This window comes from Acomys russatus, chromosome 16 (genome assembly GCF_903995435.1).
Source record: "Acomys russatus chromosome 16, mAcoRus1.1, whole genome shotgun sequence".
Taxonomy (NCBI): domain Eukaryota; kingdom Metazoa; phylum Chordata; class Mammalia; order Rodentia; family Muridae; genus Acomys; species Acomys russatus.
The window spans coordinates 42,484,641-42,545,588 of record NC_067152.1 but is presented as its reverse complement, the minus strand read 5'-3'; the positions used below and the strand labels follow the sequence as shown (position 1 = coordinate 42,545,588).

The 60,948-nt window shown below is 50.1% G+C and overlaps 2 protein-coding genes across 2 annotated transcripts in view; both read left to right on the top strand.

Annotated features, from left to right (window-relative positions):
* Positions 1–6,712: 6,712 nt before the first annotated feature.
* Mxra7 (matrix remodeling associated 7) lies at positions 6,713–30,029 on the top strand. Its single transcript, XM_051159107.1, has 4 exons — positions 6,713–7,003; positions 18,289–18,352; positions 22,126–22,219; positions 29,807–30,029. Exons 1-4 carry the CDS (start codon positions 6,713–6,715, stop codon positions 29,919–29,921), a joined length of 564 nt encoding a protein of 187 aa, XP_051015064.1. The 3' UTR covers positions 29,922–30,029.
* A 27,741-nt stretch (positions 30,030–57,770) lies between these two features.
* The window catches only part of St6galnac1 (ST6 N-acetylgalactosaminide alpha-2,6-sialyltransferase 1), a 6,486-nt gene continuing 3,308 nt past the window's right edge, over positions 57,771–60,948 (top strand). The window contains exons 1-2 of the mRNA XM_051159292.1: positions 57,771–57,831; positions 60,896–60,948. The exon at positions 60,896–60,948 is cut by the window's right edge and continues 465 nt beyond it. Of these exons, the coding sequence (XP_051015249.1) occupies positions 57,771–57,831; positions 60,896–60,948 (114 nt within the window). The remainder of the gene's footprint in view (positions 57,832–60,895) is intronic.

Here is a 60,948-nt window from a genome sequence, read left to right as displayed (position 1 = left end):
TGAGGAGTGCCCACCCTCACCATGGCAACTTCATGACCAGTGTCCTCTGTACATCTCGTCAGTATGTATCAAGGCTGGAAACCCTGGCTGGAACTGGTGGTTTTCAGGGTCTGGGGGTTCTTCTGAATAGCTCTGGTGAGATTGGGGGTTGACCAGCAAGTTCTTCCCTTGCCTTCTAGACTCACCTGCTTGCCTTCATCTGTCCCTATATCCAAGGAACTTTAGTTGAATAGAGGGGAACTTAGTAAGGTTTTGTCCCAAGTCAGACTGGCTGTGACCTCTGTAGATGCACTGGACCTGTGGCAGTGCCTGCCAGAACACACCCGGAGCCATGGGTCACAAAGGAACGTCAGGTCTCTGGCAGGTGTTCAGTGTGTTCTTGGGGTGTGGCTTCCTCCAGGAGGCTAGCCTTGGTTTTCTCAGGTCAGGTATATACTGATTTGATCCAGCTATGTGGCTGGCTGGGTGGGAGACGTGCTGTCTTCTGCAGAGGTGGCCGCTGGCTCTGCTGAGTACTGTCCTGTGGAACAGCCTTGCTTCCTGGCCAGTGGCTTGAGGAAACCCTGAATTTATATCTGTAGTGATGTCCGGGTGGCGTTTTGTGTTTGAAAAGCACTCTTAGCATCTTCAGGAAGCCTACTGGAACGCCTCATTCAGCCTTTACAACTGTTCTTCTTCCGACCTGTTTAAAGCAAGAAATGACCAGATGTCTCTGCAGCAAAGAGCAGCTGTCTCCAAAACTAATAACCTGAAAGAGCCACCATGATAGAAGGAGAGAACCCAATTCCTTACACACACACACACACACACACACACACACACACACACACACACACACACACACACACTAGGGCTGGAGAGGTCGCTCAGCAGTTAAGAGCACTTGCTCTTGCAGAGGACCCAGGTTTGGCTCCCAGCACCCATATGGTGGCTCATATCCCTCGGTAATCCATTTCTAGGAGATCCAACACTCTTTTCTGACCTCTGCAAGCACCGAGTGTGCACATGGGACACATGTACACGTGCAGGTAGAACACCCACGCACATAAAATAAAAAGAAATCTCATCCCCTACCCCAAGACTGACCCTGGCTGTCCTAGAACTTGCTCTGTACACCAGGCTGGCCTCAAACTTGTGGAAAACTGCCTCCTTCTGCCTCTCTCCCAAGTGCTAGAATTAAAGGCCTGCACTACCACCACCACCCAGCAAAAATAAATCTTTTTTTTTTTTTTTTTTGAGACAGGGTTTCTCTGTGTAGCCTTGGCTGTCCTGGACTCGCTTTGTAGACCAGGCTGGCCTCGAACTCACAGCGATCCGCCTGCCTCTGCCTCCCGAGTGCTGGGATTAAAGGCGTGCGCCACTACGCCCGGCTAAAAATAAATCTTAAAAAAAAAAAAAAAAAGAGGGAGGCTGGAGAGATGGCTCAGAGGTTGGGAGCACTGTCTGCTCTTCCAGAGGTTCTGAGTTCAATTCCCAGCCACCACCACATGGTGGCTCACAACCGTCTATAATGTGATCGGATGCCCTCTTCTGGTGTGCAGGTGTACATAAATAAATAAATCTTAAAAAAAAAAAAAAAAAAAAAAAAGCTGGCATGGACATGCCCTTAATCCCAGCACTTGGGAGACAGAGCACTTGGGAGGCAGAGGCAGGTCAATTTCTGTGAGTTCAGGGCCAGCGTGGCCAACAGAATGAGTTCCTAATCTTTCGAAGAACATAGTAGGAGCTTGTCTGGAAAAAAATTAAAAAATAAAATGATAGCCAGGCAGTGGTAGAAGACGCCTTTAATCCCAGCACTTGGGAGGCAGAGGCAGGCTCTTGTGAGTTCGAGGCCAGCCTGGTCTACAGAGCGAGTTCCAGAACAGCCAAGGCTACACAGAGAAACCCTTGACTCAAAAAACAAAAAATAAAATAAAATCAATAAATAATAAATAATGTTTTAAAAATTAACAAAGCAAGAAACCAACTGAATAAGGTACAGTATGACCATAGTCCATCAGGCATTAGCAAGCTGGCGTGGGAGGACCTAGTCTGGACCATAGAGCAAGAGAGGTTTGGCAAGGGGGTCAGGAGTTCAGGCCCAGCCTGGCCTGACTGAAATCCTGTTTCATAACAAGTTAAAAACTGAAATAAGACCAGGCATGGTGGCACACTTTAATAACCAGCACTTGGGAGGCAGAGGCAGGTGGATCACTGTGAGTTCGAGGCCAGCCTGGTCTACAAAGTGAGTGCAGGACAGCCAGGGCTACACAGAAACCCTGTCTCCAAAAACTAAAAACAAACAAACAAAAACTGAAAGAAAATAAAACAAGCGACCAAAGAAGAGAGAGCTCTTTGCCGCAAGGGGGCGGGATGAGGCGTAATGCCGGTGGCCTGTGAGGTACAGAAATTTCAAATGGGAAAACAAGCTCTCTTCTCTCCCAGCTGCCAGAGGTGCCTCCCAGTCACTAGACACCAGGAGTGGTGCACATGGCCACCGTATGGATAAGTGTATGGTGTAGTCTGGCCACACCCCAACCTTGCCACTGTCTCTATGGGCACATCAGATAGATGTCACTGTGGAAGCAGAAATGTGGTAAGGTAGAGGGGCTGAGGAGGAGAGGAGTGGCCACGTGCTCAGGACAAGAAGATGGCGCCCCCTACCTGGTCCCTTTCTCTTAGTGTGAGCTAGAACAGTTGCAGTAGAGAATTCAGCACCACTGGACTGTTTGCTGAGCTACAGTTGGTCTCACCGAACCATAGATCAGGGTTTCGGGCAAAGGGGTTGATGAGAAAGCAGAATGGAAGGCCCCCAAGTCATTCATCCATAGTTCACCATCATCATCACACTGGTGCATCTCACACCGCCCCGATGTCTCTGCAGTCCTAGTCCTATGGGCCCAGGGTCACGTCCTGGCAGAGAAGGCCACTGAGCAGGAGCACCGCTCCTGTCTTGCTGTGACTGCAGATGTCCAGTTTCTAGTCATTCAAGCCTTGAGCAAACTTTGCAGGGCATGAGGGTACCTCAGGGGCAGGCCTGGGCCCTGCCTGTGTGGAGCCCAGTGGGCAGTGGCCACTGCTGTTCACAAGAAGCTGGCATGGTAGGAGGCTTGAACGAGTGCATTTCCAGTCAGAAGTCAAGTGCAGCTCTCACCAAATGTACCAGACCTGAAGACAGAACGTGAGCAGTAGTCCTGTGGTGTGTCTGTGCACGCGGCATCTGCAGAGTCACTAAAGCAGTTGCTTGAGCTTTAGACAAAAAGGGATGTAAAAGGGTGCTGTGCAGGAGCCGGGCGTGGTGGCGCACGCCTTTAATCCCAGCACTCGGGAGGCAGAGGCAGGTGGATCTCTGTGAGTTCGAGGCCAGCCTGGTCTACAAAGCAAGTCTGGGATGGCCAAGGCTACACAGAGAAACCCTGTCTCGAAAAACCAAAACAAAATGCTGTGCAGGAGGCAGGTGTGAGGCAGCCACAGGTCCCTTAGCTTGAGTGTGGCATTGCCACAGATGTTTGGGGCGTGTATGTATTCTGATGTGTTCGAGGTGGGGCCTGGCTCCTCCAAACACCCCCCACGCCCCTTGTCAGGACAGTACACTGATCTCAGTGTACACTGTCTCCATCTCAAAAATGCGGCCCCTCCTGGTGACTCTCAACTGTGTCTCATTGTGTAGTTCAAGAACTTGAACCACTTATCCCCTAGGAATCTCCCCAGGGAGAACCTGCCCAAGCCTGCTGTCTCCATGGTAACTGGATCCCTCAGAGGAACCAGGCTGCCCTGAGCACCATAGTCTCATGTTATCAGAATACCAAGCAATCTGGGGGGGGGGGCTCTGTGTCTGGCCACAAAATGCTTGTCGCTCTGGCCCTAGGGTTTTAACTCTTGTGTTTGTTTGTTTGTTTGTTATGATTTTTAATAAAGCACAAGTGGATTTGGGATTGTGGTCTCATCCTTTCTTATCCTAAGGTCAAGGTTATTAGGATGTGCTTTGTTTGCAGAAGAGACTTTTTGACTTATTTTGTTTTGTTTGAACAAGGTCTTTTTGTGTAGTCCTGGGATGTCATAAAAACTGCTATGTACACCAGGCTAACTTTGAACTCAGAGCTCTGCCTGCCTCTCTGCCTCCCAGGTGCTGGGATTAAAGGCATGCCCAGCTCCAGAACAGATCTCTTCAAAATATAATGTACGGCCAAACCCTGTTGACAGCCAGGACTACAGAGACCCTGCCTCAAAAGACTTTAAAATGCATTTTATACTTTTTTTTTTTTTGGACCCTCCTACCTCAGCCTCCCCGATGCTAGAATTATGCTGAGCTAAAAATACCCTAAAAATAAGTGGGACTGGTTAAGAGCACTCGCTGCTCTTGCTGAGGACTGGGGTTTGGTTCCTAATGCCCACAGGGTGGCTCACAGCTTGGACTTCAACTCCAGTTCTTATATTTATGGTTGTGAGCCTAGCCTTTAACGGCCGAGCCATCTCTCCAGCCCCCAACTCCCATTCTAGGGAATCCAGTGCCCTCTTCTGGCCTCCACAGGCACTAGGATTACATGTGGTGCACAGACATACATGAAAGCAAAACACTCAAAAGTAACCTAGGGCTGGGAGGGAGTCATAGCTCATATCTGCTGTCTCAGCCCTGGAAAGGAGCAATGCAAGTTCAAAGCCAGCCTGGGCTACTGAGTGAAACCTTGTTACTAAAACAGAACACAGGGATGTGGTGGAGAGGTGGTATATTGGCGTGTGTGTGTGTGTGTGTGTGTGTGTGTGTGTGTGTGTGTGTGTGCGCGTGTGTGTGTAGTGATCTTATTCTAAAATAAGGCTCATATAGCTGGGTGTGGTGTACACCTTTAATCCCAGCACTCAGGAGGCAGAGGCAGGTAGATCCCTGCGAGTTCGAGGCCAGCCTGGTCTACAATGCTCGTCCAGAACAGCCAAGGCTACACAGAGAGATCCTGTCTCAAAAAATAATTAATAAATAAATAAATAAATAAGGCTCATATATTTTGGCTGCACATCCTCTAGGGGTCAGAAGCCAGAAGCCTATAGACAGAGCCTTTGTGTATAGTTGAACTTTTTTTTCATCAACTACCCCTAAGAGGATACACATCCTTCTTAAAGTGCAGAGACTGTGGTTATAGGGTTGAGCGCCCCCTGTTGCTGTAGACCCTCCTGTCATGGCTGGAGCACACAGGCTGTTGTATAGGGCATAGTAAGTAGTAGAGCACTTCGCACTGTATGTGTAAGTATGTTTGCATGCTTAGGATTCCCTCCCCAGCGCCACGAAACAGCAACGAAAGAACTCTGGCCCAGCATCTAGCCAAAGTTTGCACCCCATTTGGTGAGACATACGGGTTGGCCTCCTGAGATTTCTGAACAGGTGTGGTTACAGGTATGTGCCACCATCCCAGGCTGGGAAGCCCAGCTCCTTTCTGTCGTTTCGCTTTGTTTTTTTGTTTTTTGGGTTTTTGGTTTTTGGTTTTTGGTTTTTCGAGACAGGGTTTCTCTGTGTAGCCTTGGCTGTCCTGGACTCGAATTGTAGACCAGGCTGGCCTCGAACTCACAGGGATCCACCTGCCTCTGCCTCCCAAGTGCTGGGATTAAAGGCGTGGGCCACCACCACCCAGCATCCTTTCTGGGTTTTGTTTTTGTTTGTTTGTTTTTTTATTTATTTTTTTGAGATGCTGTCGTGTAGCTCAGGCTGGAACCGGATTTATTGTGTAACCCAGGCTGGCTTTGAACTAGTTCTGCCTCCACCTTCTGAATGCTGTGGTTATAACAAGCCTCGTTGACTTTTTTATTTTTTTATTTTTGTCCTTTGTTTCTGACAAACTTTGTCTGCCCATACTTATTCAAAGTAAATAAAAGGTAAGAGGGGAGTGTTAGAGAAATACACAGTTGGTCGCAGTATGCTTTACACTTCAATCGACAGAGCCCTGGAAAAGATACGAAAAATGAACACACTCTTCTCACCTCGTTCCATCCTCTTGGCAAAAACTCATGAATGTTGCAGCTATGGGACATGGCTGCCAATAACCCACTCAAGGGAACATTTTCCTTGTCTCTTTCTGAGACCGTCACATATGCAGCTTTGACCGCCTGGGACTTGCTGTATAAACCAGGCTGTATTTGAACTCACAAAGACCTGTCTGCCTATGGAGTGCTGGGATCTGGGATCAAAGGTGAGACCACCATGTTCCACTTTAGTTTTCCTTAATTTTCTCTTGAGGGAATTAGTGTTCAATTTCCATGAACCCCTTTGAACTTGCCTCTCTCTACACGACCCTGTAGTGTCCAGGTCGACAACACTCCAGGATGAGCATTTTTGTATATGGTGTGTGTTGTTTTGAGACGGGATCTTCTATGGCTCAGAGCTCATTGCTACTGAGGACAACCTGGAACGCCTGATCCTCCTGCACCCATCCACCTTTCAAGTGCTGGATGACAGGTTTGCTCCACCATCTCTCTGCGCAGGGCTCTGAAGGCCAATCTGAAGACATTGAACAATGAGCCTTTCACCCTATCCAGCAAGCCAGGGCTGAGATGGTGCCCCGGAGCGTGAGCCAGCGAGGGGTGGGCTTTTCAGCTCCTCCCAAGGTCCCCACTCCAAGTCACCCCTCAGGGCGCCAGAGGGCGTGGTCTGCTCTGGGCTCCACCCCTGGGCGTGGTTTTGTGGCAGGGAGCTGTGGGCTCCCTCCGGATCCCGGCGGGCGGGCGGGCACTCGGCGGCCGCGGCGCGATGGAGGCGCCGGCCGAACTGCTGGCCGCGCTACCGGCGCTGGCCACGGCGCTGGCGCTGCTGCTCGCCTGGCTGCTGCTACGGCGTGGGCCAGCCCCGGCCCCGGCCCTGGTCCCCGCCCCGGCCCCGGAGAGCGCGGCCCCGGCCGAGGCCCCCGGGGCTCCCGCACCGCCTCAGCCTCCGGAGCCCTACGCCCCGGAGCCCTCACCCGCAGAGCCGCCGTGCCAGCCCGAGCGCTTGGCGGAGCCGGGGGAGCCCGAGGCGGAGGAGCCAGCGGCCGAGGGGAGGCAGGTACGCACCAAGGTCGCCGTAGGGTCCCCGGGAGGGCACTCACGATCTTGCTGGCGGGACCTCCCCAGGAAGGGCCGAGCCAGCGGCCGGCAGGAAAGGAGGGTTCCTGCAGCTGGGACGCTCCATCCTCCCCCGGAGTGCCTCTGAGCACTGTTCTGGAGCTGCTTTCCCTCCCATGGCCCTTGACACCCTGCTCTGCACCCTTCTCTTGCTCCGCTTTTGCCCACCCGTGTCCAAATCCACGGACACGTGCCCTACTTCAGGGTCTGAGTTGGAGTTAGCTTACTTTTGACAGCACAGTACTTTGGGGGTGGGGTGTAGGAGAAGAAAAGTTTCCTGTCTTTTGGGTCAACTTGAAATCCAGATTCCAGTCAATGTGGGCGTTGCGTGAGGGTGGGACGACGACGGGACAGAAAGGAAGGGCACTTACTAGGACCATGTTTTCAAACTGCTCATAGGTGTTGACACCTCAATCCCCACCCCTTGAGTTGCTGAGGAGTCCGGCTTGGATGAAACAAAAGGTGCAAGAAGTGGCCCTCTGGTATCACAGCTGATACCCGCAAACCACTTTCCCCACCTCCTGGGAGCGGGCCTTCAGGGTGCCCCTCCACGCACTCATTCTCTCTGATGCATCTCTGTAGATTGGATCCCAGCTTGGCACAGGCCACCGGCTCTGGTCTCTGGTCAGATTTTAACACTTTGTTCTTCTTCTTAGGGGTGCTTGGAGGACAGGATGGCCAGCACAGTGGAAGCTGTGGGCTTGCTGCTTTGTTGCAAGGGTCAGCTTTTCTCCCGGTGCCTTCCCTCTCCCTTGCTGGATACTATGGTTTACACTGGAGGGAAGCTCTTGGGACCGGAGAGGCGGCAGTGAGACTGGGTTAAAGCCTTTCTCTGTGCGGAGTCGGCCAGACCCCCTACTAGCAAGCTCTTTGCTTGACAAGTGGGTGACTAATTGTGTCATTAGAGAGGCTTCTAACTAGCCCTGAACAGGCCTGTGAGAAGTGTTGTGTTGAACCCAGGGAGAACGGGAGGGCTGGGGTGAGTGGACCGTGGGTTGGCCATTCCTCCTAGGCTTCCACCGGCTGTCCTCCATCAGCCCTGTTTCAGATTGTTTCTCTCTATTGCTCAGCCACAGATTCTAGACCAAAGTCCAAGATGTCTTTTAGCGGGGAGGGAGCACAGTCTCCTATCTTGATCCTTCGGAATAGGGCAATTTCTTAAGAAGGCTTTTCTTGGTACTCATCCTGAGATGGGCGCAGTGGTAGTATTGAAACAGGGGCCGGTATGTAGTTTACCCAGGTGGGCACTAAGGATTTTTTTCTGGTTCTGGTTGGCTGGCTGACTGATTACTGATTAGTTAGCTGATTTTGCCGTCCCCCTCCCCCCCTCTCCCGCAAGACAGGGATTCTCTGTGTAGCCTTGGCTGTCCTGGACTCACTCTGTAGACCAGGCTGGCCTTGAACTCACAGAGGTCTGCCTGCCTCTGCCTCCCCAAGTGCTAGGATTACAGGCGTGCGCCACCATCACCCTTGAGACAGATTCTTGACATGTAGCTCAGGCTGACCTGGAGCCCACTCTATAGTCAAGGCTGATCTCAAACTCACAATCCTCCCTCCTCTCCCCAAAGCCTATGATTTAAGCCAAGTGAGCCTGGAGACTTGAGCCTTTGTTCTAAGCACCGAGCGACAAGGGAGGATGGAGCTCTGTGAGTTCAAGTCCAGCCTAGTCTACATAACGAGACTCCCCCATCCCCAAAGAAAACAAAACAAAACAAAACAAAATCCTGGGACTACAGGATGCTTTGAAAGACGAGGTACAATGCAGGAGTTCAAGATGGCGCATCAGGCGCACCTCCTGTAAGCGTAAGCGTGTGTGTGGGGACTAACCAACTCCGGCTATTCCAGCCATAAATGTCAAGTGGGCAGAGTCTGCGGTGAGAGCCTGGGAGACAGGGCTATCTTTGTGTCCCAGTAGTCTGGGCTTAGAAATTGTCTTGAAATAGACTGAGGCGTTTTCCAAGTGTTTCCAGCGCTTTCTTCTGATGATCACACTGCCTGGGGGAAGAGGACTGAAGAATGCCCCTAGGGAAGAGAACCCTGATTGGTATGGAATGCTGCAGCCCTTGCCAGAGGAGCCTCCCTCACCAGAGGCGCCTCCTTCATGGTCCCTAAGGGAGAGGCAGCAGCCGGGGGACCACCCCACCTGCTGTTAGTATGGGAGTCACTGCTCCCCCCCCCCATCCCAGGCTTAACTCAATTCTCCCCCCACCCCAATACCACCCCCCCCACACACACACTTCATTTTCCATTAACTACTTCCTTCCTAATCCAGTCGGCTCCTCTCCCAGCAAGGCCTGGGCAGCCTGGGGCAGCTGCAGCCACTGACTCACAAAGCTGATTATTGAAAAGGCTCTGGAGGCCTGGGAGGTGGCCCTCAGCTGCTGCTGCAGATCACTGGGTGCCCTCAAGGCCCCCGGACCAGGTGGTAGGAAGAGGTAGTTAGAGACTGGGGCCCTGAGTAGAGACTCAAGGAAGGGGGGTGAGGTGAACCAACCTAAGGTCCCACAAGGCCAGCCTTTCCCCCCACTCCCCAGCAGTTTACAGCCGAGGCAGGGACTCCCAAAGTGCAGGATAATATTATTAGAATGTGTTTTCATCTCTCTCGTGGGATGACTTGGAGCCGGCAGTGCAGGAAGCATGGGGCGCAGACCTAGCTCCCACAGAGAACTGTGAGGTGACAGTGGCCAGACAAAAGGGGTTCTTCTTAAAGCCAGGGAGCAGAGCTTTCTTTTTTGTTTGTTTGTTTGTTTGTTTTTTAGACACGGTTTCTCCATGTAATCCTTGTCTGTCCTGGAACTCACTCTATAAACCAAATGGGTCTCATAGAGATCGGCCTGCCTCTGCCTCTGCCTTCTGAGGTCTAGGATTATAGGTGTGCGCCACCACAGCCTGGCCTTGAACTCTTGACTTCTATACCCACGTGTTGGGAGTACAGACATGCTCCAACCACATACACTATACCAAATAGTGTATTTTTTTTTTTAATTTTTGTATGTGTGTTCTTCCTGTGTGTACGTGTACCAAGAAGCCAGAAGGCAGCAGCTTCTGAGGGTTGTGAGCCATCATGTGGGTGCTGGGAACAGAACCAGGATTCTACAAAAGCAGCAAGTGCTCTTAACCACTGACCTAGAAATTATTTCCTTAAATTTAACTTTATGTATATGTGTGTATACCTGAATGCATGTCTGTGGGCCATGTGCACACAAGGGGCCTACGAGAAGTCAAAAGAGGGGTCAGGGGCCGGGCATGGTGGCGCACGCCTTTAATCCCAGCACTTGGGAGGCAGAGGCAGGTGGATCACTGTGAGTTCGAGGCCAGCCTGGTCTACAAAGTGAGTCTAGGACAGTCAAAACTATCACAGAGAAACCTTGTCTCGAAAAACCCAAAAAAAAAAAAAAAAAAAAAGAGTCAGATGCCCTGGAACTAGAGTTACAGAGGGTTCTGAGCTGCCACCTGTGTACTGAGAATTGAACTGGGGTGCTTTGGAAGTCAATGCTCTTAGCCTCTAAACCATCTCTGCAGCCCCCATCGAAATTACAGGCATGTGTCACCAGCCCCTCTTCTACCCACCCGCCCTTTGCTTGGCAGTGGTAACAAGACTGCAGAAGTGGGTCAGCAGCATGGCTCACCAGGTAAAGGTGTGTGCCACCAAGCCTGACAGCCTAGGGTCCACATGGTGGAAAGAGAGAACCAACTCCCACAAGTTATTCTCTGGCCTCTGCTTGTGTGGTGCAGTACCCACACATGCACACACACACACACACACACACACACACACACACACACACACACACACACACGCGCGCGCGCACACACCCATGCACACACACATGCACAAGCAATAATAATTAAAAACAACTTTTACATTTAAATTTTTTTTAAGTTTTTTTTTTTCAATTTATTTATTTTTATTTTATGTGCCTTGATGTGAGGGTGTCAGATCACCTGGAACTGGAGTTACAGACAGTTGTGAGCTGCCACGTGGGTGCTGGGAATTGAACCTGGGTCCTTTGGAAGAATAGACAGTGCTCTTAACCACTGAGCCATCTCTCCAGCCTTACATTTAAAATTTTTATTTTAAATTTATGTTTTTACCTGCATGTGTGTCTGTACACCATCTGTGTACCTAGTGCCCTCGGAGGCCAGAAGAGGCTGTTTGATCCCTGGAATGGAGTTAAGTATAGGTTTTGAGCCACCATGTAGGTGCTAAAAACTGAATCCTGGTCCTCGGTAAGAACAGCCGGTGTCTTTTCTCTGAGCCATTTCTCTAGCCTCTAAAGTTTTCTTATCTAAAAAAAAAAAAAAAAAAAAAGCAGAGACTGCAGAACACCAGACCATGGATAAGGAGGAATTCTTGGAACAGTTCTCCCCCACCCCCCGGGTAGATTCTTATTTTTTTGAAGACTCAGGGTCTGGAGAAAAATATCAAAATATGAAAGGATCTCTCCCTCCAGCAGTATGGGCCACTGGTCTTCAGCAAGCCTCACTCTGGGCTAAACCACCCACACCTCCCACTCTGAAAGATTCCAGAACTGGCCTGTCCTCTGACTGAGCCTTGAAGAGGTTTTAGAAGCTGCCCACATATAGTGTGTGTGTGTGTGTGTGTGTGTGTGTGTGTGTGTGTGTGTGTGTGTGTGTGTGTGTGCAAGTGCTCTGTGCTAGTGAGTGACAGCCCAACCTTCTGTTATATTCAGGTTCAGCCTGGCTTTCCTGCGTGAATGACTGCAGCCTCCAACCCTCTCAGGTGTGACTCCATCAAATCCTTTCTTCGTCGTCATCTTAAGTCTGTTTATTCTGATTTCAGCCCCACATTTGCCCCAGGTTTGGGTAGAATGCAGACTGCTGCCCACTGGGCTTTTTTTTTTTTCCCCCCTTCGAGACAGGGTTTATCTGTGTAGCTGTGGCTGTCCTGGACTCACTTTGTAGACCAGGCTGGCCTTAAACCCACAGCGATTCGCCTGCCTCTGCCACCCGAGTGCTGGGATTAAAGGCGTGTGCCACCACCATCAGGCCCCATTGGGCTTTTGTGTGCTTGTTTCATTCTGGTTTTATGAAAGCTCTTGGTGTCCTCTACACCCTCCCTTGGGAGCATTGTCTAAATCTGTTAATCCGGTGGAATTGAGCCTCTCATGCCTGTTCTCAAGTGAGTTTGCTCAAGGCTGGCAAATATGCCCACGAGAGGGCTGTGAGGTGAGGGCCTGGGATGGTGTTTTTGGACTGTATGTCTGCACAGGGTGAGGGTCAGGTGTGTGGGCATTAGCCAAAAGAACGATGATTCGGCCCATCTCTCCTTCTCTCTCTGCCTCTCACATACACAACCCTTTCTCCATCTCCATCCCTCCCCTTCCGCAATGCACACATGCATATAACCATGCTTTCCTGCTTGGGCTCCCCTTCCCCTCTCCCTGTTGGAAAGGTCTGTGTCTATAATATCAACTAAAGAGTTTAAGAACCTTTGCCACCACTGCTGTGTTCGAGGATCCTCCAGCCACCATGGTCCTGATGACAAGGAAGGATACCCTCTCCCATCTCCTGTGGGCACCCATTTTCCTCAGGTGTCTGTCATTGCCTTCCCTGCTCCCCATACTGTCCCTCTCCTCAGGGCTCCCTACTGAAGTCAAGGCCTGGCTTGTTCCCCTCTTTTCTCTGGCCTCAAGTCCTCTTGCCTGTCTCCCAGGGCCTACTCCCAAGGGAGCAGCTCCCCTTAGTCTTGCTGGCTGCTCTTCCATGCTGTGCTCTTGCAGGCTGCCTGATAACCTTTTCCCTGGCTCCTCCCACCCTAGGCGGCCCAGCTCCGCCACTTCCCAGCTTGCCTTTCATAACCCAGAAGCCCCATCCCACCTTTCTTGCTTGAGGCCTGCTGCAGCCTCCATCACAGTTCTCCCTGCCCCCACTGAGGTCACTGGTGTCTTCTGGGTACTCAGTCCTATGTCTAGACACTTGTGTGTTGACTGGTTGCCTGGTGCGCCCAGCCTCAGCATCTTTATACAAGCTGGGCTCACATCCTGTCTCCATGCCCTTGACCATGTTAGCAGATGTAAATCACCTCTCTCTCTCTCTCTCCCTCCCTCCCTCCCTCCCTCCCTCCCTCCCTCCCATGCATCATCCTATTTGGCTCCCCTCAGAGCACTTAACCAGCATGAAGTCATCTTTTATTTTTGAGCACATTGTCTGAGCAGAGGAATGTCTGCATACAGAATGAGAAAAGGCCTTTGCCAGGCATTCACCACCCTGTCCCCACTCCTATGGCAGGTCCAGTACCACAGGCATCCATGAAGCCTTTGTCAATAAAGAACATGCGAAACTCACACAAATCAAAACAAAAACTTGCTTCTAGTTCTTCTCCGAAGGCAGGTTCAGTCTCCTTGTCTCTAGCCTCAGTTTTTCTTTTTGGTTTTTCAAGACAGGGTTTCTCTGTGTAGCCTTGGCTGTCCTGGACTTGCTTTGTAGACCAGGCTGGCCTCGAACTTACAGCGATCCGCCTGCCTCTGCCTCCCAAGTGCTGGGATTAAAGGCGTGCGCCACCACACCCAGCAAAACTGGTACATGTTTCACACTGGGTTCTATACGTGTGATCTGTGGTTCTGGTGTCTCCTAAACTCCTCAGTGCTTTTCTCCCTCTTTGGCCTGAAAGGGAGCTCAGTGCACAAAGCCAAAGAGAGCTGCCACATACGGAAAGCCGTGGCCCTCTTTTTGTCTTGAAGATCCAAAGGGACCATCCTGAAGGGTCCAAAACAGCTCTGGGCTGTCAGACTCTGCAATCTGGGAGACCTCTGGCCAGACAGAGGGAATCAAGGGACCCATGAGAGAAAGACAAAGGACAGATAACAGGCTGTAAAGGCTGGTATGCCTAACTGTGCCACAGGCCTGTAATCCAAACACATGGGAGGTGGAGGCAGGAGGATTGGAAATTTAGTGTCGTTCTCAGCTACATAACAAGCAAGTTGAAGGCTAGCCTGGGCTACGTGAGACTCCATCTCAAAAACAATTTTTTTTCTTTTTATAGATGGCTCCTTGGTTAAGAGCACTGGCTGCTCTTCTAGAGGGCTCAAGTTCGATTCTCAGTACCCACAGGCAGCTCACAACTGTCTGTAACTCTAATTCCAGGGGATCCAATTTTTTTTTTTTCTGACTTCTATGGCACTGGGCATGCACACGGGACCAGACATGCACACAAGCAAGACATCCATGTACATAAAGCAAACAAAGAATAGAGACTGTGGTTCAAAGGATGGCCTAAAGTGTTCTCCAAGTAGGGAAAGTTGGAGAGAGTAGGCTCAGGGCCTCAGCAAGGCATGCATGGGCCGGCAAAAAATGGAGGGCAAGCTGACTCAGGAAACGAGGAGATTTTGCCTGAGCCTGTGATGGTCTGAGTGTCAGTCAGGCTGTCACTCAGAGGAGCTGTCACTCAGAGGTGGGCGGCTGAGATGGCCAGCTTGGGGCAGGACAGATGGGTTGGTTCTGAACAGATGTTTCTTGTCCCAAGAAGGACGCCTTCTCCTCAGTGGCAAGTGTAGACTTGGTGAGTGGGACCCAGGTGTCCTCCCAGAGGCTCTGTTTGGAGACGGGGAGGTGGCCAAACTGATATACTGGGACCTTCTGGGGAGAAGGGCTCCAGGTTTGAACTGGCTGGCACTAGCAAGCTCAGCTTTCCAACAGTCATGGTCAGCCCCTCCCCCAAGCAAAGATGAAAACTGAGCCTTCTGTTATGGGGAGAGACTTGGAGACAGCCCCCTCCATCCGCCACCAGACAGCCTGCCGTGATAGACCGGCCACTCAGGAGGCAGAGGCCAGTGGGTCCCTGAGCTAGACACCAGTCTGGTCTATAGAGCGAGTTCCAGGACATCCAGGGATACACAGAGAGACCCAGTCTCAGAAAACAAAAACAAAACAAAACAAAACAAAGAGTTGGGGCCATACTGAGTTCTGCCTGCCTGGTGGAGCTGCCTTAGGTAAAGCCAGTCCTGAGAAGCATCACATTTACTATAGGTCATCCCCTGGGCTTGCTTTGGTGGCAGCAGATGGATCTAACACACACACACACACACACACACACACACACACACACACATACTTTGCTTGCTCTATTCATCCAGAGGCCTGCCTGACCCTTCCTCTGCAGTGTTGTCTGTCTGGGTCCTTGGGGATGCTAGTTGGTGACTTTCTCTCTCTTATTACCTCTGGAAGAAGCTGAACTGGAAAATTACCTCAGAACACAGGGAGTTAAAACAGTGTCCATTCAGGAGCTGAGACTCAGTGGGGGTAATTAGCTGTTGCTTTGTTTTGTTTAGAAAGCAAGAAGATCGATTTAGCACACTGCAGAGGGCAGCAGGCAGGGCAGCAACAGAAGAGCTGCCTGTGAGGTGATTGCCTGCTGAGGGACCAGCCAGGATGACATCAGCCTGTGTTTAGTTTTCACCAGGTTGGTTTACTGTGGCCCGCCCAGAAGCCTGATGTATGGGCTTGCCAGGGCCGCTGCAGTAAAATGCTATGGGACGGGGGGCCTAAACAACAGCAATTTATTTTCTTATAGCTCTGAGGTCAAAAGTCCAAAGCCAGGGTGTCGCCATTTCTCCTGGAGCATCTTTCCTTGGCGTGCATGCGATCCTTTGTGTGTGCTGCCATCTCGCTGCGTGTTTCTGGGTTTTCTCTGATAGGGATAGCGGGCCTTGGATTAAAACCCATTCTAGGGACTGGGGAGATGGCTCAGTGGGTAAAAGCCCTTGCTACACATGTGTGAGGACCTGAGTTTGAATCCCCAGAACACATGTTAAAAAACAACGTGTGTGCATACACCTCAACCCCAGAACTGAGGGGGTCAGAGACAGGAGGATCACTGGGGTGTAATGGCCGCCAGCCTAGATCCCGGTTCAGAGACAGAAACTATCTGAAGGGAACAAGGCAGAGAGTGAGTGAGCACAACACCTGACAAGTGCACAGACACACGCATATTTGCATAAACACACACGTGTGCGCACACACACGTGCGCGCATGTGCCCCTCTCCTGAAGGCTTTATTTTATTTATTTATTATTTATTTATTTATTTATTTATTTATTTATTTATTTATTTTGGTTTTTCGAGACAGAGTTTCTCTGTGTAGTCTTGGCTGTCTTGGACTCGCTTTGTAGACCAGGCTGGCCTTGAGCTCACAGCGATCCGCCGGCCTCTGCCTCCTGAGTGCTGGGATTAAAGGCGTGTGCCACCACGCCAGGCTTCATTTTATTTTATTTTTAAGAGAGAGGCCTGCCATGTAGCTCTGGCTCACCTGGAACTCGCTTATGTAGATCAGGCTGGCTAAGAACTCACAGAGCTCCTCAGGCTTCTGCCTTTCCAGTGCTGGCATTGAAGGCCCTGCCAGCCATGCCTTCCTCTTTTGAAACAGGGTCTCTCACTGAATCCAGAGTTCACGAGTTGCCTAGGCTGACTAGTTGGTAAACTCGGAGGCTCTGCCTCTGCCCCTTCCCCCTTCCTCTTCTGCTGCCCCACCACCCCCACCATCCCAGCCCGAGTTACTGACATGCACAAGCATGCTCTTCTTTTTTTGTGGCTGCTGGGGACCCAAACATGGTTCCTCAGGCTGTGTACTTTGCCCATCTCCCCAACTCCTTTGTAATTTCTCCTGACCCTCTTTTACAGCCGACGTGTACAGATACCTCTGCATTCCCTCTGTGGTATACATGCATGCATTCCCTCTGTGGTATACACGCATGGTGATTTTGGGGCTGGTTGAATTTAGCTAAGATGTACTTAACTCTCCACCAGTTTCCTGTGCTATTGTATAAAGGTCCCAGATAGATAGATGTTTCCAGGTCTAGACAACAGATCCTTCTGAGAGCATCCCCTGCATTAGCAGGGGACCTGCTCACCTCCCTTAGCCACAAAGATACTTTGCTGTGCAAAACTGGGCTGGTATCTGGTCCCCCAGGACACAGCCTTGCCAGTGCTCGGAAGTGTGGCTTCTACATAGCTGCTAAGTAGTGGGTGCTGGCCTCATGCCCTGTGGAGCTCAAGGCCCCAGAATTTGCCACTTGCGACCCACTACCATGTGGCTTGTGAAGGCTTTATTTGTAGGCTCAGCTTGCTGTTCTGTTGTGGAGCCTCCTCCTGCAGAGGCTGGCTGCTTCTTGAGGTATTTGGGGCTCCCCCAGACCTGCATCAGCATTTGTCTCCAATGCAAGCACCCCACTTCTACCCACACCCTCCTCCCCCTCAGACCTGAGGTTTCCACACTGGCCTCCTAAGCTTCCAAGCCAGTTCCTTGGACCTCTCAGCCCCTGCCCACACCCTCCAGTCCCACATAGCTAGCCAGTCACATGTCTCTCTCATCCTCAAACATTCCTGAAGTTGAAGTCACTCCTTCCTTCCACCAAGGCCATCCCAGGACGGGACGGGATGCCTCTCCCCAGCCATCTGTTTATTGAATCCATGTGTGGGAGAGACAAGGGTAAAGGGATGGAGTTCCAATTTTGGGTAACTGGTCACTGAGCTGACTGGAGACAGAAAATGAAGAAGGGAGGAAGGCTGCTCTCTTGGAATAGCTGGCCTGTTAAATTGGCCTTGGCCCTGCGTAGTGCAGCCTGCTTTCTTAGTGCCTGGCTTTACTTACTAAGGTGAGGGCAGGAGTTCCACCACTTATCTTATTGTACCCAGGGCCTGGAGAGATGGCTTAGTGGTTAAGAGCACTTGCTGCTCTTCCAGAGGACCCGAGTTCAGTTCCCAGTACCCACATGGTGGCTTCCAACTGTCTCTAACTCCAGTTCCAGGGGATCTGACACCCTCACACAGACATATATGCAGGCAAAACACCAATGCACATTAAATAAAAGTTAAAAAAATCATTAAAAAAAAAAAAGGTACCCAAATTGGGCATGGTGGCAGACAGATCACTGTGAGTTCGAGGCCAGCCTGGTCTACAAAGTGAGTCCAGGACAGCCAAGGCTACACAGAAAAACCCTGTCTCTAAAAACCAAACCAAACAAACAAACCACCACCAACTACAACAACAACAAAACAGTACCCAAATTCCTGGACAGGCACTACCTGGGAATGGCCAAACTTGAGGACTTGTGGTACCCAGAGTTCTCCATCACCTTCTCTTCCTCACCACTGAGTTTATCTTGACATCAGGTTCCTCCATGGCTGCTGGGCATGCTCCCACTGGACCTCAGAGATATTTCAGGTAGCTAAGCAGCACTGACCCCTGACCCTGCCATTGTCTTGCAGGATGAAGAGCAAGACTCTGACAGTGAGACGGGGCCGCCCACTGAAGAGCCTGAGGAAGAGGATGGTGAGTGGCACCCACTCCCCTGGGCCACTCTGGGGGCAATGGGATCTGAGAACTGGGGGACCAGGTGGGTGAGAGGGGCAATGGGCTGCTTACTCTCACCTGCCTGCATACCTCTGCTGCAGTTCTGGTCACTGCTTTTCTGTCTGCAAAAATAAGTATCTTTGAGCCGGGCATGGTGGCGCATGCCTTTAATCCCAGCACTTGGGAGGCAGAGGCAGGCGGATTGCTGTGAGTTCGAGGCCAGCCTGGTCTACAAAGTGAGTCTAGGACAGCCAAGGCTACACAGAGAGACCTTGTCTCAAAAAACAACAAACAAACAAACAAACAAAGTATCTTTGGGTGTAGGTGGATCCCCTTAGAGGTAAAAGCTCCTGGGCTTTCCTGGCTGCTGGGCCTCTTCTCCCCTCTCCCAACCATGCCTGTCTTTCTGTTGGCTCTCTCGGGCACATTTTGTTGGGAGGCCTCCCAGGAGAGGGGGCTGCCTCTCCTGAGCCCTGGGTGGCTTGGTTGGGAGAGAGGGAGCCACAGGAACACATGAAACCGACAGGCCCCAATGTGTCCAAGACAGACAGACAGACAGACAGATAGATAGAGAGACTGACTGGCTGGCTGATCTGTCACATTTTATCCCCTTCAAAAAGAAACTGGAAGAAGAAAAGAAAAAACAATAAAATGTTAATATTTGTTGGATCAGTAGTACAGCGAGTGCACAGAGATTGTTTTTTTTCTTTTTTAAAGCAAGACCAACTGTAGCTTTATGGGAAGCTAGGAGTTCAGGAAGGCAGAAACTGAGGCTCCTGTGGGTGTCATCGGCGGTGATGGGGCCTCTAGAGTGTGAGCTTAGCTCTGGGTTCCTATTGCTGTGGAAACTGTCCAGGCACAGGCAGTGGTGGGTGGGGCTGTCAACCCCTGCCCAGCCAGGTCCATGCTCTCACTCCTAGGTCATCTAGTAAGGAGTTAACTGCAACTGCGGCCCAAGGGTCAGGCTATCTATCCCTGTTGGCATGGATACCAAGGTCCTATGGGAGGTTGAAACTGAGTGCAAACAGTGAGGGCACCTATAGACCACCATTCCTAACTCCGCTGACAATCTCACGTATGCCAAGCCCTGTGCCCAGCCACATGACTGCTCCTGAGCTGTCCCTTTTCTTTTGAGCCGCCATCCCCAGACAGCCCCCAACACTCATGCCATTTATAACCAGGCAAAGGGAGAAAAGCCAGTGGTCTCAGCTGTTGGAAGGAAGCAAGACTGCCCCCCCCCCCCCGCCTCCCCGTTCCCTCCACCCCCTGCAACCCCACCCCCACCCCACCAGCCCCTCTGCAACAAGCAGCTCAGCCTCCCAGGCTAATGGATTAGTGTCGCTAAAATGACTTCCCAGATTCATGATGCCTGGAAGAGGAAGCCCCCCAGCCCGTACGAATTCCCTGGGGGATCTTGCAGCCAGCCCTCCTGCTCTAACAAAATTGGATTGGGCCCACCGCCTGTGATTAGGTGAAAGCCTTCATCAGTCAGCTGTCCTGGCAGGCTGGAAACGCATCAGACGTGTCCCATAAACCAGAACCCAGAAGTGCACCAGGTTGGCAGCGCTTTTTACGTTTGTTTTTCTAAACAGCCGCACAGCGACCTAGATGTTGAGGTTCATTGATTTTGTCAGTTCTTCTGAGTCCGTCCTGAGGGCTGCTTGTGAGCAAGCGAGCGAAGGAGCTCAAGCTACAGCTGCCATCCCTGGCATGCAGGATATTGAGGGATTTGGGATAAACAAAGGCCTTCTCAGTATGCATGCTGCAGCAGACTGAAGTGCTCAGGGAGGCTCCCTGATCTCCTGCCTCATCTGTCCACACTCTGGGACTTGGAAAGCTCTTGCTTGATTCCTAGGACCTAAACCAGACAGAGTGGAGTTTCCTGTGCTCTGCTTATGAGCCTAGCTGGGCAGAGCTTAGCCTGTGGCGGGGCTGCAGAGGAGAGAGGAGGGTTTCTGAGAAAGCTCTTCTTCAGACCCCCAGAGCTGGCCCTCATCCCAGCAAGAGCCCTGGCAGCCAAGCAAACCCCCATTGACCCATATGCCTCTGTCTCCTCACCGATAGTCACCTTGTTGTCCTGTACCCTCTGTACTGTTGGCCTGAGGAAGGCCTCGGGCCCTGGACAGCTAGCTGGCTAGGTGAGGACCCCCAACCCTCCTAAGTGAGGACTGATGAGATGGCATGGCCTCTGCAGAATATTTGGGTTCTGAGTTTGTTTCCAGAACCTTCTTCCTCTTATTCAGGAGAGAATCCTAATCCCAGTGTGCTTTTCTTTCTTCCTGATAGCATTTGTATATCTGATGACCAGAGTGGGGAGTCTGACCTGCTGTGAGAGGATATGGGGGTGTCTCAGAGAGTCAGTAGGGCGTTCTAGAATGGCAGCAGGAAGAGGAGCTACAGCCAGGGATGTCCCTGGATGTCACCATTCCCAGCCTTTCTACAGCAGGCATTAGATAGAAGCCAGCCGGCCATCCTTAGTCTCCCCAGACACTGGCTGGATTAAGGGATGTTGAAGGCGTTGCTTCCAAGCAGATTATTTCATCAGGACACTTCGCTTTTCCATGTTCCTCTGCAGCTCTTGCCCCCCTCTGCTGGGGCACAGTGTCACATGCCCTGGCCCTCCTCTGCTCCCCGTCCCCCTGGCAGACCTGCAAATCTGCCCTGCTAATAGTCCGCAGGCACTGGCAGGCTGCTCTCAGGCACTGGCAGTCCGCCAAGCCTGTCCATTTGTGCAGCCCACCATGGGCTTGATGTATGCCTTCAGTTGCTGATAAACTGGGGGAGGGATGGATAGGCTGGGCCTGTCTGACCCAAGCAGAGGAGAAGAAAAGGAAGGTCTGAGTCCCTGGGGCCCAGCGTGGGGACCCATGTGCTTCCTACGATGTGAATGGCATTTGCTCCAGGTCTGAGCAGCATAGACTGGGATTGGCGGAGGCCACAGTGGTGGGGAGGAAGCCTCAGAGGCAAACAGCTGGACTGCTAATGCAAAGACAGGGGGATGGCTCTTGGCTGGCTTAACCTGGCTGGGGAGGGGATGTCATGTGGGGGATGAGCAGCACTCGGGCTGTGTCAGTTCCATCCGTGTCCCCCATAGAAGACCAAGGTGTAAGACGCCATAAGAGCTCATAGAAAATATAGAGTGAGCCTGGGGTCAGGTACTGGGGCGAGAGGATGATGTCACTGTGTGTGTGGCCCCTCTGAAGCTGGGGCTGCACTCAGGCTGGCACAAAGACTATGCACTATGCATGTGGCTTGTTGCCCCCCCCCCCCACTTCTTTTCTTTCTTTTTTATTTTATTTTGAGATAGGGATTTCCCCATTACACAGAGCCTTGGCTGCCCTGAACTCGCTTTGTAGACCAGGCTGGCCTTGAACTCACAGAAATCTGCCTGCCTCTGCCTCCTGAGTGCTGGCACTAAAAGGGTGTACCATAACCACCTGGGTTTATTTTTTTCCATCTACCAACTGAGCTACGTTGCTTAGATTGTTTCTTTGGAAACTAACAAAGGGAAAGCTGAGGAGGATGTAGTTCAGGGAAGAACGTGTACCCTGAGTTTAACCCCAGGCTTCACACACACACACGCACACGCACACGCACACGCACACACACACACACACACACACACCACGGGGCGGGGAAGAGAGAGAGGGAGAAAGAGAGGCTAACACTAACCAAGGAAGGGGAGATACTGCGGAGCGTCAGGAGGGCCTAGCCTGCCACATCATTGATAAACTTCCCCACTGTCCCCACAGGAGCAGCCTTCTCCTTTAAGTACAGCCCTGGGCAGCTGAGGGGAAGCCAGTACAAGAAGATGATGACCAAAGAAGAACTGGAGGAGGAACAGAGGTAGGCTGCCTTCTGGAACACTAGAATAAGGGTCAAGCAGGGGTGAGGCTCCTGCAAGCCCTGTCTACCACACCCTCCCCCCCCACCCCCCCACCCCCCGCCTGTTTTTGTGGGGTCTGTTCTTTCTCTTCCTGGGTAGTATTCAGCCAGCTTCAGTCAAGAGAAGACAGATACCCTGGGGCCAGGCAGCACAGAGGAGAGGACATAAGAGGAAAGTGGAGTCTATTTTTTGTATTTTCTCTGCCCGAAGCCTCCCCGACCTGGTGGGTGGAGGGGGGAGTCGGGGGGTGGTGGTGGTAGAGGGGGGTAGCGTAGAATGAGATCCAGAAAAGGGCCTGGAGCAGCCTCACTGTTCACTTACGCGTAGAGTCCCCCGACAAAACCAATTTGTCGCTTGAGGACAGAGCGGGATTCTTGGTGCTCATCCATCTGGCAGCCTCCCTCTTCCTGCCCTCCCCTTCCCCCCCCCCGCCCCCCCCCCCGGGCCCGCTGTGTCATTCTCTGTCTGTTCTGTTCTGCACAGCTCTGCTCTGCGCAGCTCAAGGCAGCTGTATGGCTTCTGGTTCCTAGAATCAGCCCGTTGTCCCCTCACCCACCAGAGCCCCCCCCGCACCCCCACAGTGTGTCATCAGGCTCCCCTCAACATTTTGTCTGGGTGGCATGGGTGGCTGAGGGGTGCTCCGAAGCAGTAGAATGGCCAAGGTGGCCACAGCGAGGAGCGAGGTTTGCACCAGCCCAGCAGCACCCTGGCCATGTGCACCTGCTGCCTCGCCCTGCACCCCCCCCCCCCAAGCAGTGTGAGTGGAGCCCTTGCTTTATAGTGATGTCTCATTGAGAACAGCACCATTTTCCAGCCCTGGCGCCCAGAGGGGCTGGTGGGGACTAGCCCCGATTCATGAGCTTACGTAAGCAAGGAATAGATGGCTGAAGTGGGGCGCACAGCTCACTCAGCCTCTCTGGGCTGCTTTGAGGGCCACCAGCATCCTCTAGTGTCACAAACACCCTGCTTGCAAGATCCTGTCTCCCTGCTGGGATGCCGCCCGATGCTGACTTCATAAGAAGCCCCCTCACCCCGGGGTGCAGAGGGATGTCGGTGTAGGCACTGCCGGGAAGCAGCCCGCAGCTCTTACCATGGGAGTCCCTGACTTCTTGGGTCAGGACACTGCCTCTCGTTATGACCACATCTGCCACCTTTATATTTCAGGATTGAGCTGACCTCTGACCTCACCTCCCTGTAGCAAGTCCCCTAGTCCTGGGCCACAAATGTTCTTGCAAACCCTTGTGGTAAGGAGGTTGGTTTGGTAGACTAGCAGTGCTTCCTCACGTCATCTGCTAATGGTCCTCAGCGCCACTGAGGTGGTCTAAACCGCCCCCCCCCTTCACTGCCTCCATAACCAATTAATGCATTTCTTCCCATTGGAACCCGTCTTGTTCTTCCCGTGCACGAAGACTCCCAGACACAGAAAGAAGGTTCCCAGAGGCCACTTCAAGTCCCTGGAGGACCTGAGGGGCCAGCTAGTGTGGGTGCTAGCATACTTGAGTGGGGACCATCATCTCTGAGACCTGGGGTGCTATGGGAGCGCACATACATCTTGTGAGGTGGCTGGTGTCGTGGCTTTGTCTCACCCAGAGGAGGAGAGGCAGCTAATCAGTGCATAGTAGAAACCCTGAGAGGGTCTATACACGACCCCCCGCCTCCCCGCCATGTTGCAGGCTAGGCAGGGTGCTGGTCTTCAGACCAAGGCTGAGGCCTCGTGCAGTCCTCTCCCAGCTGGTGTTATCCAGAGGACAGATCTGGTCATTTCCCCAAGGCTGTTTCAGAGCTTCTGTGCCAGAGCTGAGGTGTGGCCACAGATCCTCGCCGAGCTCCAGCACTAGAGGAGAGGGGGCGCAGCACACCCCTGCTCTCCCCAAGGCTCCTGGGGATGGGGCCTTGGCAGCACTATGACCTCACTCTGTCCACTCAGTTCGATGCCTCTTGGGCCTTGAGGGACTGTCATAGTAGGTTCAGTTAGACCTCAAGTTTGGGGTCTGCCACTGTCCCCTGTGGTCAGAGCCGAGGCCAGGAGATGAAAAGGCAAAGTAGCTTCTATGTCATTTTCAAAGACAGTAGACCCCCCCACCGTCCAAGGGCCTCTGTCTCCAAGTCTCTGGGGGTCTCCAGACCACCCATTGACATGCAGATGTTGACAGGTACCCTGGAGACTGTGCCAAGGAGCTGAGGTGAGGAAGGAGTCCCTGGCTGCTCTTCTGAGCAGGGAAGAAGTCCTCATTGTGTGCAGGAGACAGACGGGGAAGCCCTCAGTGTGTGCAGGAGACAGACAGGGAAGTCCTCACTGTGTGCGGGAGACAGACAGGGAAGTCCTCACTGTGTGCAGGAGACAGACGGGGAAGTCCTCACTGTGTGCAGGAGACAGACGGGGAAGTCCTCACTGTGTGCAGGAAGGACCAGTGGAGGTCCCAGCAGGGCCTGAGTTCATTCCATTACCTTACCCAGCATGCTCCCTGTGGCTCTCATATGCCTGCCCCACCCGGCATCTGCTTGCTCCCCCTCACCCCTGCATGTGGCATGTGGCCCCAGCTGGACCTGCCTGAGGGACACCCCTGACCACCTTTGTGCCTCCTGTGATGCTTGGGGTTGCAGAGGCTCCTCACTTTGGCTTCACCTTTCTGTCTCTGGGTTTTGGAGAAAAGATAGCTACAAGACAGATCTGGACCCACCTGCATTTGGGGAATGGCCCTAGAACTGTCCCCTTTAAAAAGCACCAACGTAGGGCCTGCTGCCAAGCCCGACGACCCAAGTTTGATCCCTGAGACTAATGAAAGGGAGAACCAACTCCAGTGAATTGTCCCCTGATCTCCACATGCACATGCACATCCTCACAAAACAAATAAAAATGTAATAATAATAATAATAATAATAATAATAATAATAATAATAATAATAATACCACCGTTCATGTTACCATCAAACTAATGAAATTACTCTCAAGCTTTTAAGCTGGCAGGGCACCTGTCATATCTGTCCCTATCAGACTGCCTCTTTCTGCTTCTAGGCTAACACACTGTCTCCTCCTCACCTTGAATGATTAGCTGGGCCACCGTAGCTGCGCCTAGAACCCAGTTCTGCAGCAGGTCCCTGTGGATTGACCACACGTCCTCAGGGAGTGGCAGTCAAGAATCTGGATGACCCAGTGGGTCCTTTGATCTCAGCTGAGAACTCTTGCCCGAGGATCTGCTCAGACAAAACTCCTGTCCAGGGCCTGGGGAAGCGAGAAGGCAGTGACCTCTTAAGCCCCGGCTGCTGTGTTGGGGGGGGGGGGAACGAACGCACATGCACAGCCCTCCCCTGCTCCCCACATTTGCTCTGTGTCCCTGCCTCCCTCCAAAGCTTCTCTTGAGGGTGCCACCTCCCTCAGTGTGGCTGGGATCATTGGCTAGCAGGCTTTTGACGGCTCCTCCTGGACAAAATGCCTGGCTGCCTTTACAGCTTGACAGGATATCCTACTTGCTGGTCCAGGACAGAAAGTGGAACCTAGCTTGTGCACTAGGCTGGTGCTGATAGGTCAGGCCGACTGGGCCCCTCAGTGCTGACCCAAGAGGAGGGTTTTCGTATGGCATATTAGGGCAGCTAGGCTCTTCCTGAATGGGTCTAATGGCTGAGAGTATGCATTGACTCCAGCTTCCAGGAGAGGGCGCCAAAGGCACAAAATCAGATTGCTTGCTTGAAGGCGGCCAGGTTTTTGACCCTTCTGGAGAACCTGCAGGGAAAGGCGCAGAGCCCTCATACTAGACAAAGACCCAAGGCAGAAGGAAGCAAAACGATATTTAGGCAAAAGGAATATCATCAGTGTAAGCACACAGCCAAGGATGGGCAAGCTCTGTTTCTCAGAAGCTGGAAGGGGCTGGTGGCCACCTGGCTCTGTGTGTGTGTGTGTGTGTGTGTGTGTGTGTGTGTGTGTGTGTGTGTGTGTATAGGGGGCGGATCAGCTGAGCTGTCACTCACTGTAAAGTAAGAGGAGCAAACTGCTGGTCTGGGAAAGCAGCAGAGCCTAGCATGGCCTCTGCAACTCCAAACATCCCCCTCTGGTCCCTGTGCCCACTCTCCTGTCCTGTGCTGCCTCTAAAGTAAACTGAGCAAGATACATACATGATCTTTTTTCTCCCTATTTCTCTTTACAGAACTGAAGAGTAATGAAGGTGTCCTTAGCCTCCTGAAGGCTTTCTTTCCTTTTGACATCCTAAAAGCTTGAGAGATTAAAAAAAAAAAAAAAAGAACCCCCCCCCCCCCCGCTACCCAGGGCTCCCCTAGGCTAGCAAGATCCTGGGGAATGGATTTGTCTCTGTCCCTATCAGAGGTGTTTATGCTGGGCTGCGGGGAGGAAGCTTGCCAAGAGTATGGGCTCAGGTCTTGGGCTTTTATTACCAGCCATGTTTGCTCCCTACACCCCCTTCATGCCCGCCCTCCCTAGTCCCACAATCCCTCTGTGATTTTATTCTCACTGAAGCCAGACAACAAGATTTGAGAAGTAACAGACAAATGAAGCCCATTGGTGCTCACTTGCAGTCAGAGATGGTCCCCTACAGAGGGTCTCACACACACACACACACACACACACACACACACACACACACACGGGTGGGGCACTTTTCTCTCTGGCAGGAATGATTTATGTCAGGTACCAGCCTTAATATGGCCTTCCTTTTTGCCCACACCCCACACCCCAGGAGTCTCGGGTCCAACCGTGTTGGCACTAAGAGGTCTTTTCACTAGTGTTCCTACCAGCTCCGCCTAGTCCCCACTTGGGCCTGCAGAAGCAATAACAGTATTTGCTTTCCAGTAGACTTCTGGATTGTGCGTTTCCGAGGGTTTTTTCTCCCTCTAGATGACTTAGAACCACCCACCAGTCCCTGGTTCATTTTTTTCAGACTTTTATATTTGACAGTATTTATACCAAACGACTCTGAAGTCTTAGACTTGTTGGCAAAAACATTTCTTTTCTAAAGCACTAAGTTTTTAGAAGACTTTCCATTTAGTAGAAAACTGGAAAGTGTCCAGTACCAACTCCCAAGCCATGTGTCCCTGGCAGTCTTCTCGGCTGCCAAATGACTAGGGTTCAGGGCGTGCAGGCACACACTCAATGCCTTGATACAGAGCCACGTGACCAACAGAGTCACACTCACTTGTTCCTAAATAGCAATAGTGAAGTCCCTGTCCCGTCTGGGACTTCCTCCACATCTAGTGACATCCTCTGGATCTCACTAGCTAGGCTTGTGTGGAAACCTGAGCATGGCTTGTGGGCGACAGACAGACACCTTGTACTGCTGGCGGCTGTGTTCAGCCTGTGTTCAGGCCAATAAAGGTTGAGTAGAGGACCTTGGTTACTGCGTGTTTCTTTAGTTTGTTTTATTTAAGAAAATATATATATATGCCGGGCGTGGTGGCACACGCCTTTAGTCCAATCACTCGGGAGGCAGAGGCAGGCAGATCACTGTGAGTTCAAGGCCAGCCTGGTCTACAAAGTGAGTCCAGGATGGCCAAGGGCTACACAGAGAAACCCTGTCTCGAAAAACAAACAAACAAACAAAAAAACAAAAACAAAAACAAAAAAAAAATATATATATATATATATATCTTTAGAAACAAACTTTAAGCCTACCTTCAATTTGATGCCTTTGACGCTCCAGCGGAGTATTAAGCGTTTGCACATGTGACTGAAAACACACAGCTCAGGGCTGGAGAGACGCCTCTTTGCCTAAGAACACTTGCTCTTGCAGAGGACATGGGTTCAATTCCCAGTATCCAGATGCTGTTTCACAACCACCTTTGACTCTAGTCCCAGGGATCCAATGCCCTCTTCTGACCTCTAAGGGTACCAGGGAAGCACACGGTACACATACATGTAGGTGAAACTCCCTTACACATAAAAATATAACTAAATAGCCAATAAATGCCACCACCCAGTGGGTATGGGGTGGTAGTGGTACACAGCTGTGATCCCAGTACCTAGAGGCAGATTTTACATAGTGAATTCCAGGCTAGCAAAGTCTACAAAGTGAGACCCTGTCTCAATAGCCTGCCCCCAAAAAATAACTCTAAAAAATAATTATAATAAATATACAACCTTCATGGCCACCAAAACCTCATGGACAGTTCGAGGGACAGTGCTAAACATGCACCCTACAGCAAATTCATCCATGGCTCTCAGTATACCCTCTCTGTTCACGGCACCCCTCTCTACACATAGCAGGCTACAAAATGCACCTTAAATGCCTCCCCTTCTCACAGAACTGACTATAGATCTAACTTGTCCAAACCAAGGAGGGTAGGCCTTGGAACATTAGTGTTCCGGCTTCTAGATGCCACTATAGACAGAAAACGGTTTGCTGAGTGGAGGGTGTGGGATTGGCTGGGGTGGGGGCGGTTAGAACTTACAGTAGAAAGAATGTCATTAAAAACACAAGACCTAGCTTGGCATGCTGGCACACACCTTTAATCCTACGTGCAGGAGGCAGAGGCAGATGGATCTCTTTGAGTGTGAAGCCAGCCCGGTCTATAGAGCAACTTCTAGGCCAGACAAAAACGAAAACTGTAGCATAAGACCTGACACACCAGGGCCACCCTGCAGGCAATACAGTGGCTGACAGCTTTGCCAAAGCCTGTTCAGTTGTGATGGGCCTACCGCAAGGCTGCAGCAGACGTGCCCCGGGGGTAGGGCTGAGATCTCAGCCTTACAGTGTGGCTCAAGTGCTGTCCAGGTTCCAAAGCCGTAGCGTGTCACGGAAGGACAGGACTACGGAATCAAGAAACAAGGGTAGAAAAACAAGAGTCAGGATTCTGTGGCCAGCCATGCTGACAAGGGTACCGCAGCGGAACAAACAGGACCACACACTGTTCCCGGCTTCAGCTGTTCAGCTTGCTCTTGGTATTTGCCATGGGAGTCATTCTGTGCTGGTCAGAGGGTGTGGAGGAGCCTCATAAACCTCAAGGCAGCCACTGAGACTATGTCAACACTGAGGCCCATCTGCAGCCACACTCGCTTTGTGCACAGGAGGAAAAGGTGCCCCCTCTCTAGGCAGCAGAGCCCCAGGGGCTCGATTTCACTCTACCCTCTCCAGTGACAGCACTCTGGCTGCACATCTGTATGTCGCCTTTCCTTTGCTTCTGACTCATCCCTCTAAACTGAGCTTGCTCCTAACCTTTTTTTTTTTTCCTCAGCACTTCAAACCACTTAATGAAACAGGGGTCTCTTCCTCCTCACCTCACCGTGAGATGCAAACCAACTGTAGGCCCATGAGGAAACTATAGGCCCATGAGGAAACTATAGGCCCATGAGGAAGCTATAGGCCCATGAGGAAACTATAGGCCCATGAGGAAAATCAAGGCACGGTGAACCAAAGAACCAGGGTTTTAGGGCTGAGCGTGTTAGTGCAAACCACCTTCTGCCTTTTTAGTGGGTCTTACACTGAAGAGCAAAAGTAGTTAGAAAGGAGGAAGAGTCTTCCCCTGGAGGAGCACACAGGCCCTGCCCCGCCCCCGCCCTGGGTTGGGAGCATCCTTTTCCTCTCATCCTCTCTTCTCAACAGAGTTCAGAAAGAACAGCTGGCTGCCATCTTCCAGCTCATGAAGGACAACAAGGAGACGTTCGGTGAGATGTCGGACGGCGACATGCAGGAGCAGCTCCGGCTCTATGACATGTAGACCTGTCGCCCAGCAAGATGTGACCCAGGACATCCATACAACCCTGAGAGACTTGGTCTGGGCAGTCGTGATTGGAGACTTCTGCAGGACCCTGTGTTATAGGATTTGCTCAGTCCCTGAGGTTTATGTGTCATGTCAGAGGAGTCCGCAAACTCCCGGCCCCTCTGGCTTCAGCTTGCTGGGGATGGTCCAGCTGTGCCGTGTTCTACAGACCCAGGGCGGGTGGTCCAGGAGAGCTGATGTGGGCCTGGTGTTTGAACCCTAAGCTCACGGTGTAAACAGAATACGGGGGAGCTATAGGGGAGATAAGCATTTTCTAGTAACGCTGAACTCTTCATTGCGCCCCAAGGGTATTTCTGGAAGCATGGGGGTGGCAGCTGAAGCAAGCAGCAGGGGAGCAATATTTTAGCGAAAGCCTGATTGAAGGCCTCAGCTGTCACCCTAGGGCAGAACAGTGGGGGTCAGTTAATATGAGCCTTGTGGCCACTGCTGAAACGTACCCTCACTGCAGTCATGCCTTGAGCATGTTTGGCACACAGAACTATGCTGGACACTGTAGGCAGAAGAAATAAAACACACAGCAAGAGCCTGGGATGCAGCGTGTGTGTCCTAAGTTCAAGGCCCCTGAGTTCCATCACCAGCACCACAAACTCTCCTTTCCCCCAACCCCTTCCCCCCCCCCAAAAAAAAACAATGTGACCCATACCTTTGGTGGAACTAGAGGCCTCGAGGATGAGAAGCTACTGGAAAGCATTGGAGAAAACCCTGGTGTCCTCTAGGATAATGCCTGAGTGCCAGGGTGGACCGATCAGGGATGATGGGCTGGGAACCACAGCAGCTCCTGAGCGCTCACCAGTCCCACTGCTAGTCACCCACTTGCCAGAAAGTTCAGAGCCTGAGCAAACTGAAGCAAGAGTGTGCTGAGGACAGGAAGGACGGAAGTTCTTGGTTGGTTGGTTGGTTGGTTGGTTGTTGGTTGGTTTTTCCAGACAGGGTTTCTCTGTGTAGCCCTGGCTGTCCTGGAATTCACTCTGTAGACCAGGCTGGCCTCGAACTCACAGATCCGCCTGCCTCTGCCTCTGAGTGCTGGGATTAAAGGCATGCGCCATCACTACCTAGCTAGGAGGAAAATTCTTAAGACCTCTTTTTATCTGCTAAAATAAAACTAAAGTGTGTGTTGTATGTGTGTGTTGTGTGTGTGAGTACAGGTGCCGAGAGAGATGGCTCAGCAGTTAAGAGTGCTTGCTGCTCTCCCACAGGGCCTCAGTTCAGTTCTCATAGACCATGTCAGGCAGCTCACAGCCTCCTGTTCCTCCAGCTCCAGGCACAGGAACCTTCTCTTCTTGCCTCAGTCAACACTGTATTCATATGGTGCACGTGTGCGCACGCACACACGCACGCACACACACACACACACACATATACACACACACATTAATGGTAAAATAAATGTATCTGCATACTCAGAAGCCATTCTTAAATAAAACAGGAATGAAGCCACCCCTGGCGTCACGGGTAAGATTTGACACTGAACGTTCACTCCACCCCATGAGCTGTCACCAAGAGGAAACTCCTGTTTACTCACAAATGCCAAGAGGAAGAAAAGGCAACACTGTGAGGTCCTCCGACAAGCAGTAAGGCAGGGGTGGTGGTTAGTACTGAGTGTCAACGTGGCAGGGACATGCCCTGGGTGTCTGGGAGGCTGGTTCCTGAGAACTTGAACTAGAGAGGGAAGACCCAGTGTGGGCAACACTGCTCCCCACTGTTGCTGGGGTTCTGACTGCACAGCCAAGGGACCCAGTGTGGCCAGCAGCACCACCCTCCCGCCATGACTGCCTCACCATGACGGAGGGCATCCCCTCCACTGTGGGCAGAATAGACCTTCCTTCCTTCCTTCGCATCCTGTCTGACACTTGGTCACAGCGATGAGAAATGGGGCAGCACAACAGAGGAACAAGAGGAACAGGCTACGGCTTACAGACAGAGCAACTCACTTCACAACTGTGAGGATAGAAGCTTGGCCCCTGGCGTCTGTGTCACAAGCTGGGCGTAACCTCAGTTCTGACAGGGGTGGAGGCAGGAGGCACTCTGCGCCTCACTTCTTCCCCCTTGCCTGAGAAGGTGCAAGCTCTTGGTTCAAAGAGAGAGACACTGCCTCAAAGTTATACGAGGACATGGTCGCTGACACTTGATGGCCTCTTTTGGCCTCCATCTGAGCATGAGGGCATGAGTATACATGCTCACACATGCACACACAGAAAAATAAAATAATATTTTTTTTAAAAGAAAAAAGGAGGCCATCCATGGTAACACACATCTTTAATTCCAGCATGTGGGAGGCACAGGTGGGGGATCTCTGAGTTTGAGGTCAGCCTGGTCCACAAAGGGGAGTTCCACAATATCCAGGACTACATATGAAGACCCTGTATCAATAATAATAATAATAATAATAATAATAATAATAATAATAATAATAATGAGAGAAAGAGAGAGAACCCAGGACAGGAAGGAGACAGCAAACAGAGAAGACATCCACATGGCAGACCACATGGAACTTCCATCAGGAATTCTAGCTCCTGGCCTAGAGCCACTGTAGTTGAAGAAAACAACCCCAATGGAATGTCCTTGAGATTGAAAGAACCTTTCTGGGACTCTGAACTTCTATCCAGCCGTGGGAGCCGGCCACAAAGTCTTTGGCCTCTCCCACTGTACTGGCTTTCCACCCTGCTCCTGGCTAAGCACCCATAGTCACAAACAGCAGTGGCCTGTCACTCCTGACATGCTTGTATTGGTTCAAGGCCAGCCCCAAGACTTTTATGTCTAGTTATGAAGCCCTTGTTTGTTAGAACAATTTCAGGTTCTTCTTTCTTTAAAGTCACCACGAACCTCCACATCTGGACAGAATTATCTGGCAACAGGCTTCTGGTACTGAAAGTGATTGCCGCTCTGGGGGCGGGCCATACTGGAGAAAACGTGCAGCCGTGCTTGGCAGCGTTAGGAGTCACCTACATGGATGGCAGCTTTGTTCAGAATGCCACATGGACCATCTACACTGGTTTTCACTTCCTCTTAAGTCTAAAAGTGTAGTTTCCTTTCCATTTTTTTTTGAAACAGCATCTCTCTATTGTGTAGCACTGGCTGTGCTGAATGAAATTCACTCAGTAGACCAGGCTGGTCTGCAACTCAGGGAAATCCACCTGCCTCTGTCTGCCAGAGTGGTGGGATTAAAGATGTGCCCCCACTGCACCTGGTCTCTTAATCTTTAAGGATGAATTACTTTGGGGCTCCCCCCCAATGTGATTACAAATACATAGCATTGCTATTTTAATTATGCATGTGCACACAAGTGCAGATGTGTTGGACCCCATGGCCAAATCTGTCAGCCCTCTGAGACCTTGAGGACAGAACCAAGCATAGAGTTTCAGCAACAGTCTCTGGTAAATACTTCTGTATAAGAATGACTGTCCATTCATCGACATCCTGGTGCGAGTCCTGCCTACCAACAACCACGGAACACAAACCAATTGGTCCCACAGTATCAGGCCACTTTACATCCTGGGAGACGTCCTATCTCCTGATGCCTTATGCCCCGCCCACTCCCTGTACTCTATACAAGAGAACCCCGCCATAATAAAGTTAAGACCTGGCTCCGATGAGACTCCCAACTCCGTGTATTTTTCCTCTGGGCGTTGTAGGAGGAGGCTGGGTCGCCAACACTCACCATCCCGCTCAGCCCCAGTGAGAGGAAATGGCGGGGCCTAGTCCCCTCTTGTTCCAGCCCTACCTGATACAGGTGGCTGTGGAGCCCAGCAGGCTTCAGATCCTTTGGAGTTGGAGATGGCCAGGGTGGGCGTTGAGAAGGGCAGCTGGGTCCTTGAACTCAGATTCACCTAATGGCTGTGTCCAGAGTACTGAGATTAAAAGTATGCACCACCACACCCTGGCTGTTGGTGTGATCTTTTCAAAGGAATTTTTTTCACGATTCTTTTCATGTGTATGAGTGCTTTGCATGTATGTATGTATGTATGTATGTGTGTGTATGTATGTATGTGTGCCATGCATTTGCCTGGTACCCACAGAGGCCAGACAAGGGCATCAGACTCTCTGGAACATGAGTTACAGTTAGAGATGACTGTGGGCCTCCTTGTGGGTGCTGGAAACCAGACTAGGGTCCTCTGCGAGAGCAGCCCATGTTCCTACCTGCTGAGCCATCTCTCCAGCCCCAGCATATAGCTTTTAAGTAGATGCTTTCCGGTAGGGTCACCAGCCATCCCATTCTCTGAGTCCTTTTTCTTTCTTAATAAGCTGTGTCTATTTTAACTACCCACCCCCATCCAGTTCCTTGCCAGTACCCGAACATTTCAGAGGACTTGAGAACACTTCAGCAGGTGCCGGGAACTCACTCAGCTCCACCTGCACTTTAGTTAGCATTGTTTCTGCTATGAAAATGGCTGGATGCTCTCAAGCGTTAGGGTCTTTTATAACCGCCACCCAAACTGCTCACCTCCTGCCTTCCTTTAGCCACCGCGAATTTGATGTAGCTTTTTAACCCAGGCCACTGACAAGGCTCAGTGGGTGTGTTCACTCCTGACAGCCACACAGGAAAGACTCCTGTAAATTGTCCCCTGGCCTTCACCTACATACATACTAAATAAATAAACACGAAATAGTACACCTGTATTCGCAGCACCCAAGAGGCAGAAGAAGGCAGCTCTCTGTGTGTTTGAGGCCAGTCTGATCTATATAGCTAGTTCCAGGCTAGCCAGAGCAACATAGTGAGCCCCCCCTCCCAAAAAAGAAATATATGCATCTCAATTATGCTTTCATCTCCATTTTATACCTCAGGAGAAACCGCCCGGAGAAAAGCCTTGTGGCGGTTCCCTGCAGATTGCTTTCCGCTGGACAGGCCTCCATGAAACATTTCAAGGTTCCAGATTTGCCAGTCTTTCGCTCCTCCATCTCTCTCCACCCCAGTTCTGTACACTCAATGGTGAGTCCAGTATGCATCGCACCCATGGCCAATTGACTGACACCATCCACTCCCTAATAAGGGGCAAAGCTTGACCCCATACTCACACCCTACTTCCCCTCCTCACCTACTCTCACACACCCCCTCCCCCTCTTCCCTCCCCCCTCCTCCCCCCCTGCCTACAAGAGGCGGGAACCTTCCCCACCCAACCACTGAGGCTGGGGAAGCACTGAAGGTTGGGGCAGCTCCCAGTGGCTCTGGAGTGGGCAGAGTTCCACATCCCCACACTCCACACGGGGTGTCTGCAAAAAACAGTTCCTAAACTCCTAAAACTATCCTTCCTTAATGTGCCTCAACGCCGGGAGTATTGGAGCCAGTCTCTGTCCTGCCTTCTCCCCAAAATGGGACTCTGGAGCTTAGGTCACAGACCTTGATCCTGCAGCTGAATCCAACATACACTGCCATTACCCCCCAGCCAGTGAAATCCAGCTAGTCCTGTGCACAGCCATGTCCTCATGAGATGCCAGGCCAGATGCTTGGCCCACCATTTCACCAGCACCCGTGCCTGCCCTATGTTGCTATGCCCTGGTCCTTTGGCCCTGGTTTTATCAAAACACCGTGAAGTGTGAAATCCTCTAGGGCCAGAGTTCCCATCCGCCCTCCCGCCAATCCCCCTAGGAACCTTGGGGGCACTACACCACCAAGGCAGACTGGAACCAGGACTCGGGTATTTTCCAAGCCATACTCTTCCGCCCAGGTTCACTGAATTCTGTTGAACTCTGTCTGCAATCAAGGCTTTTTGAAAAGCATTTTTCTCACTCCTTTTAAGTTCTTTCATTGCTTTGTGCTGAGTGCTCCAACATGGTACTTTCTGTACGTCAGGCTTTCAGGCATCTAGCCCCTTTAATAATTGATCATATTCACCTGCAAGATGCCGGCTGGTTCTCATGCGGTTGCACTTCAGGAGGGGAAGCAGCTGGCAAGGGGGCACAATTAAGGAAATTGTTCTAGGAAGAAGAGATGTGATGAGAGAAACGGAAGCAGGCCGGGCACAGAGGACTCAACTTTGAACACCCAGGCGTACAAAATTGCACTTTCAGACGTTAATTGGTACTGTCTGCATGCACACTGTGCCAGGTGATGTAACACAGACCCACTAGACTGGGTTTGGACCTTCTCGGCAAGGTGAATCAAGGGTCCCATAACAGAGCCCGGGTAAGTGTCCTCAGAGACCGGAAGAGGGTGTCAGGTTACCTGAAGTTGAAGTTACAGGCAGTTATGAGGCACCATGAGGACAGAGAGGACCCTGGCCCTCTGTAAGAGCACACAGTGCTCTCAACTGCTGAACCATCTCTCCAGTGACAAGACAGGCGACCTAACTGATCACCACCACCTCCTCCTCTTTCTCCTTCTTCTTCTTCTTCTTCTTCTTCTTCTTCTTCTTCTTCTTCTTCTTCTTCTTCTTCTTCTTCTTCTTCTTCTTCTTCTTCTCCCCCCCTTCCTTCTTCCCCTCCTCCCTCCCTCTTCCCCCTCCCCTCTCCTTCTTCTTCTCTCTAGTTTTTGCACACTTAGGATTAAAGACTGGATCTACCCTAGAGTGCCTTTAGCCAGAATTCTTTTTGTTTGTTTGTTTGTTTTTTGAGACAGGGTTTCTCTGTGTAGCCTGGCTGTCCTGGACTAACTTTGTAGACCAGGCTGGCCTCGAACTCACAGAGAGCTGCCTGCCTCTGCCTCCTGAGTGCTGGGATTAAAGGCGTGGGCCACCACCGCCTGGCTTTGTTTGTTTGTTTTGAGACAAACTTGCTGTGTACCTCTGGCTGGCCTGGAACCCTCTATATAGACCAGGCTATCCTCAATCTCACAGAGATCTGTCTGTCTCTGCATCTTCCTGTGTCATCAGGCCGGGATCTCAACCAGGATTCTGTAAATAATTTTCCCTTCTCAGTTATGTGGTTTTTGCAAAAACCATAGTCTGTACAAGAAAGGATATCTTTTATTTTAAGGGTCTGAAAATCACTGAAGGAAGAGCGCAGACTCAAGTAGTATGTAAAAACAAGGAGCACTTATTCTGCAGAAACAGCCTGCATGCGGGGGTCAACACCATCCATACAAAATGGCAGCAGCAAACTCAAGTTGGAGCTTGCAGGCCCCCCTTTTTAAAAAGCACTTTATTAGAATACTTATCAGACAGAGGAGATACCATAGCCACAGAGGTGGTTTTCTGAGGGCAAAGGCAAACCCAGGGTACTTGTGGGCTTCATACAATTGAATGTCTTTGGACATGGCTCACTCAATATAACATTAATTTTCTTTTTGTCCCCTCATATTTCTCTCTCTCTCTCTCTCTCTCTCTCTCTCTCTCTCTCTCTCTCTCTCTCTCTCTCTCTCTCTCTCTGTGTGTGTGTGTGTGTGTGTGTGTGTGTGTGTGTGTGTGTGTGTGTGTATGCATACCCTCAGAGGCCAGAAGAAGACATTAGATCCCCTGGAGCCAGAGTTACAGATGGTTGTGAGCTGCTGGTGTGGGTGCTGGGAAGCAAACTCAGGTAGAACAGAGGGCACCTTTAATCACTGAGCCATCTCTTTAGCCCCCATTAACTGTCCTGTCTTGTCCTCTGCACCAGCCTTCTTCAGCCATAGCTCTCACCGGGCTCTTCATCTTGCTTCTAAGCCCAAAGCAACAAAACATCCATACACATAAAATAAATATTTTTCCCTTGACACTGTTTCTTCTTACTTTTTTTTTTTTTTTTTGAGATTATAATAAAATTTACAACATTGATATAACCGAGTTGGGAAGACCCATGATGAATGGGAGAGGGGGGCACTGTTTTGTGGGTTGGGCTCTGGACTTGTAGGATTCCAGGTGACATGGAAATAGCCATCATGTTGTTAGCTGAGCAACGTGAGATAAACTGGGAAGGACAAGTTAAAAATTCTCTCTGCCCTCGGAATTTACTGCCCCTACCTCACTCTACTTAGAATTTACTGCCTCAGTCACGTACTGTTAGGCTATCACTCATTAACTTTTGTAGTTAAGTTCCACTTCTGTATGTGGTACCCCCGACTTTTGCAGAATGGGGTCTTCCATCTCTTCTTCGGAGTTTGGTGGACCCCGGCGCGTCGGCTCAATAATATTCCTTTGCTTTTGCATCGACTCTGGCCTCTGTCTCTCAACTGGGCTTCCAGGAATAGACTCTGACGACCTGAGTCTAGCAGACTGAAAAGGACAGTGAGCATTGCCATGTGCTAGTTCATTCATGGCTCTCGGCTCTTGATTCTGGAGGGAACCTGCTAGTTGCTTCAAGGTCCAGCCATCCTGACCCTGCCGTAACGGAACATTTCTGATTTAAGTTGCTTTGGTTGAGGTGTTCTCTCACAGCAACAGGAAAAGAAACTAAGGACAGGCTCAAAAGTACAGTGGACAGCCGGGCATGGTGATGGATGCCTTTAAACCCAGCACTCAGGAGGCAGAGGCAGGCAGATCGCTGTGAGTTCAAGGCCAGCCTGGTCTACAAAGCAAGTTCAGGACAGCCAAGGCTACACGGAGAAACCCTGTCTCAAAAAACAAAAAACAAAAAAAGACAATGGTCCTCTTGACACTTGAATGAGAAGAGCCCTCTCCTGGGGGTACCTCACCTAATAAGATCCAGGTCCCGTGGAGCTGGAGTTACAAGTGGTTGTGAGGAGATAGCTACAAAGGGGTCCAGATGGTCTCCGTGTTGGAATGGCCTACCTTCAGGGGCCTGACTATGTCCTACGTCATCACCTGTGCCAGGTGCGTGGGATATAGGGCACTCTCTCTCCTCTCTCTCTCTCTCTCCCACTCTGTCTGTCTGTCTCTGTGTCTGTGTCTATCTCTGTGTCTGTGTCTCTGTGCCTGTGTGTCTCTCTCTGTGTCTATCTCTGTCTGTCTGTCTGTCTCTCTCTCTCGATCTTTCTCTTTGTCCTCATGGCTCACTCAGGCTCTAACTCCTCTTCCCCCTGCCCCTCAGCTAAGTCCTCTCCCCTCCCCACTCCCCCCTAATAAGCCTCCTTCATAATCATTATTATAACACTCTGACTTAAAATGATTGGGCTTAGAATGTTCTACTCTATTGTGCTGGAAAAGCTATATGCATCCAACAGTAATGGTTTGTTGTATTGTTGTTGTGTGAGACAGGGTCTCATGGGCCTCATGTAGCCCGGACTGGCCACCTCAAACTATGTGGACCCTGAACTTTTTTTTTTTTTTTTACAGGTGTGGAGCCCACACAGCTTATTTAGTGCTGGCTGGAGTGCTCTCTGTATGTTCACCAAGCACTTTACTGAGCCACATCCCCAGCCCCTTACACGCAATTTGAATTGGTATTTTCAAGTTGCCGTCGGTTTATTGGGCTATAACCCCATTGCCAGTCATGTAACACCTGTGTAGCGTTCCTTCTGGGGACAAGAAAAGGGCTTTAAATGTAGATGTGATGAAGGTTATACAACTGTGTAAGTAGAATAAAAGTCAGGGTTGAGAACATCAGGTGAGCAAATCCGGGAGTTCATAAAGTGTCTCATAAACTAAGGTGGGAGCTGGGGAGATGACTTAGAGGGTAACGTGCTTGCCGTGTGAAGCCATCAACCTGGCTTTGGACCCTAGAACCCATGCAAGCGTTGCACACCGTGTCCCAGGATACCCGTGTGGGAAGATAGGAGAGCGAGACAGAAGAAGCTCCAGATCATGTCGGCCAGCAAGTCTGGCTTACACAGTGGCAAAGAGACCCTGCTCAGAGGACGGGAAAAAAGGCTGCCATCCCAAGAGTGTCCTGTGACATCCACATGCATGCGCACACACACACACACACACACACACACACACACACACGTACACACACACACGTGTACACACCAACACATACATTCACACATCACACACCTGTAAGTTTTCTTTATTTGTTTGTTTTTGGAAACAGGGTTTCTCTGTGTAGCCTTGGCTGTAGACCAGGCTGGCCTCAAACTCAGATCTGCTTTCCTCTGCCGCCCAAGTGCTGGGATTAAAGGAGTGCGCCCTCGCTCCTGGTTTACCAATAAGTTTTTAAAAGGTAAAAAGCAATCAAGGAAGACACCTGACATTGGTTGACCTCTGGCCTCGGCGCATGTTCAAATGTATCCTCTGCCCCCCTCCCCACGCCCCCACACAAATTCCAGTCTCAGAGTGAGTCCGAGCTTGCTCACTCTGGAAAGCTATGTGGAAAGGCAGGCTGGTAGAGGACAGCTCTCCTGGTTGGCTGGTTTTACTTTACAACCCCTGTGAAGAATTTTACAATCAAAATAGTCGGTAGTGGATAGAGACAAAAAAAATAATTCTCCCCTCTGATTCCCCCTCCTTCTTTGGAAAAATCCACGTTGCCCTAACTTGTACGATCATTTCACTTCTCCGTTCTGAGCTGATCTGAGTTTCTGCTCACCTCTCTGGAACTGGCTGTTTTCTGGGCCTGGTTCTGTCTGGAGCAGAATGAAGTGATATCTCATTTTCCTACCTCCCAATGATAAGCATAACCCTTTTTTTTTTTTTCCTTGTTAGTTTTCGAGACAGGGTTTCCCTTTGCAGCCTTGGCTGTCCTGGACTCGCTTTGTAGACCAGGCTGGCCTCGAACTCACAGAGATCTGCCTGCCTCTGCCTCCCGAGGGCTGGGATTAAAGGCGTGGGCCACCACGCCCAGCAGCCTGCCCCTTTTCTATCCCCCCAGCACAGAGGCAGCCCTTGGCACACCACCCCCAATAAATTTCTTGTGTGAGATCTGTTGCGTGCTGTGATTCTGTGGCATTCCTCACCCCATGAGCCATAATCTTTTGTTGAGACAGGGTTTCTCACTGGCTGGGTACTCACAGTTAAACCTGAGAATTGCAAGGAGGAAAGACAAAATCCACGATTGTCTAATTAAAGCGGGCTGTGTTTTGGGGTGCATCCTGACTGACCACCTGTCTCACTCTAAGTCAGGACTTGTGAAAGCAGCCCCTGCTGGCCTCTTGAAGTTCCTTTGATTTTTGTTTTTGTTTGTTTGTTTTTGTTGTTGTTTTTTATTTTATTTTATTAATTTATTCTTATTACATCTCAGTGGTTATCCCATCCCTTGTATCCTCCCATTCCTCCCTCCCTCTCTTTTTCCCCTTTCTGCCCTCACCTATGACTGTGACTGAGGGGGACTTCCTCCCCCTTTATATGCTCATAGGGTATCAAGTCTCTTCTTGGTAGCCTGCTGTCCTTCCTCTGAGTGCCACCAGGTCTCCCCATCCAGGTGACGTGGTCCAATATGAGGCACCAGAGTACATGTGGAAGTTTGAAGTTCCTTTGTATAGGAGAGATAAGGTGTTCACAGGGCAGAGAGAGTTGGCTGTTACACACTGTTAGAAAGACACAAAGAAAGAGAAGGAACAAGGACAATGACTACATCATGTGAATGGGGTGGTAAGAAGTTTATAAATCAGATCTAAGGAACAGAAACGCCTTAACTACAAATAGAAATCTTAACTTGCAAGGGCTTAACACAAGGACAAAGGGGAACTTCCTTACAATTGTCTTAACTGCAAATAGAACCCTTAATCTGTAAGGAATATTTTCCCTGCTTTGATCTCCCTTTAACTTCAAGGTCTATATATTGTGCCTGTTTTTGGTCTGACAGTGAACCCAGAGACCTGCCTGTCTCTGGCACCCCATTGCTAGAACTATAAGCATGTGCCACGGTGCCTTGGTTTTTCACTTTAATTTTACTTTCTCGTTATCGGGGCTGGGGCACCCATGGCATAGGACAACTCTGGTTGGTTCTCTCCTTCCAGTTTCAGGTGGATTTAAGGGCTCAAATTCAGGTCACCAGGGCTGAGCAGCAAGTGCCTTAAGCTGCTGTGCCATCTTGCCAGCACCTGGCACTTTTCTCCCCACCTTTTTTTTTTTTAATGTGACTTTTGAGGATTGAACTAATTAGCTCTTACTCCATGCAGAATAAACACTTTCCCAACTGAGCATCACTTCAGCTCCAAGAGCACTGATCAGATGTGAGAACATGCTTCTAGAATGACTCAGAGACAGACAGACAGACAGACGCTGAGGCAGACACAGAACATGAGAGTTCCCAGGAGAACACACTTTCCCCTGTTCTGGTGCTAGGAGCTGCGTGTGCACTTTAGGGTTTAACCTATCAGGGGGCTTAGAGTCCCAGCCTCTTAGGCGCCTGCTTGCACTCTCTCAACCCTACGAAGGTGGTTGAGACATACACTGTTGCATGCTGTGGATGAAGGCCAAGGGCTTTGGAGCAGAAACATAAACAGTGAAATGTGAGCAATGAGCCCAGGCCTTCAAACCTTCAGAATTCCACCTTCCAAGTGACACTGTTGGCATCTCGCATGCATGTACTGGTCAGCATCCAAGAAGCCAGGTTATTTAACCAATAATCCACACTACTTCTATGTTCTCTAAAAATCTGATTTTTATCACTCTACGTCATATTTGTTTTACCCGAAAGTTGTGTTCCCTGCCTGTGTATATGTGTGTGTGCTATGTGCATGTACCTACATGTGTCATGTTTGTGTGTGTGCTGTGTTGTGCTGCTTGTGTGTGTGAGGGTGAGAAGACAACCTCCAGTATTGGTTCTCATCTCTCACTTTGTCTGAGACAGGCCACTTGTCCCCACTGTGTACACCAGGCTAACTGGTCTGTGAGGTTCCGGGATGCTCCTGTCTCCACCTCCCATCTTGCCACAGAATCACTGGGTTTGCTGACACGTTGCTACCATGACTGGCTTTGCAATGGATGCTGGGAATCGCAAACACAGGCCCTCACGGTTTATGGCAAGGGCTTCACCCTTTGAGCCATCTCCCCAGCCCTCCCTCCGGTTTCTTTTCTGTCTTTCTTTAAAACCAAATGGAATGGATGCAATCTCTGGGCCCGTCTGATTTAGACCCCTTATCAGCGGTCATGGGACACCTGGTGGACAGAGGCTGTCTTCTCCACTGTGACATGGGGGCAATCATTGTTTACAGCTCCTGAGGAGCAGGTTCCATAAGCACCTTTAAATATGTAGATATGTGCATAATGTATGCACGTTATATAATATGCATATGTTACATGTGTGCACCTGAGAATGTGTCTCTGCACGAGTGTGCAGGATCACATGGAAGACAGAAGAGGGCAGCAGATCCCCTGGAGCTGGAGTTATAGATGGTTGTGAGCCATCATGTGGGTGCTAGGAACTGAACCTGGGTCTGTGCAAGAGCAGACTGTGCTCTCGACCACCAAAGCCTTCTCCCCAGGCCTCTGTAGGCACTTTCGGTGAAGCCTTCAATGGGTGACAGCCAGTCTCAGATGCACTGATTGCTGGTGATGCTCTGCTAATGAGCAGTGGGGACTGTGTGGTCCCTCCCATGAGCAGCCGAGTGTGGTGGGGGCCTTTGCTTCTCCCACTTAGGATGGGGCTGAGAGAGGAAGTGACCAGATAAAAGTCCAGCTGTTTACGTTGGACACCTGGTCTCATATACATCCCCGGAATTCAGCTTCAGGAACTTGGGAGGAAAAAAAAAAAAAAAACCAACCTTGTTTGAACAAGATTCTCTTCCTTTAATCCATGCCAACATAAGTGGAGCTCCACCCATCCCTTAGCTCCTCTGTCCTGCAGAGCAGCTCAGTGCAATGCTAAAAGGCAGCACTCCCTGATGATCACACCTGACCGAGGAAGCTACCGGACTGCCACGTTAAGGAGCTTGCTGTCATCATATGTGCGTTTAGGAACCAGCCAGTCACCATGAAGACCTATTGTAGGAGACTGCATCCCCAGAGTCAAGCTGTCCTGGTTTTGGTCATGTTGGCCACACTCCTCATTCTGCCTTCCTTGATAAAGGAGCCAAGCACAAAGCCTTCCAGGTAAGAAGATGCCAAGCCTGTGGTCCCCAGAAAGACTACCCAGTGGGGGAGCCTGGGAAGCTCTGAACCACTCATGGGCTCACACGGGGTGCTAAGGTCAGGAGTCTTATAAGGTACCCGCAGAAGGAAGGCCAGGGATGGAGTTCTGAAGAGATGCAGATGGAGATGGTGATGTTGACCAAGGTGCGTGGGGTAACAGGAGTCTTGTGCTAAAAGGCAAGAAGGAGTCGGGGACTCGTGGACTAGTCTGCAGAGGGCAGAGACAGGACAAGACAAGTCACCCCCATGGGCTGGTGAGTAATAGGGCAGCTGACGTGCTTGCTCTGACGTGCCATTCTCCTTGACCCAGAGCAAAGACTCGGCCTGTGCATTTCCCGTGTGTCTCAGAGGCATTCTCACCCTGAAAAGTGAGTCAGTAAAATTCAAGACCTCCCACTGGTGGGAGTGAGGGGGTCTGTGAACCTGTACCCCAAGTGAGTCCTCCACAAGGATGCCTAAAACATTTAGCACATCCCCTGCAACGAGACCCTCTCGCCAAACTTGATGGAAAAAGCTCTTTGGTTTCACTGCTCTTAACATTTGGAAACAAAGCACCCGTTCTCTCACAGAGATGGGAAAAGGAACAGAGAAGTTGTGCGCTGATGTGGCACAGTAGATGGGGTGCTTGCCCAGCATGGACAAAGCCCAGAGACTGACTCCTGGTATAAACTAGGATGATGGCACATCCCAGCATTGGGAGGCAGAGGCAGGAGGATCGGGCGTTCAAGTTCAGCCACATAGCAAGCGCAAGGCTAGCCTGAGCTACAGGAGATGCAGTGAAACAAAAAATAAAAAAGCCCAGAGAGGTGAAGCAGGTGGTGAGGGTCTCCTAGCTCCACTGTTCCTTACCACATGGGTGTGCACAGTGCTCGCAGACCCTTCTGTGGTGTTTCTATGCACCAGACCCTGTTTGAATTGCTTCATGCCCAGGTTCTCACTCCTCAGCACGAGGAAGACAGTCGGCTGAGGTGAGCTACTCAACGTACAGCCCTGCCTGTCACAGGGCTGGGATTCAAACCCAGGTGTTTCCATTCCATAACCTGAGCTTGATGCCTGTAGGTTACATAGCTGAGGATGACTTTGAACTTCTGGTCCTCCTGCCTCTCCCTCCCAAGTGTGGGGACGGCAAGTATGGTCCACGATGTTGCCTTAGGAATACTTTTTATTTTATTTTTTTTTTAATCTAGGGAGGACTTGGTTGCCTTTCCTCTGTGGTCCTTATATTGTGCCTTTTGGGGAAGGTTGGTTCAACACTCCCCTGCAGACATGCAAAGCGTCTTCTATGCCTCCATCTTTGTTTACTAGGCTTCAAGAATCCATGTAAGAGGCATTTATTTTTGCCTGTGGTCTTGTTAGGATCTGAAAATCCAAAACAACCCAAGCAGGCACAAGAGTCTAGCAAAGCAAAAGCTTTTGATTTGAATTAGGCAGCAGAAACTGACCAGTCAGAGACAACAGCACAGACTCAGGAGCTAACTGTGTCTTCGAATGTTCGTCTTAGTGAGTATGGAAGCACATGACAACAATCTAATGTCCCTCAGGCTGCTTCTGATGTTCAGGGCTGCAGAACAGACTTGGGAGCTGAACTGTGACCCCCTGCCCCAAGCCAGAATGTTAGAGTTTTTAAGCTCCAAAATCACCAACATCTTGCCAAGGTATTCCCCTAGTCAGGACTTAGGGGTAGACACCTCCTTAAGGAACACATCTCTGTGGTACCCTTATCCTGTTCCCATTGGTTGGGCTACTGAACTGTGGTAGGGCAACTTGCCTAGGAATCCTGTCTCAACTTGCCAACCAGGATGCCAGTTACCCACATGCAAGTCTCTTTTTGCCAAGCAGGAGTCAGTTCCCCGAGAAGGAGGAGGAGGTCTTGGGAACTTAAACTTTATTTGACCCCGGTTCAAAATGGACGGTTTATTCAAAATGGCTTTAGTTTGGTTCCTTCTTACTGTAGGAAGATGCGTTTGTGGCTGTTGGGACTCTGAGACGGTCTCTCCATGTAACCCTGGCTGTCCTGGAACTTGTTGTGTAGACCAGGCTGGCCTCAGCCTCACAGAGATCCTCCTGCCTCTGCTTCCAAAGTACCAGGATTAGTGGACTGTACAACCATTATTTATTTATGTCATTTGATTAGTCAGTTCTCAAGTATGCATTTTGTAGATGACAGTGGCCGTCACAGTGTCAAACTCATTCCTATAAGAACATGGGGAAGTGGGAGGGGCTTGGGGAACTCCTGAGTGGCCAGAGGGAAGCTGCTGGTAGGAGTGACCTGCAGGAGAATCCCTCCAGGCCCCCACATCCAGCCAATGCCACATGCTCCTGAGGACAGATATGGTAAATAGACTGGTGCCCATTTCTGGTCTAGAGGCTTATATCAGTGATCTGCCCATTGTAAACACACTGTCCTGTCCTGTCCCAGGTCTTCACAGGCCTGGGCAGCTGTGGAACAGGAACTTACCACCTTCTTCCTGAGAGTCAAGAAGTGGGGTGCATACTCCCAGAAAAGTGTTTGTGGACAGTATTGTTGCCAGGAGCAGTGGGAGGCTGGAAGCTGAGATGAACCCTCTGAGGGGCTCCTCACAGCAGAGGGGCTTTCCCCCAGGGAAACCCCAGATGTTGACTCTTGAGGCCGTGTCAGAAAGGGTTGGAGCATCCAACAAGCTGCCTGAATCTCAGGGCATGCAGGGACATCTCTGTCCCAAGCCACCAAGAAAGGCTGGTGAAAGGAAAAAGGGCTGCGGGAGGAGGCTGTGGGCACCAAAGCCCGGGGAGCATCCAGAACAAGAAAGAAGTGAGCTTCGAGGGATATTTTGAAGGTGTGGGGGGAGAAAGAGGGGGTGCAAACGGTTTACAGGTTGGAAGCATCACTGTGCTGCTACAGGGGCAGAAGGAGGGAAGGGGTAAAAAAAAAAAAAAAAACAGTAACAAAACAAAACCCAGCTCGCAGTAGGCAAGTAGAGTGGAGCACGCCTGTGGCCTCAAACACGGCACAGGTTATAGCTGGAGAGTCTTGAGTTCAAGTCCAGCCATCACCACACAGTAGCTTTGAAGGGACTGGGGAGGGAGCTCAGTCAGTAAAGGACTTCACACACGCACACACACACACACTACACACACACACACACACACACACACACACACACACACGAACTTGAGTTTGGTTCCCAGCACTCAAATAAAACCGAGGCATCATGGTGAGGGCTCATGATCCCAGTGCTGGGGAGGCAGAGACAGGGGGATTCCTGTGAATCAACAGCCAGCCAAGCTTACTTAGCAAGCAGTAAGCCAATGAGAGACCCTTGCTCAAAAAGCAAAGAAGGTTTCTTTCTTTCTTTTTCTTTTCTTTTTTTTTTTTTTTTTTTTTTTTTTTGTTTTTGGTTTTGGTTTTGGTTTTTCAAGACAGGGTTTCTCTGTGCAGCCTTGGCTGTCCTGGACTTGCTTTGTAGACCAGGCGGGCCTCAAACTCACAGCGATCCACCTGCCTCTGCCTCCTGAGTGCTGGGATTAAAGGTGTGCACCACCACGCCTGGCGCAAAGATTTCTAAGGAAGACACCAGAGGCCAACCGCTGGTTTCCACATGCATACATAAACACATGCGCACACATGTGGACCTACTTGACACATACACCCCCGCCCCCACACACACAGTTGAACAAAGTTTAAAATTGTAAAAGAGAGCTGTGAAAGGTTTACCTTGCTTTATGAGGGTCATGTGAAAGAGGCAATGACCTCTTTTAAGACACATCAATTCAGAACTGGAGTCACGTTGGGTGTGACTCTGATCTGTACAGGACTGATGTTTGCACACTTTTTCAGAGATGATTGATATGGTATCCATAAAGGTCAAAGCTGGTCCTGCCCAACCTGGAGGCTACAAAACATAGGGAATCTGGGCCCTGGGTGCCATTCTTACCACCCCCCACTTTGGTGAGTTCTCAAGAGATATAAAGTCTAACAGAAAAGAGCTAAGCACTGTGACGTGTTTGTGTGTTTATTAGTAATTGGCTGTTGTTAGTAATGAGGTCACGTGGGACGATTGTTACAGAAGAAAGTTCCAGGCAGTCGTAGTGCCAGGACATCACGGGGACAAGAGGGCTTGTATGATGCCTGAAGGCCACTTCGGCAAGTGGGGACATCGCAGTCTAAGGAAGCAACAAGCCAGCATCCACTCAGAAACGTGAGCCTAGGGCTGGAGAGACGGCTCAGTTGTTAAGAGCACCATCTGTTCTTCCAAAGGTCCTGAGTTCAATTTCCAGAAACGACATGGTGGCTCACAACCATCTATAGTGAGATCTGGTGCCCTCTTCTGGCCTGCAGACAAACACTGTATAAATAATAAATAAATAAATCTTTTTTAAAAAGAGAGAGAAAGAAAAGAAACGTGAGACTAATGGGAGACTAAGCGAACCTGAACTCAAGATCTAAAGGACTTTCAGTCTTACTCCAAGTGTAAGGAACATGCATGGAGCTGGAAAGATGGCTCAGCGCTTAAGAGCACTGGCCGCCCTTCCAGAGGACTCAGGCTCAATCCCCAGCTCTGAAACGGTGGCTCACAACCACCGCTAATGGCATCAGCTTCTAGAGAAGCCAATGAATGCCCTCTTCTGCTTTCCCAGACACTAGACACAAACACGGTGCACATACATGCAGGAAATCACCCTTTCACATATAATAAAATAATAAAATTTAAAATAAAACAACAAAAAAACCTCATGCCTATTTCCCTAAAGATTTGGCTTTATTATTTCCAATTGTGTGTGTGTGTGTGTGTGTGTGTATCTGTGTGTGCACATGAGTGAAGGTGCCTAGGGAGGAGTGGGATTCTCCTGGAGTTAAAGTTATAGGTGATTGTGAACCACCTAATGTGGGTGTTGGGAAACTGACCTCAGGTCCTCTGGAAGAACAGAATGTGCCCTTAACTGCTGAGCCATTTCTCCAGCCAAGGAGTAGGCAGGTTTTCTCTAACCCTCTGATTTTAGAGCTTGGACTCTGATCCAGCAAGCTGCAGAATTGAATCCCAGAGGCCCTCATGTCTCTGCTGCATCCCAGGATACCATCAAGATCTCCAGGACAGCCGATGTAGAACTACCTCAAGGCATGGGCAGCTGATTTTTAAACCGCTATGGAGACTGCCCTTGTGCCTGTCCCATGCCTGTTTCAGACCCACTAGCTTAGATGGAGGACCTTCTGATGCTGTGTGGTCCTGTCTTCCTCTGCTCAGCATGGACTTATTCCTCCAGGTTCTTCTTAGTTTCCTGGCGCCCACATGTAGTCTCAGATTATGGGGTCTAGGATCCCCAGAGCAGGCTGGCTAGACTAGTGTGCTAGGAAGGGAGGGTTGAAGTGACAGACTGCCTCAACAAATACTGTGGCGGCAGGTGAGGAAGCTACCCTGTGTCAACCTCAGGCCTTCATGTGCATGCACACATGGGTAAAGGAACTTTATTTACCCGTTTCAGTTGTTGTCTGGGAGGCTTACTGCCTGTCTGCTAACCTAGGCCTAGTCCTGGAAACTTCTAGCCTCCTTACAATCTAGCCTAGGCCTAGAATGTTTTCAGCTGAATAAACTCACCCTTACTTGTTCTTACTGAACTCTGGGCTGGCTGGCTCAACTCAGAACATGGCTCAAATTGAGTTCTGGCTCAAATTCCTCTCCCAGCTGACTTACTTAATCTGGCTTCTCTCGTCAACACCTGAATTGCTCTGCTTGGCCTCAAACTAAATCCAGCAATCTGCTCTAATCTTCTGGTTCCTTCTCATTCTCTGGCTCATTCTGTCTTCACCTGTGTCTAGTGTGTTCTCTCCTTCAACCTCTCTCTGTAAAACTCTCCCAGTAAAACTGCCTCTCTCTCCTCTCTCTCTCTCTCTCTCTCTCTCTCTCTCTCTCTCTCTCTCTCTCTCTCTCTGCATTCTCTCTCTCTGCATTGCCCCTTAGGTAGCTTCCCTTCCCTTTCCTCTTTTCTCATGAGAGTTGTACGTATCCTATTCTGCCAAATCTTTTCTGATTCATCACTTTCTTTTTCTGCCACTCAATTAGACATCCCTTTCAAACATGGGTGCTTCCTTTAAAAACTAACTTTGCCTTAGTTCTGGATTAAAGGCATGTATTACCATGCCTGGACCTAAGCTTTTCTTCACCTGAAACTTGCTCTATACCAGGCCCTGAACTCAGATCTGCTTGTCTCTCTGTCTCCTGCGTTGAAGGCGTATTTGTATTCCAGTTGGATCATGTAGACCTGGAAGGTCTTTGGATGTGATCTCTTGCCAGAGCAGCCATGTTCTGAGTTAAAATTCCTCTACACACATATGCACATCTGTACACACAGAGGCAATCTCTACAAAGACAAATTAATTAATCAAATACCTTTTATTTATGCCTTATAAAGTCTTTTTAAAAAAATTATGATACAGTATTCTTCCAGGGTGTACTCCTGCACGCCAGCAGACAGCAGGGCACCAGATCTCACTGTAGATGGTTGTGAGCCACCATGTGGTTGCTGGGAATTGAACTCAGGACCTTTGGAAGAGCGGCCAGTGCTCTTAACCTCTGAGCCATCGCTCTAGCCTGCCTTATAAAGTCTTTGTGATGGGGTTTTGAGGCATCCTTTTTAGGATTTATTTGTGTAGGGTTCAAGTGTGTTATGCGGAGGTCAGAGGTCAGAGGACAACTTGCAGAACTTGATTCTCTCCTATGCTGTGGGTCCCAGGGACCAAACTCAGTTCGTCAGACTTGGTGGTCAGTGCTTTACCCAGCTGAGCCGCCCAAATAGCATATTAAGGTAGAATGGCTTCAATACGTTGTTTGCTTGTTTTAAAGAGTATCTGAACATAGCCCAGGATGGCCTGCAACTCATGATGTAGCCCAGGCTGGCCTAGAACTCCTGATCTTCCTGACTTAGGTTCCTAAGTACTGAAGTCTGGTATTAATATGCTTAAGAGATTGGTTCAAATGGTTGTGATTGACCCGAGACCAGGCTAGGGGCAGGATGGAGGCCGGCTCAGTAGGGCTTTCTATGCCCAGTGTACACCACAATCCACTTACCAAGAGTTTCTCAGATTAACCAGTCAAACAAGTAAGACATAATCATGAGAAGGAGAGAATTGGACTACAGTTTGGGACCAAGCCTGAATCCTGGCAGCCCTAACAGCCACCACCCACCCATTGTCAATAGACCAATTTAAAAAATAAGTAATAGTAAGCGGGCGTGGTGGCGCATGTCTTTAATCCCAGCACTTTGGGAGGCAGGCGGATGTCTGAGGTGAGGCCAGGTCTACAGAGCGAGCTCCAGGACAGCCAGAGCAACATAGTGAAACCCTGCCTTGAAAAACAAAACAAAAAAACATAATAGCAAAAAGCAGAAAACAATCCATCCACTGTGGTTAGCACCGCGTGACTGGGACAAAGTGGTCCAGTGACTCCCAAGCCTGTCTTCAGGCAAGATACGTTCCCACCGTGCTGACCTATCACTGTCCTGCCAGGAGAGTTGTCAGAACTCTGAAATTCCCAGGAGACAAGCTCTCCCTCCAGCTGGCACAAGCTTCAGCTTTCTCCTTCTTCCAGAATGTGGCTCCTGGGGACATTCCAATTTTTTAATTTTCTTTGAGACAGATTTCTCTGTGTAGCCCCAGCTGGCCTGGAACTCACTCTGTAGACCAGGTTGGACCCAAACAGAGATCCACCTGCCTCTGCTTCCCAAGTGCTGGGACTAAAGGTGAGTGCCACCACCGCCTGGCAACATTCCAATTTCTTCAGGTTTGTTATTTCAACAGTCTGATAGCCCCAAGGGAGGGACAGGAGTGTCCCTTAAAATGTCTTCATTCTTGCCAGGGCAGTCACAGTAACTCACCCCCGATGGCCCTCCCCATCCATGGCATCATATTGCAGGGGACCCTCTCAGTGTGCAGGTGCTAGCCTCCGTGTCAGCAGGAAGCAAGAGCGACATAAACCCGGTCCTGACATTAGCAAACACTCAGGGCTACTGAGCTCAGCTCAGGGTGTCAAAGAAATCCCTGACTCGGTGGACAAGGGCAGCTGCTCAGTGTCCGCATTTACTCCTTCTGTCTCTTCTCCCAGCAGAAGATTTAGGGGAGGGGAGAGGTGATCCCACAAACACAAGGCCATAATCTCAATAGGCAGGTGAGATTACTTGATGTGTAAAAACATGTGCCACACAAGATGACCTGAGCCATTTGAAGCTGGGAACGCAGTGTAGCGTGTTATCCCAGAACTCCTAATGCCCGGCGGAGGTGGAGACAGGCGAGCTCCTGGGACCTGCGGGCAGCTAACCTGCTTCATGAGGCAGCTAAACAAGACAGACTCTGCCTCACAGGAAGAAGAAAAGCGAGGACAACACTGAGGTTGTCCTCTCACCTCCGTAAGCTTGCTGTGGCTCGTCAGACTGTACAGCAAGCTCCTTCAATGGTGCAGCCACTTAGGCCATTTTAGAGTGTGATTGTTTGATTTCGGTTTCTTGCCATGAAGTTGTTTGAGTTCCTTGTACGTCCAGCATACTAATTCCTCGTCAGGTGGAGAGCTGACCAATGTTTTATCAGGCTCTATGCATTACTCTGAGGTCACAGCAGCTTCTCCGCTGGACCTGGTCCCATTCCTCCACATTGGTTTTGGGCATGACGGTCTTGGCATCTGATCCAAAATGGGTGTTCTCCAGTTGCTCCATGGTTTAAAAGTTTTCATTTGGATCTTTGCTCCATTTGGGATTGACTATTGTAGATGGGGAGAGACAGGGGCCAGATAAGGAGAGACAGGGGCCAGATGGGGAGAGACAGGGGCCAGATGGGGAGAGACAGGGGCCAGATGGGGAGAGACAGGGGCCAGATGGGGAGAGACAGGGGCCAGATGGGGAGAGACAGGGGCCAGATGGGGAGAGACAGGGGCCAGATGGGGAGAGACAGGGGCCAGATGGGGAGAGACAGGGGCCAGATGGGGAGAGACAGGGGCCAGATGGGGGGTCATAGAGGCCAACTCTTATTCTTCGGCCTGTGGATATCCAGTTCTTTCAGCACTAATAATTTAGCTGAGACAGAGTCTTGTTATGTAGCCCAGGCTAGCCCCAAACTCCCAGTCCTTTTACCTACCTTAGCCTGTGAGTGTTGGGGTTAGAGACATGCACCTTATGCCTGTTAGCACCGTTTGTTGAATGGCTTGTGTCTGTCTAAACTAAATAAATGAATAAAGAGATAAACAGATAAATAAATAAATAAATAAATAAGATTAGTTAAGTCATTGAACCATCACACAGATACAGTTAAAGCCACCCAAATCTTGTGGATTTCCCAGGGAAAACAAGGCTGGAGTCTGAACAGCAGATCTGAGGGATCCTGAGGGAGCCCACCGCACAGCCAGGAACTCTAGATGTGCCTTAAGGGTCCCCAAGGGATTTTGGACATCTCAGGCCGATGAAGCAGGTTCTGGAAGGAAGAGCAGCTCAAGGTCAAGGTTAAGTCCGGAAGATGAGGGAAGACCCAGGAGGGACCAAGGACGGGACGAGTAGAGCTGAAGGATTGAGGGGGTGCAGCAGCACACAAGACAACTTGGACGTTCAGACGGGCCATGGCACACAGACCTCGGGAGGGGTGAAGGGGCCAAGGTGATGGTGAAGACAGGGCTCCAGGAGAGATTTGGCTATGCCACTGGCCCTCACTCAAAACACAGCAGGTAACACTCTGTGGGCCTTTAGAGTCTGTACCAGACTGGGGAGCACAGATGCAGGGTCCCTCCAGGAATCAAGGGAGCCTTTGAGTTCTTATGTTCAACCGAAGAGCCGTCTCTCGCAATGGCTTTATTAGTGAGTGGCACTGGATCTCCTGGTTTTGTTTGTTTGGCTTGGTTTTTTTGAGACAGGGTTTCTCTGTGTTATCTTGGCTGTCCTCGACTCCGTTTGTAGACCAGGCTGGCCTTGAACTAACAGTGATCTGTCTGCCTCTGCCTCCCTAGTGCTGGGATTAAAAGCGTGCGCCACCATGCCAAGCATGATTATTACTTTTATTTATTGACTTATTTTTGGTTTTTCAAGACAAGGCTTCTCTGTGTAGTCTTAGCTGTCCTGAACTTGCTTTGTAGACCAGACTGGCCTCAAATTCACAGAGATCCACCTGCCTCTGCCTCCCTGAGTGCTAGGATTAAAAGTGTGCATCACCATGGTTTGCTTTACTTTTATTCTCTTAAGATTTATTTATTTTATGTGCATTATGTACATTTATGTTTTGCCTGCATGTATGTCTGTGTGAGAGTACCAGGTCCCCTGGAGTCGGAGTTACAGACAGTTGTGAATTGCCATGTGAGTACTGGAAATTGAACCTGGGTCCCCTGGAAGAGCAGCTAGTGCTCTTATCTCCTAAGCCATCTCTCTAACTGCAATTATTACTTTTATTAAAAAGAATATAGGGTCCATGTTCATGAGAACTCCCCACCCCAATCTGTGTGATTATGCCTGTATTTATGCGTGCATGTGTGTGTATATGTGTGTATGTGTGTGTACGAGTGTGTTTTACAGGGGATCAGATCCTGTGTGTCCCTGACTGGCAAATGAACTAACTACCACTGAACTACCCTCCAGCCCCTAATGGTTATGTATGGCTGTGGAGGCTGGAGGTGGAATTCAGGTGTCCTCCTCAGTCGCTCCTCACTTGATATTTTGAGGTGGAGTCCCTCCTGAGCCAGTGAGCATTTTCTCTACAAGTCCAGCCAGTGTGTGTGTCACAAGGAAGGAGCCAATGAGGTTCCAGTGCTACCAAGGGCCTCTCAGGATTGCAGGCTTTCTTGTAGTTGCTGGGGTTTGAACTAGCGTCCTCAGCCTTGAGCAGCAAGCACGTTACCAGTGGAGCCATCTTCCCAGCTCCCAATACATTATTTTGGAGTGCAATATCCCGTGCCTTTATCTCCCATGTAGATCAGAATAATGTAATTAGAGGGGGATCGTCGGCAAGGACTTTGCTCTGCTCTCTGAACTAGAGGCTTTTGAGAAAAGTCCTGTGCTCAAGGCCAGCCCTGCATGTGCACAAGGTCAGGGCCCCTTGGAGTCCGAACTCACAGAACAACCAGTGTCTGGAGACCTTTAAAACCTTCGTTGAACTCTGTGCCTGAGAACAAGGAAACGCCTATATATACACCCACATAGACACAGCCAGTAGATATAGGTATATTTAATTATAAAGAAGTAAGCAAAACTTAATTATGTAATTTTGTCACCACCCGGGTCATTTGCTTCGACTTCCCATAAAAGTTAAACAAGTCACCAAGCAGTTGGAGCATCTACAGACAGGAAGTCCTTCAGAGTCACCGTGCCCACAGATTCCAAAGAGGGGCTCTTGATCCGTTCACACAGCCGTCCCTGTTGTGTGATGGAGAAAACCCATCCCTTGGGCTGTGTGTGGGTGTAGCTCAGTTGGTAAGGTACTTGCCTAGCATGCACGGAGCCACAGGTCTGATTCCCAGCACTGTACAAACTGTCCATAGTGGTGCACGCTTGTAACCTCAGCATTTGGGAAGGTGGAGGCAGGATGGTTAGAGTTCAAAGTCATCGTGGGCTACACAGTGAGTTTGAGGCCAGCCTGGGACACATGAGACACACACACACACACATGCGCATATGCATATGTGTGTATATATATGTATATATATTTGTATGTATGTATGTATGTGTCTTCATAAATATGCACACTGGAGAGACGACTCATCAGTTAGGAGTGAGTACTGGACTTGCATAGGATCTAGATTTTATTTCTAGCACTCACATGGGCCTTTAACCTCTATGAGAGCCTGAATTTATGTGCACATATTCACACACTGATATAATATAATTTAATAAGAGGAGACCTTAAAACAAACACTGTCACACATGTGCGTGGTAGGCACGTGCGCGCGCGCGTGCGTGCATGTGTGCGTGTGCGTGTGTGTGTGGTGTGTTCCAAGGAGAAAGGCCCCTGTTAGGCAACAAGGGGCCCACTCCTATCAGACAATTGTTTAGAAACCCTAAGAGAAGTTGAGTGTTTATTCTTTCTTTCTTTCTTTTTTAAGATTTATTTATTAATTATTATGTATACAGTACTCTGTCTGCATGTACACCTGCAGGCCAGAAGAGGGCATCAGATCACAATGTAGATGGCTGTGAGCTGCCATGTGGTTGGTGGGAATTGAACTCAGGACCTCTAGAAGAGCAGTCAGTGTCCTTAACCTCTGAGCACCCCCTGGAAAGCCAGAACAAATCACTTTAGAAATAGAAATAGTTTAGTTTAGAAATAGAAAAGCAGGAAATACGATGTAACCAAAAAGCTGGCCTCCCTCCCCTGGGAGGACCTGGGAGCAAAGGTTCGCAGGTTCTCTGCCCACTGCGCAGGCTGAATTTCTCCAGAAACGAAAGGTCCAGCCTGTCTTCTGCCCCTGACAGCAATGATGCCCAATTGCCCAGGTCCAATTTCTGACCTTATTCAAATCTGCATTCTTGACACCCACAACGCATGTTATAGGGTCTGCCTAGAGCCAACATGCCTTGAACACCAGATCAATGCAGATGACAAGAATTTATTGTAATCAAGCTGCTACTGATTGATCAGGGCCACAGATCGGACTCAAGCGCTGGACTGTGACCCTGAACGGAAGGTGTATTTAAAGAATGACACCATAAGCACCTGTGCCAAGGTTCTTGTTTTTTCTTGAGACAGGGTTTCTCCATGCAGCCTTGGCTGTCCTGGACTCTCTTTGTAGACCAGGCTGGCCTCCAAATCACAGAGATCCGCCTTCCTCTGCCTCCCGAGTGCTGGGATTAAAGGCATGCACCACCACTGGCCAGCACCTTCTGCTTATCTTGGGCACACATGTCTCTAGCCATGCCTGCTCCTACCATTGTTTTCCTCAGCTATGTGCAAGAGACCTCTTGAGGCTACGTGAAGGAAAAAAAGAGAGAGCAGGAAACAGACAGACGGAACCTTTGAGCACTTCCCCTCACCTGCCCACATGATTGGAGGAATCCTTAACCTGTCTGACTCCTGGTTTATCTTACCTATAAGGCAGATTGCTGCTTTTGACGTCTGAGCAAAGCTCCTGGGATTATTCCCCAACACTGTACAAAGCATCGGTGAAAACCACAACTCAGGGGCTGGCAAGAGGGGGTTCAGCAGGTGAAGGCACTGACTATCTGGGTCTCCAGGACCCCCAGGGTGGGAGGAGAGAACCAACACCCCACCCCTGCCATTGTCCTCCGACCTCACAAACATGCCATGACATTTGTGCCCCTTCTCCCGAAATAAGTTAGTATAATGGCCAAGTGTGGTATTGCACAATTTTAATCCCAGTACTTGGGAGGCAGAGGCAGGTGGATCTCTGTGAGTTCCAGCCTATCCTGGCCTACAGAGTGAGTTCCAGGATGTACAAGGCTATGTAGAAAAGCCCTGTCTCAAACTCAATAAATAAAAGCTAGATCGCTCTCACCGCAGTTAAGAACACATGCTGCTCTAACAGAGAGCCTGGCCTCAGTTCCAGCACTCATACTATACCTTACAACCAACCCCCTATAGAGGCCACCCCAGGGCATCCAACACCTTTTCCTGCTTTCCACAAACACTAGGTGCACACATGGTGCACTTACATACATGCAGGCAAATCAGTCATACTCACAAAAAATTTTAGATATAAATAAGATTTTTTTTAAAAAAGCATAACAGAAAGTTGAAATGAGTTTTTAGCAAGCATTGGTTCTCCTAACCTTGAAGTCCTACGTTGTTTGTTGTGTTGTCTGAGGCAGGGAGTTGTGCAACCCAGGCCCGCCTCTAATTCATTACGTAGCACAGAGCGACCTTCAGACCCTCATCCTTCTACCTCCATCTCGAAAGTTCGGGGATCACAGGCCATGCCCTTAGATCCAGCAAGGACATGAGCTTGAACAACAGCATTTGGCGTGTGTACAGCAGATGCTGTCACCTTGACGGCATAAATGATACGCTCTCATGGTCATCAATGACGCACTGGAGTCCCATGGGGGAAGAAAGCAAACCTTGTCTTCCTGGCGTAACTTATCCAAGAGTGGAGTTCTGTACTTCACTGTCCCCATGTCTTCTGTCCTCTGTCTGTCTGCTGCATGAGTCTGGATGTACGCCCTACCTGAAGGCTGTCTTCCGGACTGTCCGTTTGTCTGAGTCTGTCTGAGAGTGACTGCATGTGTCTGTCCCTAACAAAGGACTTTGCTCTGTCTTTTTTTTTTTTTTTTTTTTTTTTTAATTTTATTTTATGTGCATTAGTGTTTTGCCTGCATGTATGTCTGTGTGAGGGTGTCAGATCTTGGAGTTACAGACAGTTGTGAGCTGCCATGTGGGTGCTGGGAATTGAACCCGGATCCTTTGGAAGAGCAGTCAGTGCTCTTGACCACTGAGCCATCTCTCCAGCCTCACTGGCTCTGGCAGACCCAACCTCCAGTATTACAAATATCATTCTTTTTTTTTTTTTTTCCTTGAGACAGGGTCTCTCTGTGTAGCCTTGACTGTCCTGGACTTTCTTTATAGACCAGGCTGACCTCGAACTCACAGGGATCCACCTGCCTCTGCTTCCCAAGTGCCCAGGCATTCTTTTTTTTTTTTTTTTTTTTTTAAGCTTTATTTATTTATTATCTATGCAGGGCTCTGCCTCCATGTACACCTGATGGCCAGAAGAGGGCATGAGATCACATTATAAATGGTTGTGAGCCACCGTGTGGTTGCTGGGAATTGAACTCAGGACCTTTGAGCCATCTCTCCAGCCCACAAGTATCATTCTTTGCCAAGCAATAGCCAAATATTATGCTCATCATTTATGACACATATTCATTTCATAAGATTTCATCCAACCTCTGTTTTTATTGCTTTCAGCAAATGATGCATAAGCTTTGTTCTCTGGCCCAGGAGCACCAAAGAGTCCATAATTTAGGATTATAGCTACGCAGTAACTCAGGTTGTAAAAGTTGGTTAGATGGGAAATTTGAGATAAGTAATTGTTATGCTGCACTATTAAAGTCAGGTTAAACAGGCTGAGTACACAGTAGAATACACAGTCTTAAATCTTATATGATCTCAAGGTAAATGATTAACTCTGATGTGAGCTCTGGGAAAAGTTCCGGTCTCTAAGGTGTAGTAAATATTTTCATAATATTGCCACAAGAGGACATAAGAAAGATGTCAATCAATCAAGTGGTGTTCACTAAATGTTGGCTCTACGCAGTGTGTGTGTGGGTGTGTGTGTGTGTGTGTGTGTGTGTGTGTGTGTGTAACAAGCACTTCCATTTTGTTTTCATTTAATCAAAGGGGGAAAGTAAATTCAAACTCCCAGGCCTTGGGGACTTGGGGACTTCCCAATAGCTGAACAGCTTAAGTTTTAAGGAGACAGTTGTCTGCATGCAATCACCTCTGAAACAACCTCTAAGTAGACAGTGTCTGTGTCCAGCCATCTCAGGGACTTCTCCATCTTGCTGGCAGGAGTAAACTAAGTTCATGTTCCCAGGCCCAGGAGCCCCCTCCTATCTGGATTGGTGATAAAATGTAACAATAACTCGGCACAGATGTGCCAAGCATGGTGGCGCACGCCTTTAATCCCAGCATTCAGGAGGCAGAGGCAGGTGGATCACTGTGCACAGTGGCCGGCAGGCAAATGTGGAGCTGAGCTTGACTTCCTGATCTGCAGGCAGAGAAGGTGGCTTGGGCACACCCCCAGTGACACACCTCCTCCAACAAGGCCACACCTCCTAATCCTTCCCAAACTGTTCCACCAACTGGGGACCAAATTGATCGGGGCCAATCTCGTTCAAACCATCATTGATGCCTTCAACAAACTCAGATAAAAGTAGAAAAACAGGGGTTGGGAACATGGCTCAGAGAGTAAAATGACTGCTGCATAAACATAAGGACCTGAGTTCAGATCCCAGCACCCACGCCACCCACGAGGACCTGAGTTCAGATCCCAGCACCCACGCCACCCACGAGGACCTGAGTTCAGATCCCAGCACCCACGCCACCCACGAGGACCTGAGTTCAGATCCCAGCACCCACGCCACCCACGAGGATCTGAGTTCAGATCCCAGCACCCACGCCACCCACGAGGACCTGAGTTCAGATCCCAGCACCCACGCCACCCACGAGGACCTGAGTACAGATCCCAGCACCCACGCCACCCACGAGGACCTGAGTTCAGATCCCAGCACCCACGCCACCCACGAGGACCTGAGTTCAGATCCCAGCACCCACGCCACCCACGAGGACCTGAGTTCAGATCCCAGCACCCACGAGGACCTGAGTTCAGATCCCAGCACCCACGCCACCCACGAGGACCTGAGTTCAGATCCCAGCACCCACGCCACCCACGAGGACCTGAGTTCAGATCCCAGCACCCACGCCACCCACGAGGACCTGAGTTCAGATCCCAGCACCCACGCCACCCACGAGGACCTGAGTTCAGATCCCAGCACCCACGCCACCCACGAGGACCTGAGTTCAGATCCCAGCACCCACGCCACCCACGAGGAGCTGAGTACAGATCCCAGCACCCACGCCACCCATGAGGACCTGAGTACAGATCCCAGCACCCACGCCACCCATGAGGAGCTGAGTACAGATCCCAGCACCCACGCCATCCAGCGTTGAAGTTATTTTTATAAACTTGTGCTTGTTTCTCTTAGTTTATTTCTTAACCTGGCTATCACACAAATAACTGAGACTTTCATAGTACAAGGCTTTACAACACAAGCTGAGCAGTCTGCGTCTATTCTTAACCCTCTATGCTACTCTGTCTTACTCCTCGGAAACATCCCAGCGAAACTTGCCCTTTGTAGCTTTTCTCGGCTCAGCTCCAGCTACTTCCTCCTGATCTTCCTTGGACTTCTCCCCGTGGCTTAATCCCCAGGCTCATCTCCTAACTCCTCCTCCCCTGGCAGGCAGGAAGTCCAAGCCTTTTTTCTACCCCCTCCCCCCCCACCTCATTGATCAGCTAAAAGCTGTTTTATTGACACATCAGGGGGACAATTGGGGAGCAGAGTTTACACAACATTTAGACAGGAAATCAGAATGTAAACTACACGATAACCTTTGCCTACAATCCCGCCTTCATCAAGAGTTCTCTGTCTCCAGGTATCAGTTTAGAGCAAACAATGAAGAAAACCGCCAG

Coding starts and splice junctions, on each gene's coding strand:
- Mxra7 (XM_051159107.1), top strand. CDS start 6,713: ATGGAGGCGCCGGCCGAACTGCTGGCCGCGCTACCGGCGCTGGCCACG. Junction 7,004..18,288: donor CAGCGGCCGAGGGGAGGCAG/GTACGCACCAAG, acceptor ATTGTCTTGCAG/GATGAAGAGCAAGACTCTGA. Junction 18,353..22,125: donor AGAGCCTGAGGAAGAGGATG/GTGAGTGGCACC, acceptor CTGTCCCCACAG/GAGCAGCCTTCTCCTTTAAG.